The sequence below is a fragment of the Nelumbo nucifera genome, chromosome 3, assembly GCF_055504915.1.
Source record: "Nelumbo nucifera cultivar China Antique chromosome 3, China Antique-T2T, whole genome shotgun sequence".
Classification (NCBI taxonomy): domain Eukaryota; kingdom Viridiplantae; phylum Streptophyta; class Magnoliopsida; order Proteales; family Nelumbonaceae; genus Nelumbo; species Nelumbo nucifera.
Genome location: NC_142651.1, coordinates 21,734,606 through 21,804,335, shown reverse-complemented (window position 1 = coordinate 21,804,335; position 69,730 = coordinate 21,734,606). Strand labels below are relative to the sequence as shown.

Genomic DNA, 69,730 nt, shown 5'->3' with positions numbered 1-69,730 from the left:
CTCTAACTAAAAGGCACCAAAACCGAATCAGGGTGCATAATAACACTGATCCGACATTTATATCGCTACCAAATGCAGCCTAATGAATTTTGAAGAATTTTCTTTCCAAGAAAATAACTTGGATCACCTACAGACCTCCACTTACTTTCTAAGCTTCTCTCTAAAGGTCGAAGTGAAATTTTTAGAAACTAGTAGAATGGCCTGTGCGATGCACATGGTATTTGAACCAATGGTTGATTAACCACACAATAAGCATTGGGGTCTATGTGGGTATCTTTTCCAGTTTTCTTAGCAAAAACCTATACAAGGAAGATTGGGACTGAAAATGAAGTGCAAATATTCAACCATACAGTGTTGGGCTAAATAATCTACTTCCATTTAAAATTATAACCTATCTATATTCCATTTTAAAATAATAAAAAATAATTAACCATAATAAAAATAATTTAGTAAGTTACTTAAATAAAATAAAAAATTAATTATTGTTATTGACAAAAATATATTTTTGTTAATAATAAAAGAACTTAACTAATAAAAGCAATAATATAAATTAAAAACGAATATCATTTTAAAATTAATATAAAACTAATAAAAAATTATCTAGCAATTATTAGTTTTATAATTAAATTTTATTAATTTAAAACCAACTTAAGTTCCACTAAAAAATAAAATATATATATATAGTTAATTAAATTTCATAAGGAAATTAAATTTAATAAAAAACTTAATATACTTAAATAAATTCAATTTTTACTAATTAAAAAATAACAATAATAAACATTAGTTTTAAGCATAGTTTAATTATTTTAAAATCAATTTAAATTTCATTTAAAAATAAGGAAAATTGTAAAAACCTCTTTGGATTTTCTTGCATCCTATGAAACTCCCCAATGTTTTGACCTTAACAAAAATCACCCCTATTGTCTTTAAAAAAAGGTGCAAATACCTTCCTTTAGTGGACATTCCAAATAAAAAATGTTAATATAATGCATTGATTTTACTTCACTTCAACCTTTTTAAATTTGTCCAAGAAGAGTAAGGAGAATTATTCTTTAGAAGTTGTCTAACAAAATAGATTAGTGGAGTGTAAAGTTGAAACTTTAAATTATGTATGATAATGCATTAACAATGATAAGGGTATTTTGGTAACTTTAATGTCTTTGTTACGGATGAGCCAAGGGAAAGGACATAGTTGCACTTTTTTTTTCTCAAAACTATAGGGGAGGCCTTTGTTAGGGCCAAAAAACAAAAGTGGTTTATAGAATTGTTATAAGAGAAATTTTTTTTTTTGTAATTTTACCTAAAAATAATAATAAACCAATACAAATTAATAAAAAAAATTCCAAAAAATTAATAAACATTAACATTAAGATACAAAAAAAAATACAAATTTATCTAGAGAATAGGAAATTGGTCACTCTCACTAAAGCACAACTTAGATTGTGATCGGATAAACTAGACATAACCCCAAAAAATATTACTCGAATTGAACTTAGGTGGATGCCATTTAATTGGAAATGTCATAGAGTTCCATCTTCAATTTTGCTGATAAATAAAGCCCGTGTGTCGCACGGGTCTTGACTAGTACAACACTTAAATGGATTTAGGAAATAAGCTTGAATAAATGCTTTTTCAAGAAATAAGTCCGTTTTACTTTTTGAAAATTCTCTTGTTGCATTTTTGACCCGCCATGTAATTTTCAAAATACCTATACTACCCGTTTGCAAAAAATGCTTTTTCACCAAAAACTCATAAACGCTTATTAGGATAAGCAATTATTTATCCAATAAGCGCTCCCAAACAACTAATTGTGGGCCATAAGGCCATAATTACATCTCCCCCCTTTTATATTATGAATTTATACCATTCATATAAATATAATGGTGTTGTTCCTAGGAGGAAGGTTATTTGTTTATTTTTTTATTATTTTCTAGATGAATATTTACTTATAAGTTATAATACTTACACTGTTTAGTTTTTCAGAATTGGGATCAATTGATTGATTCTCCGAAAACAAAACTCTATTTACAAATTGAAGGTTATTTGTTTAGGAGCAATGTTTAAAAACTTGACCCGGAGGCCGAACAGTTTTTGCCTTTGGGTCGCAGCTCATTGGTTCAACTGTCCATGTCAAATGGGTCAGATCATGCTACATCAACAATATGTAAATTCATACATATATGCATATATATATATATATATGTGTGTGTGTGTGTGTACGAATGTATAAACATGTATTTTATTAACAAATAATGTATAATCGTATTTTATATGTAATATATGTATTATTTTATATTTAATTTATGTTTTATAATTTTGTTTTAATTTTTTATTTATAAAAATATTAAAAATTGTGAATTGAGGCAAAAAAGGGGTTTGGGCAAAAATAGCATGTGGGACGCATGGATCTCGAAAAGTTACCAAAATCCAGGTTGGATGGTTTTTGACTAATTCAATGAATTTTTTACTATATATTCTCCAGGTTTTATTAAAATCAAGTTCAAATAGTTTAAACGAAGAAGTATGGACAGGCCCAATGCAGATTTTTGATTTCCATTGCAAAGCTATAAACATTCAAAATGTCAAAAAACCCCACTCTAAACATCAATGCTTGCCCGTGGATTGGCATCAATTCCGAGCTGGCACCCACCCCAACTGTACTTTGGGCCTAAACCTATTCATGGGTCGGGTAGCCCGATGGGCTGGCCTGGCCCGTTATTAAGTCGATTTTGGTCATAATTTTAGGCCCGTGGGCTCGGGCCTAAAGCACCATGCCCGACTTTTTTCAGGCTAGGCTCGGGCTTTCTAAAAAAAGCCTGGCCCGAGCCCGAAACCGACTTGATACTATATATTAAATAATAAAAATATATTTATTTAATAAAAAATATATATACAACATATTTTCTTGGTTCTTCTTCTCTTTTTTCCGAGTAATAGTGAGATGTTTATTATTTTTGAGTTTTGAAGGTTTTTAATATAAATAAAACACTTTTTATTGGATAAAAAAAAAGAAAAAATTCTGTTTCAAATTTGTGGCCGGGCTCGAGCTCAGGCCCGGGCTTTAAGCTTTATATGAGGGTCGGGCCTAAATGTATTCTATTGATACATATACAAAACCCGGCCTAAACTTGGCCCGGCCTGGCCCATGAACAGGTCTATTTGGGCCTAGAAATTCTACCCTTGGGTTGAACCGTCATTCTCCCTAATTTAAATGGTCGGGTCAACAGCCAATTGAAAACTCTGCTTAGGAGTGAGGTAGAAAGTTGAATGATGTGGCCCAACTTTATATAAGAGGGAATTGACCAAAAACATGAAATTTATATATTAGTGCATGTAAAATCTTATATATATATATATATATATATATATATATATATATATATCTATATATATCTATATATATTGGGGTGCTCTCTCCGTACAAGAATCTACTCGTGCGAGTAGATTCTCATGTGAGATCAACTCATTTTCAATTAATTATATATAATTATAAATATTGTTATTATAATTATTTAATTATATAAATATATAATAGTTATTATAAATATTGTTAATAATTAGATATCAAATCGTTCGAACGGTTTTGACTGTTGTTTATTTTTTTTTTTATTTTTTTTGTCAAAACGGGCCGACCGTTCGACCCGGTAACTGGACTCCTGACCGATTCGGTTTTAAAAACCATGATGTTATGTCATTCGAGCGTGTAACTCATATGACCTAAAAATAGAACCGTTTTGGCCACCGGTTTTCGGGTCAACGGTTCAGTCGTCCAGTTCAAACGAATGGCTCGTTTTGACAACAAAAATAAAAAAAAATACAAAAAAAGACCAAAAACCATTGAATGGGTCAACAGGTTGACGATTTGACCACTTGGGTCAATGGGTTGTTGACCGATTCAACGATTTTTTGCCAGGGACCGAGATTGGGATAAAACTGAACTGGTTGCCTAGACGGTTCCAAATTAAAAAAAATAAAAAAACGGATGACCCGTTCTGACAACAAAAATTACAGGCAAAAAATTGAGTGTGTAAGCTTTATTAAGCAATACCATACGTGTTATGTCATTCGAGCGTGTGACTCGTACTACCTAAAAACGGAATCGTTATGGCCATTGGTTTTTGGGTCGACGGTTCGACTATTAGGTTCGAACGGATGGCCCGTTCTGACAACAAAAATTAAAAAAATAAAAAAAAATGACCAAAAACCATTGAATGGGTCAATGGTTCAACCGCCTAGGTCAATGGGTTGTTGACCGATTCAACGATTTTTGGCTAGGGACCGAGATTATGATAAAATGGTATTGGTTGCCTAGATGGTTCCGAATTAAAAATAAATAAAAAACAACCAAAAACCATTTTATGTGTCAATGGATCGATGGTTCGACCGCTTAAGTCAATGAATCGTTGACTGATTTAACGATTTTTAGCTAAAGACCGGATCAATGGATCAATAGGTTCACGATTCCATTCCAGCCCATGCAAAGCAGGGCCCCTCCGCTAGTTTATATGTAACTTAGGTTTGCATTGCAAATAAATAGAACCTTGGTGTTTGTTTTGAGAATTTTACGCCTACTTTCATTCATTCATAAATATTTTTTTATCACTTAAAAATACATGTAATTTATCGTTATCTCCATTTCTCTCTCTCTCCTCTCTTATGTTTGTGGCTCGAGGAACATGGCCACAACAGCCCTCGTGTATTGAGTGGAAATGTGTAGGCCTGACACATCTGCTGCCACCAAAGCGAGTGGCCCTGAATATGTGTAGGTGTCAACTGGACTGGATTTGGTCCAATCCGATCCAGTCCAATGTGAGTCCATTATAAATGGACTAGGTCCAATTCAATCTGATAAATGTTTTGGACTAATTTGGATCAATCTACTTCAATGTTTGGACTGTCCAATTTGTTTAAATTTATTTTGATTTAGATTGGTTTCAACCCAAACCGGGTCCATTGACACATATATTTTTATCTTATATCAATGGATCAGATATTGGTTTAATTCAACCCAATCCAATATAAATTTGTTATGGATGGATTAGGTCTAATGAGGGGTGATTTGGCCCAACCTAGTAAGCAGTTGGCATGTGGACACAACTTGGTGATTGGACGTATGACTTGGCATCTTTGGCCACCTCGGTAGGTCAGGCCACCTCGGGTATCCCGATCACCTCGAATAGCATTGAAGTCCGGGTATTTCGGATGACCAAGCCTGTCGGAGCGACACATAGCAAGTATCTAGAAGCTTCCCAACTACCTCCGAACCTTTCGGGATCACATCGGGAGTGTTTTATGAGACACACGACAACCCAGTTATATAAGGGCATTAACACCTGAAGACCCAAGTACACACGATACACTGCATTATAGCTCTCAAGTTCACTTACTTTTAGCTCGCTACTTACATCCAGTACTGACTTAGGCATTAAAGCGATCTCACCGGGTTAGCCACCCCGGGTTCTCTAATCCATCTGTCTTGTAGTTCAACAGGTCTACTTCATAACCAATATCCAAGCTGCCTTCCAGCTAGGAACATCTAAATCATGCATCATCAAGGTCCATTCCAATCTAATATATATTTTAACCAGATTGATCCATGTTTTATTGGTCTATCCAATCCGTCCAAATTGGTTTTCCATTGACACCGTTAGATATGTGGGCACGTTAGCAGCCCAACTAACAAGCCCAAAGTGTATTATATTGTTTTCAATTTGAAAGCGGGCCGAGATTGGAATCATTGGATCACTTACTGGTTACTTCACTTAACATGTCGCAAGCATCTCCTGGGGCCGTGGTCGCAGCATATTCAAGTTCGTCCGCGCTGGCTCGAAGCAGCAAGTTAATAAGATAAAGTCATGAAATGTAAGGTGAGTAAGCCAATATAATTAATTAATTATACAAAATTTGACCAAAAAAATAATTATACGAAAATGGAGATTTTTTTTTTCACAAATGTCCGTGAAAGTGATGGATTCGACAATGATGCAAGAAAGACATAATAGAAGAAAAAAATTTATAACCAATCAATTGGGTTTTATCAAAAATTAAACTGTGGGAGGGGAGGGGAGGGGAGGTCAAATCCTTTCCGGTAAGCATATCTTTCCATCATCATAAATTTTTTTTCTTTTTGATGCATAAATCTCCTTGTCAACAAGGATTTGGAGAAATCTCATTGATTCCCAAATCCCTCAGAATCAATTCCTCCAACCGAATACTCACTATATATATTTTATCAACTACTTGGTGGAAATTATTTGTTGTAATCAACTGCAACGACAAAATATTAATTAAGAAATTAATGGAAAAGAAATAGAAAACATGGTCCCTATATTCATGAAAAAATTGGCACCTCCCGAAATTGTATTCCATTTGCGCCCTAAATTAAAAGCTTAGGATGTTATATAATATATGGATTTTAGGTTGACAATTGACAATTGTCCATATTTGCCTACCAACAGGAACACCTCAATTCACAAAAAGCTGTACATGTGAAAGTTACATATACAATAAAGTATCAAAGCCTTATTTGGGAAATGTTTTCCAAGTGTTGTTAGCAACAAAGCTGATGAAGATCCAAACGTTTTGGGAAATATCCAATGAATCATTTCTTATTTTCATGAAAATGATTGTATTTATTTAGATAACACATAACTAAATTAAAATGATGAAAGGTACAAATATCCATAAAATAGAAGTTTATAAACAATAAATTTCAATGGCTAAACATTAGAAAAAGAAATGAGAAAAGCAACAATCTTGGGATGTTAGATTTATAATAATAATAATAATTGACTTATCTGAAAGAAATTAAGAACTCGATTGGCCCTATTGATTTTTTATTTTTATTCTTTTTATTTGGCCCATAATTATTGAGGCTTAAGCCTCGAGCCAAAATATGTACATGTTGTCTCAATCTCATATTTTGTTTCAAAAACCATCATTTTGATGGTATCGAAAACACGATTTATTTTTTTTTTATAAAAACAAAAGCATTCAACTTATAGAAAACCTCCTTTCACAACCAAACACCATGTTTTTTGCTTGAAAGCATTCCCCACCCCCAAGTAGTGGCCGGGATCTAAGCAAAAAAGTGTGTGATCACATTAAAAAGCACCATATCCAGTCATACGTTGGGAACATCTCCCAACAAGGGGATGCAATGCTCTTGGCATGTCCACATGTTTTTGCTTTCAATCTCTTGCCAAATTAAAATTGTTCAAAAATGTTTTTAAAGTAGGCATATGTTAGTTGAACCCATGGCCACATCATCAAGTCTTGAATAGAGGTGTAATTTGGGTCGTGTCGGGCCCGACCCGAATTTGGGCCGGCCCAACACGACGGCATGCAGGCTGTGCTAGGTCCAACATGACAGTTCGGGCCGTATTAGGCCTCGGATTCCAGGTCCACGGATCGTACCAAGCCTAGCACGATGGTCCGAGCCGTACTAGGCCTGGGATTCCAGGTCTATGGGTTGGCACAGCACAACACAACTGCATGTCGTACCGCCCACGGGCCACACTCGGCTCGTCCAATGCCCAATGGCTAGTTCTAGCTTTCTGGGTTTTTTTTTTTTTTTACAGAAATACCCAACAACTATAAACAACTAGGGGAGTATTTATGTATTTTGCTTTTTGGGGAGAAAGAATGACACAAAATGCCCCCAACAACTATATAACAACTAGTTTGGGGGGCATTTTGGGTAAAGTGATAAATAACTTTATAATGATCAAAATACCCCTCCAAACAACTAAAAATGACTACTTTTTAGTGTATTTTGGATAATTGATTTATTTTCAATTCCTATAAATAGCCCTATCCTCCACCATTCTTATCACACCAATTCAACAATTCTCTTAATCTCTTCTCTAGCTCTCATACTCTCTCAAGTCTAAATCTCTCAATCTCTCATACATTCTATGATTCCCCAATTCTTAACTTTATTGAAGTTTCAACAAGAAGAACGCTTGTTCAACAACTCAAGTATCTCAACTCTCAAATTTGGGAGGCTTAAACTCTTGGAGTTGAAAGGCTTCAACCGTTGAAATCAAGTTGGAATTCCAAAACGACAATCTAGGCAAGTGCAATTAAATTATTTTTATTTTTTTAGAATTTAAAAAATGGTAGGCTCCTCCCAAAACCAATTCCCTAACATGTTCAATGTCAACGATATTCAGTTGCATCATGGTAGTATTAGCACCGATATGGATGCTATTGATATTGATGGAACTTCCACCCTTAGTATTGATACTAGGGGAAAGAAAAAAAATGCTACTAAGTTGATTAGCCCGGTTTGAAAAATATTTAAAATAAAGGAGGTTCAGGGGAAGAGAAAAAGAGTTGTTTGCCAAAAATGTAGAAAAAACTTTAGCTATTGTAGTAAGGGTGATACTAGCCATTTGGGCAGACATTTGTTCACCCATGAGAAAGAAGAAGAAGAAGAAGGGTGAGAAACAACACAAACACAAATTGGGTGGGGGGTTTGGTACTTTTAAATATTCTCAAGAAAAAATGAGCTAAAAATTAGCAAAATACATTCTACATGCTAAACAACCATTTTTGTTAGCTGAAGATACTAAACTTGAAAAATGGTTATGTAATTCTGTAAATCCACAATTTAAAAAATTTTTTAGGAATACTATTAGATTAGATGCTTTAAAAAATTTTTATTCATATAAACAAAATTTAATTTATATGTTATCAAATCTTAATTCTAAAGTTGTACTTACTTATGATATTTGAACTTCTAAATTTAACATAAGTTATATTTGTGTTATTGGTCATTTTATTGATGAAAATTGATTTTTAAATAAAAGAATTTTAAGTTTTACTAAGCTTGAATGGCCACAGGCCTAACTATTGCTACAAGTATTTTAAATACTTTACATGCTTATGGAATTGACAATAAATTATTTTCTATTAGTTTTGATAATGTTAGTAATAATGATTCAGCAATAAATATTTTAAAATCTCAATTAAAATTATGTTTAAATGATAAATTATTTCATATCAGATGTGTATGTCACATCTTAAATTTATATATTCAGGATACTTTAAATATTATTTCTACTCATATTTCTAAAACTAGAAATTGTATTATATATATTAAAAGTTATAGAGCAAGAAAACAAGAATTTAAATATTTATGTCAAAATTATGGTTTAAAATATAAACATTTTATATTAAATGTTAAACATAGATGGAATTCTACCTATGCTATATTAGAAAGTTGTATTTCTCACAAACAAATTCTTAGTGATTTTTATAATGCGAAAATGCCTATTAATATTATAATTGAGGAAGAACGGGAAATGACAATTTGTATATGAGATTTTTTAAAATATTTTTATGTTGCAACTAATGAATTATTGAGTATTTATTATCCAACTAGTTTTAATTTAACTTATAAATTAATGATGATTAGTGATTGTTTTACAAAATATAGAAATAATCCACAATTTAGAAGTATTGTTGAAAAAATGGAAAATAAATTTTAAAAATATTGGGAGAAGATTTCTCATCTTTATTACTTAGATACAATATTAGATCCTAGAATTAGGAAAGATGGTTTAGATATTTTACTTGAAACATATTGTGAAAATATGAATATTGAAATTGAAAATAAAAATAAAAAAAAGAAGAAATTAATAGTTTATTATTTGAAGTGTATAGTTTATATGAATCTTAAGTAACAGGGAATGATAAAAATTCTACAACTTGTACATTTGCATATTCCATTTCTGAACTTGAGTCTAGTAGTGGAAGAGAAAAACATTTTTATTTAATAAGTAAGAAGCAGAAATCCACTACCTCGACAACAAGTTAATTTATTGAACTTAATTTTTATTTACAAGCAAATTTTTCTAGTTTAGGTGATTCTTCCTTCACCTCGAAGAAAATAAATAATTTTGATATTTTAGCTTGGTGGAGTGAACTTGCAAAAAATTATCTAGTTCTCGCCGCCATGGCACATGATCTACTAATGCCTCTAGTGTCTAAGTTCCATCAAAGTCTTGTTTTAGTGTAGGTACTAGGGTGTTGGACGACAAGAGAAACTTTATGAATGATGAAATTCTAGAGATGTGCATCTACTTTAAAGATGATTGGATGCTGAAAATAGATTACAAGATAAATGAGGGCATGACACTACACTTGATGTTTCACCTGAAGCAAATGATCAAAGTCAAGAACAATAGGAGAAAATGACGAAGTCAATATTTTTTGTATACTCAATAGTTGTATAGCATTTTTTTTTCAAATTATTGTAAATTTTGTTTTAGTTTTATTTAATTTATTTGATATTTTTTAATAACATTGTTTTTATTTTCAATTTGTAATTATATTGTATTTTTATATTTTATTAATTTATTCCATTTTTCAATTTTCATATTTCATTCATCCAACCATTGTATGCTTTGTATTATTCAAAATTAAATGAAGTAAAATTCCTATTTTTCTTTCAATTTGTTATTCACTTTTAGTCTTTGGCTTTGGCTTTTTATTTAGTTAAGTATTTTTTTTATTTCTTTGATAGATTTCTTATTTTTCAAATAGTTCCCAAAGAAAAGTTAAATATTTTAATTTTACTTAATAAAAAAATAAAAAATAGTTGACCCAATCGACCCACATCCAAGACCTGGCCTGGCACAGCCCAGGCCCGCTTGCAGCCTATCCGGTCCAAACCTGCAGCATGACATGGGCCCTCATAAACTTGGGCCGTGAGTGGTGCCAGGCCAACCCCAAATTATCCCGGGAGGGAGCGGCACGGCCAAGGACGGCACACCTCTGGTCTAAGCCTATTATCAAAGCCTTCCAATTTTACCATCTAATAAAAGTAAAAAGTACATAATTAATAATTGTAGCTGCAAGTTGTTTTCTAAATTGCAAAAGAGAAAATGGCTACCCATCACCCACCACCTGATAAGTGAAGCACGTGTTTCTCCTGGTCTAGTTAACTACCAGAATGGGGATGGAATCATGTGATGACTAATTTAAACAAATATCACATCTGCAAATTAAGCAGCAGCTTCAAATATTGAGCATGAAAATTAAGGATGGATTAGAATTAAATCTAAATGGGTTTAAATTAATTAGTTGGTCAGTGGAAAGCAATTAAAACTGTACTGAATTGCTTGTCGGTATTAAAAAAGTGTCCAGGGTACAAGGGCTATCACATCACAGTATAATATATAGTACTAAGGGACACAGAAGGTTCATCCCCCCTTGCATATAGGTTATATGTCGTTTTAAGTCTACTTTGCTGGATGGTCCAAAGATGATAGAGAAACTCATACCAGGCTAGTTTCAAAGGCCAACAACTGAGGGCCTACTTCTCTGGCCATCACCAAACAAAAACGTTTCCCATTTGAGAGAGAGAGAGAGAGAGAGAGAGAGAGAGGACCATGACAATTAACCTATCTTCAACAACTTCTGTGCTGATCATTTGCTATAGAGAGTACTATTCCTTTTTGGAAAGCATATGTTATGAAGTTAATTCGTACGAATGAGTGCAATTTGATCAAAATACATACAATATCATGATCATATTGCAACCTTTTTCTTTCTTGTGGGTAGGGAAGCGCACAGGTCTATGACCAGTCATTGCAGGTTGAAGACAGGATTTCATCACAAGTAAGTTATATAGGATAAGAAACCCCCCATGATTTTCCAACTTGCAAGCCAGCATTGTCCTATTGCATGCATTAACCGTATTTATATGGCATTCACAGGATAAAGACTAATTCAAATTTTCACGAGTGGGCTCAGCCCATTAAAGGGACTATATATATATATATATATATATATTTCAAAGGTCACTGATTTTCTTAGCATTCAACCAATATAATTAATTAGTATAAGTATTATTAAATATGGGTATTCCTATTAAGGTAAATATCTTGATTTTTCTTTATTTTAGTTTGATCAAATAGATAAAAGAAATCAAGGAATCAATTGAATTATTGTTTCTATTATTCATTTGTGCAATGGAAAAGAAAATAGTGTGATTAGGTCAAAGAAATGATCTTACATATGTGCTTATCAATTATCATATGGCTAATTAAATATCACAACCAATACTCTTTCACAACTTGATGTTTGGTAATGGATGAAAAAAGGATTCAAAACATTATGATGGATATGCAGGTTTCTTTCATATACAATTTTAGAGAAGGCAATCAAGCTATATTAACAACCTTATGATCAAAATGGAGGGACTAAGACACCCTTTCTTCATAGTAGATTATTTTTCTTCCTCATTGAGAATCTTCAGATGTATTAATCTTTTTTTTTTTGCGTATATTTATTATGAACTATTGGTCCCTATGTATAGCTTTTTGAGAGGGGTAAGGTGGTGTGTTTATATGCCCCTCCATAGGTTATTTTCTAATTATTAACAAAATAGTGGTGGCTGCCCCTCCATTGGGAGTAAAGTTTGGGGGTTAAAAAAATGTTCTTTCACAAGTAACTTGTTAAGACAGGACCATCTAGTGGCAGGTCTTGATTTTATGGTCCCAAATCAATTTGCAGCTCTAGTATATGATTGCACTTGATGAATTACTAACACTATGATAATCTAATTACTTGAGTCGTTCTAATTAAAATCCATGAGAAAAGGGAATACATACAGAAATGAACATGAAAACAATGATATTATTTTTTTTTGTTAAAAATTATGGAAATGGGTAAATGAAGAATAGCTATGATGGTGATAGTGATAAGGAAATTTGAAAGGTAGGACTCATATTTAATGCATTATCCTTCATGATCATGAATTTCTCCACAAGAAGAACATATTCAAATTTTGCAAGTGGTTCTCCAAAGTATATCATTAGAATACATGGCCCATATGTTCTCTTTATATGGAAGTATGGCCACAAATATCAAGAATAATGGTGACTTTAGAAATATATATATATATATATATATATATATATATATATATATATAAATATCAAGAATAATGGCGACTTTAGAAATATATATATATATATATATATATATATATATAATAAGGAAGCAAGTTGCAAGAGAGAGAAAGAGAAAGTGAATGCTCAATGGAAAAATAGATGTGATTATTTATAGGTATAGGGAATTTCATTCTCCCTAATTGTATTATATTTCATTAATTCTGTAACCTTTCAAAATATATTACTAATGATAGTAATTAGAGTGATGATTTGGTAGATTTTTGTAGGTGTTAACAAATAAATTTAATAGATAAAGAAATAGAAAATCAACTAGGATAAATAAACAAGATTCTCTCTAAAGTTGATATTAATTGAGATTCCTTGATAAAACCTTTGAAAAAATGCATGCTTCAAAATTTTACCTCTCTAAATATAAAATATATATTATATTAAATATTATATAAAATATAATATATTTATATTCATCACCATTATCATCCAAGCCTTATCCTAACTATATGGGGTCAGCTACATGAATTCTGTTTTGCCATTCCTTTCTGTATTGTTAAATTATTATGAGCACATAACATATTTATATTATGTCATTATATTATAATGTAAATATGATTAAATATTTTTTTTACCGTATATATGATATGGGGATACTATGTGGACCTGTATGGTTGAGGACAAAATTGTCAAAGCGTAAGGTTGTTCAAATGACCTCTTTAACTTAAATTTAAATGACTATAGACGGTAGATTACCAATGAAAAATAAGATGTTTTTCTTTCAAAATTTATAAGTGCTTTCGGATGTTTTATCGAAGGATTAATTACTTAAATATACCATATGGTTTGACCAAAATACATAAGTATACCTTGTGGTTTGCAAAACTACTTGGATAAACTTTGTAAAATGGCCCCACATAACACAATCTGCATACTTCTAAGTTTTCATTTGAAGGTCTAGTTCATGATCTATGTTACTGGATCTTAGGACGACAAGTGGTAGAAGTCGTGATTAAACTAACCCCATTTAGATCATATAAATGTATACATGTGTTTGAAAATTTAATGAACTGTGAAAGGCATTTGTTAATAATTTTAAACTTTCCTTTATATGCCAAGTTTATAGACGTTGTGAGTATCGTATGCTTAGTTATTTGTTAATAATTTCTCTGTGTTATTTATTCAAATTTGATAAAGGACATTGTATTTACTTCTATGACTCGTTTGTCTACTTTTGCAATATTAAAGGTGTTGCTTGAAAAACATATAAAAAGAAAACATGCACAAACTATCTTTTGACAAATTTTAACAGTGTAAATCTAATATAGTTAGGAATAGAAGCATTTCTTATTTGTTTTAGATTCAACTCTATTAAATATTAATATATCTCTAATATAAAAAGGAAAATATATAATAAAGAATATAGTGTCTAAGATATTGTTATGAGTGAATTGAATCTAATAGTTAGTTTATGAGTATTAATGAAAATAGAATATTTTTATGACTATTTAATGAAATTATATTAATTTTAGTAATCACATATTGTATGAAAAAAAAATCATGTAGCTAGGCATAGTTATGATGCATAAATAACCATCATTTCTTCTATAGATCACTAACAAGGTAGCCTATAGTTTTTATCACAAGATCCTCTTAGTAAAAGGTATTTAAAATTTACTACAATTTTTGGAAAGGAATATTCATTATAAAATAACTACATTTTTTATGCTAAGAGAAATAAGTAAGCATTACGATATATAGTTGCAACTGATATGTTGGCCTAAGATGCAACTACATTAGAGTACAACTAAATGAATTACAATATATAGTTGCAATTATTTTCTTAAGCTTAAAATAATTCCCAGATATAATGAAATCTCAAGTAAATATTTATGGAAAAAGACAAAAGTACTAAAGGTATATTGTGATTAGAAAAAATAAAAAATAAATTTATGATAAAATACTTTAACTTTAAAAAGACATTGCATAAATATTAGTGATGAACATGTTCCAAATGTCTTACAATGATTCCTTTTTGCTAGAAAGTGATTGGACTAGAACAATTACTTGATATGACGAAGATACAATGAACCTAAAGTTCTTAATGGGACTATGACAAATAAATTGTCTTAATATAGTACCTATTACATCATCTACATCAATATAACAATTCTGACCCTTTCTTTTAAGGTTATAGATTTTTTTTTTTTTTGTTACTCATAAAGTCAAAATATACACGCAAATCTACAAAAGTATCAATAAGGATCTTTCTCAAAAATAAAACCTAATGGTTCGATAAGTTTGATTAAATAATATATAATTTCATAAGCAATGTTCAATCTACATTACATATTTACTTAACATAATTATTTGATTTTTTTTTTTTTTTACATCGATTTGTTTGTTTAAGAATCATTCTCGATTTAGTCCAATAGTTTTTTTTTGTAGAAGAAATAATTCCAATGGTTGACACTTGGTATTTGAATTATTGCTTGTGAGATTAATTGAAGTTTTACTATATTATTTAATAGGTTTTACATAGACTGAGCTTTGTCAATACTTGTTTATACTTTTGTGTGACATATATATACCCCAATAACATACATATTAAAATTAAAACCAAAGAAAATAGATAATTAAATTAAAGCATCTCTAAGGCAAATGTTTATAACCCTAAAAACACATTGAGGAGAGAAGATTTGAAGATGGTAAATTTGTCAATAATATTGCTTTCATGTTTCGCCACGAAATTAAAAGGGTTCGAGCACCATTCCTCAGGATCCACCAAGAAAATGTGTCCTGGGTTAAAAACTCGCCCTAATTTATCCATCTCAACCTAGAAAACCTAATTAATTGCATTTTTCTTTAGTGTCAGCTTCTCTCTCTAAGCGGGCCTTACTATCTTTTATTAGAGATATATCTTACATTGAGATAATCAACACTGAGGATGACCAAGACAGGCAGAGGTACATGGTACTCATATATAAATACTGAATACTGGTTCCAAAACCCAATGTTGTTGTATAAAGCTCCCTTTCTCTTCACCTTTCCGTATCCAAGTTGAAGCTATTTAATTTATACACATGCCTCTCTCTATCTCTCTTTTTCTCTCTCAGTAGCTAGGGCTATATTTGAAGATGACATTTAATTAATTAATTTCCTGGAGCAACAGAAAGAAAAAATGAAATTAATTAAATCTTCATTTAATTATTAGAAGGAACCCAGATGGCCATATATTCAGGGGATGGAAATAGCTTAAAGCTGTCGTGCCATTTCTGCTGGGTGGAAGAACATACAGCTGGTTACATATAAATTTCTTCATAACAACTGTAGAAACTAAACAAGATTAATTAATTAACAAAGAACAAATTAATTAATGAACAACTGTAAAAAAAAAGATCCTAAATGAGAATTTGATTATTTTTCGTCCCACCTGGTTTCAACATCTTCTGCTTTTGTCTTGTAATAATGTACACATCAGACCACCTTTGCAAGTTGGCACACCCACCTCCCCTCAACTTTCCTTTCTTTCCCTTTCAGCATTTACAGGGAAAAAAAAAAAGAAAAACAAAAAAGGAAAAACAAAATCAGGGAATGAAAACTGCTACAAAGCTCCTAATACGCGCTGTTTCTTGCTGCAGGGCTCTAATGAAGAAAACTCATCAACATCTCTCAATCTTTTTCCATTCCAACTGTTAACCACGCTGCTTACTGGTATTTTGAAAATATTGACGCCAAATAATCTAACCACCTCGACCGGTTGAGCTGCTGGGTTTAGCGGGTGAACCAGCTGTGGCAACGCCATGTAAGTCGACGCTGCTCTGGGCTTCCAGTCGATGAAAAGCTGCTTGTCCGGCCCCGTCGATCGCTGAAAACTGACTACATCGCCGGCCTTCAAGTTCTTCTCCTTCACGAATCGGCTCCACCCTTTTGTGAGCACGTAGCTCTGACTGCTATTCCAATACGAGTATCTGAATCGCCACACCTTCCCTCCATTATCCTCGAAATTCAATAACACACCCTTGGAAGTGCTTCCAATCTGGAGCGGGAAGTGCTTCTCTGCGTGTTGCTTTGGTATAACCAACCGGTTTAGCTTGCCGACATCGCTGGGCGTGACGGCCTTATCGAAGAGCAGCTCACGAGCCTTGGCCGCTCGGTCTGAGCCACCAGAATCACCGAAGCACCCACCACCTCTATTTCTTTTACTCACATCGCCATTGCGCCCATAATTACGCTTACTTTGCTCGAGCTCGTCATTGTATGTGTGTTTTCGGAGCATGTCGACAATCTCAGCCTTGGAATGCGAATTCAAGAAGATTGTCTCGATGTCATCCTCGTCCGTCTCCGATAATGGCTTGAAGTTGGTGACGGCGTCCCGGCCGCGGAACCTCTGCGCTGCGATGTCGTAGGCCCTGGCTGCCTCCTCCTCTTCATTGAACGTGCCCAGCCACACACGTTGGTGCTTCTCATATATCTGAGCCCCCCAACGTCCGTTTGGCTGGGGGACGACTCCCTTGTACTGGGACGATGGGAGCTTACGAGATTCGGCTTCGACCCCGCTGTCTGAGTCTATGACTACACTAGCGCCACTCCCCATCCGGCATAGCCTCTCGGTTTCTTTTTTCTCCGGTAAAGAAGACACCGGCGCCGGCGAGACTGATATGGAATTGCTGCTGCTTTCATCGATGCAACTTCCGTCCATTTCTTTTTCCTTTTTTTTCTTTTCTTTCTGTTGCTTCAATTTCTTTCTTTTTTCTTTTGCACTAAGCAAAGCAAAAGGAAGGAGATTACACGAGTGGTGTTCTGTGACTGTGATACACAAAGAGATGTTGAGGATATGCACATATATAGGAGAGACTGAGAGAGATGGGTAGGGTTGTCTTTGAGAGATAGAGAGAGAGAGAGAGAGATAAAGACGACTCAAGAGCTAGCTAAATATGAGTTGGGTTGATTGAATGATGGATGAATATATAAGACTGGGCAAGGTGAAAATTTTTTTTGGAATATTTTAAGTTTTGATATAAGAGTGTTGGGTGTGGGTCAACTCATGAAATGGTGGGAAGATGGTTAGAGAGGAGGGGGAGGTGGGGTTGAGGAAGGAGGAGAAGGGAAGGGGAAGATGAAAGCTTATAAGTATGTATGTGTTTATGGGTTGTATATGAGAGGTGTGGGACCCATTCATGCAAGTTGATGGGATTCACATGACTGTGGACCTTGTTTTTGTAAGTTCATCCCCCCTGAGCTTTGCTGCCAGTGCTGACCATGAGGATAACCTCCTCTCTCCTCTCTCCTCTCTCTCCTGTTTTTATCTCTAATTAGGCCTTTAAAATTCATTTAATATATATTTTATTTTCTTTTATTATGCATCAAAAAGATCTTCTCTCTTATATTTTTTAACGTTTTTAATGCACCAATTATCATTTAGTTTTTTTTTGATAGGTAAACTTCAGTTGGTGGGTGAGAGAGAGAAGTGAGAAGCTTACTTAGCTTAATTCTTCTCAGCTAAGGAATAAGGAAGGATATATGATGGGATTTTTGGGCCTGTTGATTTACAAAGAAAGATGGATAGGCATAGGCTTGAAGACAAAGCTCATCCGGCAATAAATTCCCTCCAGACTACGTGTCAAGCCATGATTGGCTGAAATACACTAAGGGCTTGTCTTATTGGCCATGTTCACCTTTTATATCCCTTCATCAGGTCACAATTCCAGTATCTCCAACCAACATTGACAGATGACAAGTTTCTTCCTCTGCTGGGTTTCTTGTTTGGCATGCGGCTACTTTTGCTTGTCCATGCTCCAAAAGGGATGTATTATGTATACAAATACAACTAATGGAAGGTTCCAATTTTTCTTTTTCTTTATATTCCACATATAAATGAAGCTTCTAATATTGCTGATTGCTGTTCATCGCTTTTGAGCTAATCTCTTTCCACCTAATCCATCCACATAATAATCACTGTGCTTACGGTCTCATCGGACGGTGCCGATTCTCAGCTGCCAAGTTGATAATGGGAAGTGATGGGTGGGGCCCATTAAACAGTCTAGATGCATGCATCATGTTGCTATAGTCATCCGTTAGAAAAGAGAGAAAAGAAACAAAGAAAAGGATGAGAACAGAACACCAACAACAGTTGATTCATTGGTCACTGGGGTTTTACATTTTTTTTTAATGTATTGTGATTCCGTACGGACGAGCCTATGGTCCATCTAAAGGGTCCCACAACCACAAGCTACTTGTTAGAAGCAGACTGAGATGGAATCGTGGTGCTCAAGACGGTGGGTTTATGGGCTTCATGGGAGCTGCTGCTGGTTTGGTATTTCCTGCGTTTCGTGGGACCCACCTCCAGATTCCATTCCATCAGTCTTATCTATTTTCCGGTTTCCTCCCCCCTCACCGGGCCTCACTTGGCTTATGCCCAATTATTAATTAGTGCTTAATTAATTAACTTGCTTATTCAAACCAAACGCAACCCCATTTCATTTTATCATTTATGTGAGTAGACGTATTGAGACTTTGAGAGGGTTGCTTGTTGTATGGGCCGAGCTATCTTGCGGAAACGCTGTCCTTCCGTTATTGGCACTCCACAAACGTGGGAAAGGAGATGAATACGATGCCCACCATCCTTAATGGACCCTACCCAATATAAAGCCCATAATTCTTTGATCTGGGGTGGGCTACAGCCCGTAAACCCAACGACCCAGATGATCATAACCTCTCTTTCTTGATCTTAATTAAACAGAGAAAGTGATAGAATTTGCTTAATATATACATTATAATCTCTCTCATTCCCCCCCCCCCCCCTCTTTCTATTCGGATCCGGGTAGATCCGAATAGGTAAATACTTGTTGTTAGCTACCCTTGCTTATTTATATATTGTAATGTTGGATAAACCAAATTACAAGGAGAGAGCATATCTGCCTCGTGATGCTGTGGATTTTGTTTTATTTTTTACAAGTAGTCTATGTGGTAAGAGTAGTACTACCAATCAAAAGCTTTTCTAGTTCTTGATAGAATAAGAAATTGATCCCATTTCCTCTTTTATTAAGCTTTATTGAGCTGTTGTTTTCTTGACACTGTTCTAGCACTAGTGACCTAGTACAATTACAGTCATTAAGTTGATTAATTATATTCAAAAGTAAATATTCTAAGAATATTAGAGCAAATTAGTACCTCTTATTGGCTCCTTCATTTCAACCCTAGTACATGGTTTAGGGAGGTTCTTGTCATCTTCAAGCTTTGTCGTTTTAATGGAAAACAAAACCCCGGGTGGTACTCTGGTAAGAATCGACCCAACCGGATGACTACGGTGATCGTTATTTTTTGATGGTTGGAAAAAATTAATAAAAACATCAAGGAAGGAAGAGAAGTCAAGTGGGAGAAGAGAGATAGTATTCTTCTAACCATTAGGTCAGACTTTAACATGTGAATTCTTTCCACTTGAGTCAAATTTGATGGGGTCCTAACGCGGCAACCCATTATAATACAAGTACTAATGAAGTGTTTTTAGTAAATTGCCCCCCTCTTCAGCAACTCATCAGTATCAAATCCTATCAAGCATCATGAGCATTGTTACATTTTGTTTTTTTTTTTTTAATTATAAATATCTGTAATTTTTAGCCAGTTCATCGCTTTCGTCAGAAGCGAAAATCAACTCGTATTATTATTTATTGTTGTTATTATATAAAATATTCTTAATCCTCTCCTCACATTATTTTTTTAATTTACTTTATTACAATATTCAGTTAACATATCTTAAACTTATCTTCCTATTTCTTGTTTAATCCCACTAACACATGTGTTAATTGGTCCAAAACTCTCTCAAAACCAGTTGAAGACTGAAACAAAAGTATCCTACCATAAGTGATAACTATTACTTGCTTTTGGTGCTTCTCCACTGTGCAACTCCTAATCTTGTGCCTCAATTTCATCTATCATCTATGAATAAAAAAATTAAAAAAAACCCAAAAGTTGTTTAATTAATTGATTGATAATTGGTTAATTAATTATATTTTCAGTTCCCACTCTCAAGGGTTCTTCTGTTGGGGATGAACCAGTCAGGGTCAGGGTTGAAAGCACCACAAGTCCACAACATAAGCAACTGTCCCCATGTCATGTTGCTTCTGGGGAGGATATTATTGAGGGTTAGAAGTTGTGGGCATCAAATTTGATGATTTACCAAAAACAGAAACCCAAGAGATCTGAGTTGTTGAGTTTCAGATACTGTCCAGATGTGAAATGACATCAATGGTCAATAACCACGAGGTTCTCTTGCCCACAAGTTCAATATTTGGGGGACCCATATGAGACCTTGACATGGGACACACAGCCATCACTGTCTGATCATGATAGAACTGCAGAATTTTAATTAATGAAATTGACGGATTTACCCTTAAATCATAGCCGTTCAATTTGTAGACTAATGACCTAATCCCACCCTTGCTTGTGATTAAACCAGGTCCTTTTGGTTTTGGGTAGCTGGGAAGTCACTTCTGATTCTGAATCGACTCTGAACTTTCTGCTTTGGGATCTCCCCACACCAGAATTTTACTTTTAAGTCCAAGGAATTATCTCGATAATACAAGGAAATGTTTCAATGTAGGGTGGTATTTTAGTAATTAAGGGGGCCGAAAAAATGGGCCAGAGAAAAGGGGGCGGCCCAAAAAGGTCATTTTCCTTGGATAATCGAAAACATCGAACATGCCCACTTGGGCTGGGGGATTCGGCACTTTTCTTTCAGGCTTTTACTTTTTACCTTTCCTATTTTACCCTTGCTTTGAACCTTCCGTCACGCAAGCGACACGCTTTATGAGTTTATTCTGTTGCCGTCGACGTCGACATCGCTTTTCCTTTCCAGTGGTTGGGCTTGAATATTTGAACCCTTGGAATTGGATCGAATCGCTGCGATAAAGCCCGTGGGCCCCCACAGCCAGATAATGTTCTCGCTCCTTTTGTTTCTTCCTTCCAGCTTCCTATCTCCAAAACAAAAATAAATAAATATAATAAAATAAATAAATCAGAAAAGTTTAGACGGCTCGATCGAGATCTTTGACCGTTGCTCGATCTTCAACCGACGCAAACAAAGACCCGCCTTTTCGGGTCAACCCACGTGATGGTATCCAACGAGCTGAGGGTGCTCCACTTAACGGAGTCTTTACTCTTTGATTAACTTCGATCAATTAAACTAATTAATATTTTTTCTTGATGTGGAGACTTTTTAGCTCTAGACTTAGATTAGGGTTTGAATAGCAATAAGATTTTCAAGCAAAAAAAAAAAAACCCTAATTTGCAGCAAAGAAAGCTGGCTGAGTCAAAGAAATAATTTGGGATTAAATCATGATTAACTATAGATTTTATGTATTTCCCTATTATTATTATTATTATTATTATTATTTAAGTTGATTAATTTAGAATAATCTAATTAGTGCAAACAGTGGGAGGTTGGAAAGGAACCCATGTATGAATAGTTGGTTTTGTTGACCCAAGTAAGCTCAATTTACACCCTGACCTACAACTGGTCAGAAAATGGGGGCCCACCTACTCCTATTTGCAACATAATTCACCGTTTGGTGGCAGAAACTTTGTCAGAGGACCACACAGCTTTTGCAGTTGGTTGAGTGTATTAGAGGGCATAGCAACAGTTGCATGTCTATAATGGGTCGGGTCGGGTTGGAATCACTATGACCCGGCTATTGTGGACCAACCGGTGGTGGTGGATGGATTAACCGTACCCGTTCCTCTTTTCCGGAGAAACAAAGCCAATTAACGATTAGATTTGTTCATGGCCCAGGTTGGGCTTGGATCAGGCTTTTACTCTTCATTAATAGTTTTTTTTAGGCTTGAATTCGATCCCGGCCCAGGTTGGGCTTGGATCAGGCTGTTGCTAGGTTGAGCTCTAACCTCTGAAAGATGAATTTCTCAAGAAAATGAACATAATGAGAGAGGAAAGGGGAACATCGGGCTCGTGTAGGGTTTTGGGACTTGGGAGTTTAGAAATTAGAAAAAAAATAAAAACATGTGTATATATATATATATATATATATATATATATTATAATAAACATTATATATTTTATATTATATAAATTAATCTGGCTGGGCTAGGCTTTTTTGACAAATCCTGAGCCCGGCCCAAAACACAATCGGACTTAGTGTTTTGAGCTCGAGGTCAGGCCCGCAGGCTTAATCACATGTCCAAGCCCGATTGAGAAAGGAACCAGGTTGGGCCATCGGACTACCCGACCCATGAGCAGGTCTATTGACGAATGACAACAAGTTCGAAGGAATTTAAACGGGTCGGGCTCTTATTGGAGACATCGGATCTAAGGAAGTAAAGCAGGTGGCAAATTTCATGCCAATGGTGATCATCATTGCGAGTTAGAATTGGGCTTTTAGCGAGCACCGCTTCATTATTGTTGATAATTGGTGGGGTTTGTATATTTTGGTGCCAACAAAAAGGGGCGGGCCCAGGCCCGGGAAATTTTGGGCCGGTTGACGAATTGGGTCAAGCTTTGCAGCCCCTGATTGCATATAGACATACAAGTTGACATAGAAACAAGTTGAGAACAATTCAATGGGTCTCAATGAAATTGACCTAATCAAATAGAACGCAACCCTCTTCGATCCATAGACCCATCTTTTGCCCCATCTCCCAAGGCACAAGTTTCCTAGGGTGGGCCCAATGGCCAATCAAGATAGGCCCATTTGACCCCATGCCTTTCCTCCTCAATTAGTGAGGGAACCTTAGCTTGGGCCTTGAAGCATATTAATTTTTAGGGAAATTGTTTAAAATTTACCATGAGTTTTTAACATTTCTCTTAAACTTATCACAATTTTTTAAAATGTCTAAAACTCATCATGTCAGTAAGTTTTTATTTTCCAAAACTCACATTCCGTTAGTGCACCGTTAGTGCTTCTTAACAGAGGTGTCCATGTCATCATAAATAACAATTTTCATGACCAAATTACCTTTGAATGGTGAGTTAGAGGAAAAATGGTCTTTTTTAGTTTTCAATTTTTTTTTTTTTGCATTTTTAGTGTTTTGTTATAATTTCCAATGTTTTTTTTATAATTTATGTTTTTTTTTATATTTTTCTATTTTCTACAATCTATAAATTTTCTTATACTTTTGTTATTTATTTACAATTTTTGTGTTTTTCTATAATTTTTGGTGTTTTCTACAATTTTTATTTTCTGAAATTGTTTTTTAATTTCTATAGTTTCTATAATTTGAAAATAATTTTTTATTTTGTTTGCAATTTCTATAATTTTTTATATTTTTTGTGATCTCTATGTTTTTATCTATTTTATATTTGAAAATACTTTTTTGAACATTTCCTTTTTCATGTCTAAATATTAAAATGGTAATATATTAGCACCCGCTAATTTATTTTGTATATATTTTATATTTTTTTTATAAAGGTTAAAACGGTAATATATTAACACCCGTTAGTCTGTTTAACATCAAGTTAGTGACATGATGAGTTTTAGATATTTTGAAAAGTTGTAGTGAGTTTAAGAGAAATGCTGAAAATTCATGGTGAATTTTAGACAATTTCTCTAATTTTTATAATCCACGTGGTTAATACGCTGGCTAATTAATCTTTCTTTATTGGTTTCTCCACCCAAATGATGAATGATGGATGATAGATGATGCAAAGCCCCATTGCCAAGATGGCACGCATAAACGTTACAACTTACAACTTATTACAAGTCATTACTCGTCCACTTGGTTTGTATTGTGGTGGACAACTTCCTCCGTGACATCACTTTATTTTCTTTTGTTGCAGATAAGCACTTACCTTTCTAACTTAACTTTTTTTTTTTTTCCTTTCTTTCTTTCTGTAATTTGTCTTCTTGCTATTGTTTTCTTTCTTTCTTGATCGGTTGCTACTACTTGGGAGAAGAAATTTTCTTTTGGTTTGAGCAGATTTCGAGGTCAATCAACAAGGCCCAAAAATTCCTACAAATTGATTCATCCAACGCGTTTACATAGTGTGGTCTGGTCGTACTGGTTTTTGAATGGTGACTCTCATGGACAATAGATACAGTCTGCAAGCCAAAGGCCAGGTGGGTTTGATTCTTTTTGGAGCCTTGTTGGTCCTACTCAAAGAGGAATCCACCAAAAGCCAGCATGATTTCAACATGCAGCAGCAAGAGGGAAAAGAACAAACCGTTTTGGGAGGGGGCGGATTTGGAGGTACAAATGGGGCTTTGTTTTTTAAATTATTTCATGGTTCCCCATCTGGACCAAACGATATATAGAATAAGAAATCATGTCATTTGGGGGATTTAATATTTAAATTTGTTTCTGTAGCTTTGTTGTGTGGTTCTGTTGTTGACACCCTTCCAAATGATGCACTTGTGCATTATAAAATTCAAATTCTTTGCAATTTGGTGAAGTCATTTGTCATCTACAAGTCCCATAATTTAAATGGTCTGAATATATACGTTTCGATTTTACACCAATTTGTCAAGTGGGTTTTCGGCTACCGTGTCGATAGATGGATCGGGTTGGGTTGGTTTGAATTAGATGCAACCAAACCTATGCTCCAGTTTTAAATACATATAATAATGGGTAATTTTATATGGGAAGAGACATGACGCAGATTAAAGGCTTGCTAAATATCAAAGCATAGATTTTAGTATGGTTTAAAGTATGAAACTTTATTTTTTATGTCACATCACCTCACCTGTTAATATTTAAAATAGATAAAATCAATTAACAATTAATATTTAGACTCTGTTCGTTTTTGGTTAAGTTACTTATTTCGGTAGGTGTATTTATCTATATATATATATATATATTTTTTTTTTTTTGAGTAAATAAATTAATGATCATTTTAGTCATAAAAATCTATTATTAAAAAGAGCATTTTTATCATATCAAATATTGACAACTTTCCCCCCATATCAAAAAATTATTTATTTATTTGAAAAATAGAATAATAAATCTTAAAAAAGAATATGAATTTTTTGATCAATCAAATTTATTTTTACTTTTAGTAACTTTCCCCCTTTTCAAAATCCAAACAACTAACGCCCCTCCACCCCATAGAGTATCTTTAATTCTAAAAACTGTTATATGTACCGCTACTTGCAATACTGTACTAATTAAAATCCAAGTGAGGCAAAAGGACAAGCAGGTGGTAGGAGGTAGGCCAGTTGGCTTTTAATGGCAAGACAAATAGCTGAAACTGGCCAATCAGATAATTGCCAACTTAATGGAGTGTGAATCTGAAGTGGGTCAAATTGACTAATTCACCTGGATAATCTCATCATCCATATAGCTAAAATAGTAACAAAATAAAGCTCTTTTTCCTATTTCTTTTAGAGTGAATCTATAGCCACTCCAGTTTTTTACTATTTCCACTTCCTTCTTACTTCTTATGTTTTCTTATTGCCTAATATGACATTTCAATCGTACCTAACTTTTGTCAACATGCAATGGGAATTGGGAGAGGGTCTGAGTGTAGTGGAAATAGCCAATAGCAATACCCTTTACATCAATGACCTGCATTACTTTATCTTCTTTGAAAATTCAATCAAATAAAAAAAAAAAAGAAAGTCTAGCAATAAGAGAGACTTGGACCAGTGGAGGCAAGACAAGGTCTTATTAGAAATAAGCAGTAGTGGAATTAGTGGCTTGTGCAAAAGACATAGCGTGTTAATGCAGTCAGCAAGTTGCAATTGAAAAGATTATTTCAACAGAAAAGAACCCCAAAACCTGAATTTTACTCAGACAATTAACTACTCAGCTAACAAAGAGATAATGGACTCAAAAAGAAATATCCAGGTGGTAGTTCAGTTGGCAGCTTAAAAGGTCATAACTTGTTGTTCAACTTGGCAACATGTGGCAAGAAAATTAGCTGATCAAGGAAAATTGATTTTATGGCTTCCATTCAAGGTTTAAAATATCAATATATACATACATATGCAGCATGGACAGAATGGCCCAAGTTTCATGCCATAATTCAGCCGTATCAATCTATACGGATGCTTTGAACTTTGCCTCCATTAATCAGGGAATCATCTTTAATGGAGTCCAGAGTCTGAAGTGGTTGAGATTGACTTAAACCACCCTAGCACCCCCCCCCCCTCCCCCTAGCTAGCTAAATAAAGTTTTTTTTTTCTAATTTATTTTAATCTATTGGGGCTCCACTTTTTGCTATTACTACTCCCTTCTTAACATTTGAAGTTAAAATATTTGAATCAGGCTTTTAATTTTGGTCAATGTGCAATGAATAAGCAATGAATAAGCAATGAGAGAAGTGGTAGCAGTATTTTTTTATTTCTTTAATGAAAATTTTGAAATGTGTTAATGTCCAACAATATTTTCTTATGTTCAAAAAGTTGATAAAAAAGAGAAGAAAAAGAAGAAGGAGAAATAGAGCTGAAAAACTTTACAGTTAAAGCACTCAGCATGATGCAGATGAAAAACTTTACAGCAAAAATACTAAAAGCTTGAAGTTTACAAGGACAATTTAGTTACTCAGCTAACAAAGAGATAATGACTCCCCAAAGGGATACCTAGGTGATAGCTGAAAAGGACCTTACTTGCTGGTCAAGTCACCCTCTACTTGTAAAGTAATTCCCACTGGAGTAGTCCCACCAAATAGCAAAGTACTTGTGGAAAAGGTCGAACACATGGCAGACATAACTAAACAAGTAAATTGAGTCTGTATCCATCAGAAAATCCCCTATTTGATGGACTGTTTGAATTGGTCCAAATTTACTGAAGGAGGTTGGTTGATTTTCATAATTGCAAATTTGGCTAACTGAATTACTTGTCGTTGGCTTGTCTCTTAGTGAATGAATAATAAAATAGAAACCAAGGTCCTTAATTGTTGAATGACATGTTGACATGTTGTGGTACCTCATTTCATTATTGTATCCACTAAAAGACAAACCAATAAGATTCAGTTTAGCCAATTCAGCAGTACCCAAACGGCCCCCAAGTCTACATGCGATGAATGCACTAAAATATATATTAATCACAATTAATTTTGGTCTATGTGCAATGAATGTGCAAGGAGGAATGGCAATGGCATTGTTCTGCAATGAAAACTCGAAACATCATCAGTGGCTGACATTGAGGGGGGGGAAATCCAACAGATGCTGAGTCATATAGCTTACTGACTACCTGACAATACATTGGAATTAAATCCGTGGCCAATGAGGAGTCTCTCCTGTTCCATGGAAGGGACTGAACTGACTGAGTCATGTCTACATGGTGCTGCCACTAAATGGGTCATTCAGCAAAGAAATTTAGGTAGCCACCTGGGAAAATTTTCCCATTTATTAGTAAAAAAATGGCAGAAATTATAAAAAAAAAATGGGAAATTAAACAAAAGGTTAATGAATGTAATTATTTGATGTTGGGTTTGTCAGGTTATGAGGTACCCATTTGCAAATTTGTGGGACCTAAAAAATCAATTGCTCCAGTTGTGGATACATGTGGGTCGGGTCAGACTGAGGGAAGGCAAGAAAATTGCTTACTGAGCCTGACCCAACTGTCAACTAAGCGAGAAGGAGCCAGGTCACCAACATAGATAGAAAAATCCATTTAGATCAAACAGAATTAATGATGAGAACCCTAGCCTGAAAACCCAACTACTGTTTGGGATAACTTATGATAATTTAAGTGCTGATCAGAAAACATCATTTAGGCCAGAATTATCTCTCTACTTTATTGTCCTTGGGGCGGTGCAACAGCACAGCCACTGCTTATGGGATGGCTTATCCCTGAGCAGACTATCCAATGGATAGAAGGTTTGGTGGGTTAATCTTGAGAAAATATTAATTATACAAATCTTGTAACCCAGGATGTTATTTTGATTGTTTTAATTAATCTGGATAGTTAGGAAGTAGTACTACTACACTTTGGAGAGTTGGGAGACGTGTACTACATCAAAGCAAAAATAACTTGCAAAGGTCAGGTTTATTGAAATAATTACCTAGACAAATCTCTCTCTTTCTCTCTCTAAATGCAAAGTGAGGTTCATATGTCCTATGGACGTTTCAACCAATTGGGTTGTAAATATGTGAGGGTACCATCATCTGGTCTGGAATGGAGGCAAGACTTTCATAATTCATTGTGAAATCCGCCTTTTCTAAAAGTGCAAATGTGGGATTATTATGCTAAAAATAGTAAGAAAGAATAGAATTTGAAATATTTTAATCACAACTACAAAATATTCTCTATTGCCTTAATTGGGCACTATATAATCAGAAAGGAATTTTAAAATTATAAAGCTGGGTTAACTTGAGTCAAAAGGAAAGCCAGTGAAGCAGACTTGGTTTTTGAGAAGATTCACACAAAACAGATGCATGGACTACTACTCAAAGTCACAATCCCCATTAAAGAAATACTCAACTTGGAATAAATTGGTTTTGAGTACACCTTCCACCCTTTCTGGGTTTTTTTACTCAAGCCCTTTGTGGTCAATACTTGAGCACGTTATTGCAGCTTCTCCTTCACATGTTAATGGCTATAGAGCTGTACGTTTTATTGGGGTTAAGTCTTCATTCAATTTTCTATAGTAGAGAGCAGTACCCCTCTCTTGTCCAAGTTGACTTCTCTCTCTCTCTCCCCGTCCCTCTCTGACACACGCATAGACATTAAGTAAGAGACCAATAGCCTGATGGGAAGCCAGGAGATCCCTTTCAAACATTCAATGTAATCAGATGATCTTAAAATGTGGAATTCATGGCAATCAGCTGGTTGCTTTGATTGGACCATTCAGCAGACAAAAATGACCAATGAGCGGAGGGAAATGTCAACCCACGTAGGCCATGAAATGGTTATTTGGGTTCTTCTGTCTTGCTAGGCTAAGCGCCCACAGTAATAACCATTGACATTTCATTCTAATGGATTCAATTTCAGCTGGTAACCCAGCTGAGCTAAGTCAACCTCTGCTAAGTTCTTCATGGTTCCGTGTCACTGTTGCAGTAGCTGGGTTGTTTGCCTGTTTGCCACACCATTCTATCCATTTGGTGGTGTTGTTGAGTATCTTTCACTAATATGAACTCAACTTCGCTGTCTGTAAAACTCATTCCTTGTCTAGCTCTTTCTTTCAGTTCACATTAACTCAATAAATTGGTTCACAATAACTATATATCTGATCCTTTTCCCCTTAAAGCTTCTTTTGTTTCAAACCTTCAATCAGAAATGGATAAAAAACTTTTTTTTATTGAATTATTGGAGTTACATTTTTTGTCTCTTTTACAGTGAATACGTTGGTTTCCAAGTCATTTACTTGAAAACAAATCAGCTGAAAATTTTGACTTCCAATTTAAGGATAAACAAACACAATCTATGGGTTGATGCATTTTGCTAGATTTTTAGCTATCCTGCTAAGAATGGGATCCCTAAGCTAACCAAGGTCTTAAATTTTGGTCGTCCCAGACTGTTGGTCCATGATAAAACTTTTTGAAATTTTGGAATTTGAGGTAACTTCTGTTCTAAAATTCTAGCACCAAAGTATTTTCACCCAACATATTTTATTTTTCGTGTCGGTGGGTGTTTTTGAAGCCAAATTTTGTTGACATTTTAAAACCATTGAGATAACCACTTGACCAGAACCTAGATTTAACACGGGATCTGCAGCTGGATTGCCTGGTCCAAGGGTTTGGTTTAACCCGTTCAAATTCGGGTTTCAGCTTGATCAAATGATCAGTAAGAGAGTTGAGTACTGATTGTGGAAGCAGCCCATACGGCCCATACCCACTTTTCACCAAGACATGAATGACCTTATGATCAGATGAATGGCAATAGAAATGGCAAACAGTCTGAAATTTGTTTGTGATGTCCAGAATTTGCTGCAATGAGCCGTACTTGTATGGCAACTCTTGCTGGGCGTTCCTACATTATTTCCTGCTGCTCAAACAATAGAGTGTGGAAGCATGTGGAGTGTCAATAGGTACTCAATTACCTGGATACCTTACAAAACCAGCCCGTTTAATAGAGCCTGGTTCCAAAAATATCGGACTTGATCATTATCGGATCCATGGGATAAAATTCTGTAAGCAGATCTTTGTTTTTTTTCTTTTGGTGAAGTAAGCAGATATAATTGGGAGCCCTAATTAATGAACTTACAAGCCTATAATTTTCAAATTTATAGAAGGGTTAAAAGTTCAGGTAATTCTACTTTTCCTCAATCTTAGGCTCAGTTTGGGAAGAATACAGATACAAATATGTACAACGCAAATACAGGTTTAGAAATACAAAATATAAGACTGCACTCTACATATTTGTATTTATACTCCTTCCAAACTGAGCTTTAATGATTTATACATAATCAATGCAAGTTATTTGATGGGTGGGAGGTGGAATCTGCTGTCATACCCGGCCAGACAAACCCCAGAACTGATGCATATATTTGATGGGCCGACACCCCTGCATAACGACCAGCATTGTGATTACTAATCAATACCTGGAGTTTCAGTTCACCCACGGGAGCAACTCATTAGGAAGGAAGCTATTTAAAGCATGGAAGATGGAACTACAAGACTAGCCACTTGGCAGAGGCATTTGGGACAGTAGATTTTGGAAATGGGTGGTCCGCGTTGATGATCTAACCACAGTATTTGCAGAGGTTGGAAAATGGATAGTTACAAGACAAGCGAATACCATTCAGTGTTTTTGTATTTCTTGAGATTCAAATCAACACAATATGTTTATGGATTGCCAAAATTTGGGTATGATATATGGGAGCATCCAATGCACAGCTTGGGAATTTCCCCAATAACCTGAGATGCATTGATTTACAACTTCGCTTTCTAGTCCCCTGCTGTGGAGGTGCAGAAATTTTGAAGAGAAGCATGACTCCTGTGAAAGCATATAAAATCTCGCCTTTCAGCAACCAAACTTCCTCAGTAATGGGAACTATGTGATGCCTGACCTTAGCATGCATATCATGGCACTCAAGGTGTCCTTAGGAACTCGTGGTGGGCAGGTGACTATGTGCTTCAATTTCAATATCCTCTCCTATCAGGAAGTCTGTTAACGGGAATTCACGGTAGATGGAAATCCATTGGCACTATGCGCCCCCATTTCCACAAGCATCAAAGACTTCTGCCTTTGGTATCTATTTCTCTTTGCTGCAAGTGCTGTAGAAAGAACCAAATAAAGCTCAGCTGATAACCACACCAGACATAAGTTTCCCAATGAACAAGATTGGCAAAGCTATATCACTATGGTATCCACAGATGAATTATACAAAACAATCCATGCAAAGTTAAGCATGCTATAAAGCCTTATAACTTTTTGCACGATGAAAATGGACAGGAAAGCATTGCAAGTTGTCATTTCAAGCTTAATGTTACACTAACATTTATACCTAGAAATCAAAAGGTAAAGAAGATATGTCACAAATGACAGAGAATAACAACTATTCAACTTCCTTTTTTCTTTATTGGGAAAACATTAATTAAAAACAACCAAATTTAGGCGGCAAAGGTTCCAAACATGCAGTGTTTGTCCACTAACAACTTGTTTGGCCAATGAGTCTGTACCTTTCAGTTATATTCTGTACTTTTCAAAAGACCAGTGGACTGGATATCCTACTAGAAGCCTCTTTTTACATAAAAAGGCTCCAAAAATACATCACTGGCATAGCCAAGCCTCTTTGAGGACAAGGACTTTGTGTTGTTGGGTTCTATATTTCTTATAGGTCCTAAATGACATTCAAATTGTTCATATCAATATTTTATTAGTTCTATGACCATCTCAGCGATGAATAATTTTTAAATAATTTATTTATTCCCATTGGGGATATAATAAAGAGTTAATATATGGAAACATAATGGCCTCTACTAAATCTATAAATTGCAGATAATCACCACCAAAACCCAATAAAAGGAGTTCCGTAACCTACCTGCATTACTCTTTCAGATCACTTTGTCATTTTCAACTTTTTTTGGTAGGTAAATTTCAAACTTGAATCCATAGTTAACTTAATTTTCCCGTTTGCTCCATATCCATAGGATCTTAACCAACCCTTCTAATTTGCCAAATCCCACTCTAACCCCTAAACAACATGTCTCCACACAGAGTTAAATGGAAAAAAATTCCATTCCTAGACCTATTTCTTGATTTTCACAAATTCTATTAATCCATGGTGAAACCAACAGATTTCTGGATCTGGCTTAGAAACCTTATAGGTCAAGTTACACAGCTTAGAGATCTTCAAAACTCTCCTAAAGCAGCAACTCATCCCTTTGTGTCATTACTCTGAGACCTGAGACCACTGAATCCATTAGGACCTACCCATCTTACATCATTAATATATTATAAAATTCTACTTTCATATCAAATATGTGAAAAAAAAAGCTTCCAGTACATAGAAGACATGTGAAAACAAAGTAGTTTAGTGCTCCAAACAAACAAAATAAATAAACAATATCACACGAAAAACAAAGGCAAAGCTGACAGACTTATATTATTTTAAGCAACACTTACAAATAAGATCTTGAGGAAGAGAGAAGTCGTAATCATTTCTCCCCCTCCTGATGCAGAATATATATATCACCAGGAATAATATGACAATAACCAAACATGATAGACCTATTGCAATTTTACCACCAGTTGATAAACCTCCCTTTCCCCAAAATAGAGGACATGGTGGTAGAGAAGGTACGCCACACAAGCCTTTGTTACGGGAGAGACTGAAAGGGAACACAAAAATTCACCAGATAAGAGATGTAGCAATGGAAAGAAGACATTTCTGAACATCAATACAATAAATAATCTAGTTTCATGATTATATGGTGCAGATAAAAATATTGCAAGGTATAACCCAGTCTAACCACGTGTTAATACATGCATGCATGCATACAGATCATTTCTAATTCATTCCTGGACCTAACCTCTACTTGATTGCAGAAGATAAAGAGGCAAAAAGTTGCTCAGCATTTGAAATCAGGAGAGCCACTGTTATTTGGACACCACATTTCTGCAGGAATTTTCAGGATTGGGAGGTAGAGAATGCTACCAGCTTCTTATGCTTGCTCCAAGATACTCAGCTAAACATAGAAAGGGAAGATGGTAGGGTGTGGAAGTGGGAGTCTGGCGGCTGTTTTTTCTGATAGATCCTTTGCAAGCACCTCATGGAGAAAATCAGTATCACATTCCCGTCCAAAATTGTGTGGAGACCCTAGCTCCATCAAAAGTTTGCTTTCTGGTAGACAGAAGCTTTAGGTAACTGTTAAACCAAGGGCAGTCTAATTAGGAGGAGAATAAATATTTAGGATTTGTCCTGTGTCTTGCACAATCAGGAAGAACACATGATCGACCACTCCTTCATACACTGCCAGGTTGCATAGAAAATATGACCTCATTCCTACAAGGCTTTGAACCTGAGACGGGCTGCAACCAAATCAATCAATGAGTTCCTGGAAGCCTGGTGGGGGAAAGGACTAAACAGAAGGAATTTTTGCATGGACAATTGTACCGGCTGCAATAATGTGGTCTGTATGGACTGAAAGAAACAAGAATATTTTTGAAAATAAGAGTTCACAAGAGGATAAAAGATATTAAAATGTATGGCAGGCAGATTTGGGTCATGGTTGTCAGTTGAGGATTTTAGGCAGATCTCAGAATATACATTCTTGGGTAGTCATATCTGGTCCTCATTTTGTATCAGTTTTTATAATTTTATTGGGTGTTCTGTATATAGATCTTACTGTGCCTCAATGTATTGTGTTGAGTGTTTGAAGCTAAGTATATCAAGATTCAAATACAGCTTAGTCTCACAATCTTTTAGAATAGCTAGTTCAGCATGGATATAGACCACCAGGTCCAGAAACAAAGTGAATCACTATAATCTTATGTTGACATTGAGGGAGAACAGTTTATGCATTTATTGGCTTCTATCATATAAAAAAACTTGGTAAAGAAAAGTAAACAATAATTGTACAAAATAACATATAAAACAGCGTTATCATGGAAACCAAATAAATAAAAAGTTCAGAAAATGGATAATAGAGTATAACATTACATACTCGATGGCTCCACCATGTACACCAATTGAGTAAAGTTCATATGGTACTTGTCCTTCAAATTCATTATCATTTAATAACCTGAAACACAAATTACAATGTAATGTACAAGCTCAAATGATTAAATAATGTATTTGAGAAAATAAGGTATATTTTATTGGGATAAGTAACAAAATTTTTATTGATTATAAGAAAGAATAAAGAATTGCTTAATCACGGAGATAGTTAACAACCCCAAAGACAGTAGACCCTTAAAGTCCCATTCCCTCCCTTTTTTTAGTTCAACAGTAGTTAGCTTACATTTGGGTCCCCAACCATCCCCCAATATAATTGCTGTCTATTGACCCCTTGTTTGGCAAGGCCATCTACCATAGCATTTGCAGGTCCTGGTACCCAACTATAAGATATGGTGCAAATAAAGTAGCATACATCCATGCAAACTTACATAATATGCAAATTTGTAAACAACACTGTTGAATTTCATCTAAGTGTAACAATTAAAACACTATGCAACTTTCAAAAAGGAAAAACCACTAGAGAATGTAAAACCACGAGCAAGTAATATCAATTGAATACGAGTACCATTTCCTTCTGTTCAATACCATATCCATTGTTAAATCACGGGCCCTTAAATCATCTCACTATTTCAGCTCATATCTTTTTGGTCTGCCCCTAGTTCTTCTAACCCCCCTTCAATTTGTAACAGATCCTCTCTTCTCACTATTAATATATATATCTTCTCTGCACATGCCCAAACCATCTTAGTCTACTTTCCTTCATTTTATCCCCTATTGGAGCTACTTCTAGATTTCTTAAAATAAATACGTTTCTGATCCCATCCCTTCTAGTTTTTCTACACATCCATATCAACATTTGCATTTCTGCCACACTCATTTTATGGACATCATGTTTCCTGACTGCCCAACAGGCCAACACTCTGCTTCCATAGTCCATACAATATTGCTGGCTTTATAACCGTTTTATAAAATTTTCCTTTTAGCCTAAACGGTATTCTCCTATCACATAATATAAGATTATAGATGCACTCCTCCATTTTGCCCATCATGCTCTAATTCTATGAGCAACATCCTCAATTTCTCCCTTTTTATCAATGACTGCAGGATTTATATTAAATTTAAAAGAAGAAAAGATACAAAAGGTATAAAATACACACAAAGTTATTCATCAAAAAAATACACACAAAGTCATTGAGAGACAAAAACTCTTGTCTCTCCCCAACGAACTTCTTGTTTTGCAACTGTGCCCATAGAGTTAGCATAACACTTTACCCATTGAATCTTCACTTCCATGTCTTTTGTTATCCATTTAAATTTCTCTTTTAGACTGCTAAAGACCCACATCCTCAGATCCATCACATTGCAACCAACTCACCACCAGTTTTGGATCTCCTTCAACAACTAATTTTCTGATGTTTAACCGTCTTGCTCTTTGTATTCCTTCCATCACAGCCAGCACCTCTGCTCTAAGAGAGTCTTCTTCACCAACTGGTCCTAAGTAAGGAGAAATTACATTACCTCTCTCATCTCTGAACACACCTTCTACGCCTGAAAGTCCTAGATTGCCCATACTACTTCCATCAAAATTGAGTTTCATGAAGCATATATCCAGTGGACACCAGGTTGGTTTAGTTATTAACCTACTAGAAGACGATTCAGCCACTACCTTCCACTTCCCAAGCAAATCATCCATTGAGACATGAAAGAAGGTGTCCATGGATTTTAACCAATGTGCCACTCTGAAGTCTGATCAAAACAGTTTCAATAATAACCTTTTTTTTATCAGAAATGGTAACTTTCATTAGACATTTAAAGAGAATACATTGTCACCACCCAGTCAAGGGTGTTTACCCCAAGAAAAGTATTTTCTGATTACAGAACATCCCAAAACAAGTTTTCCCTGAAAGTTCCTTGCTTTGCAAGGGTGTCGGCTAGTCCATTCGCTGACCTCCTTGTCCACTTGAACAGTGCCCCAACCTCCCTTGCTAAGCAATTTATTTCCCTCATGAATTGTCGATGTACCCAGGCCCCCAAGTTATGTGACTGCAACCACCCAATTAATAGTTTAGAGTCCCCTTCTACCTCAATCTGGTGTAAGCCCCATTGTTTAGCCAGTCTTAGACCTTGTAGCAAGGCCAAAATCTCTGCTCTCAAAGAGTCTCCATCACCTATCAGACCTGAATACAGTGCAACCAGTCTGCCCTCCCTGTCTCTGAAAGCTCCTCCCACCCCAGAGGGACCCGGGTTTCCTAAGGAACTCCCATCGAAGTTCAGCTTCACCCATTGATGTGCAGGAGGGATCCATTGCTCCTTTAACACAGACCTCAATGAGGAAGGGTTTGCCACAGTGTACCATCCTCTAAACAAATCATCAGCTGAATAATCTTTAAATAAAGGGGATGCTTTAAGCCAATGAATGACCTTGGTAGATATGCAGTCAATGATTTGCTCCTTAGATCTTTCAGAACCCTGGAAAATCCTATTGTTTCTTTCTTCCCAGATTCGCCACAAAACAGCTGCTCTTGTTGCTCTCCACAATGCTCTCCCCTTCTTCTTTGGAGGTCTAAAGAAGTTCGGATCAAAGAGTCTTACTACATCCAAAGGAGGGGTCCACCTGCATCCAAAGAGAGGAAAACCAATTCCAAACAAAGGCTACAAAAGGATAGGATATAAATAAGTGTGTAATGGTCTCGCCACAGGCCAAGCAGAGGCTACACCCGTGGGGTGAAAGGCAATAGTTTGGCCTTCTTTTTTGCAGCATATCTAAGGTGCTGATTTTCTGGAGTACTACCTCCCAGCAAAAGGCCCTTATTTTTGGGGGTACAAAGTTACATCAAACCTCCTTTGTTGGGAAGGTTCCTGTCAAGTTAGATGAATGGAGAAGAACATTGTAAAAAGAGGCACTAGTGAAAAACCCAGAAGGAGAGGCTGACCAAATTCTACTATCCAAGCAAGACTGATCAAGGAACAGAGTATTAAGAAGGGCAATCAGATCATCAACCATACCCATTTCGGACTCCCTCAACCCCCTCCTCAGACCCAAATCCCAAGAGTTACCATTCAGATAGACAGAGGAAATGGTTTTTTCTTTATTCAACAAAAGAGAGTAGATGGATGGGAATCTATCTTTGAGGGAGACATCCCCAAACCAGACATCTTCCCAGAATCGAACTTTATTCCCTGCACAAGCATCAAGTCTGATAAACGGAAGAAATGAGGGTAAAACACCATGGATAGCTTTCCAAGGAGATGACTGGGATGCCCTAGGGTCAAGACCAGTTTCAATAATAACCTCCTTAAATCTTTCCTAGTACTGGAATAACCTTAAATTCCTTTCTTCCCGTATTGTCCATAGACTCCATACAATCACTGCCCTTGTGCATTTTTACATAATCCTACCCCTTTTATTTGGCCATGCAAAGAATGTTGAGGCAAATAGGCTCTGAACATTATCAGGAGAAGTCTACCTGCACCCAAATAAAGAGAGAAACCATTCCCAAATACAAGCAATAAAAGAAAAGGAAATTAGCAAGTGATAGTAGTTCTAACTGTTGGCCTTGCACAAATCTATGAGGGGATAAAGACCACTGTGGTCTCTTCTTTTGAAGTAAATCACAGGTATTAATCTTTTCATGTACAACTTCCCAACAAAAAGCACTAATCTTGGGTGGAATAAGCTTACACCAAACCCCCTTCACTGGGAAAAGTTATGAAGAGTTATTATCAGTTTCAGACAAAGCCTTGAAAAGGGAGGCACAAGTAAAGGAACCGGATGGGGAACATGTCCAAATTTGGCCATAAGGTTTGGAAGGATTAAGGAAGACCTCTTCTAATAGTTGCAACAGGTTAAAGATGTGAAGAGTTTTTGAATCCCTTAAACCCCTTCAGAAACCCAAGTCCCAATAGATGCCATTAGCAGAACTAGAAGGAACAAGGAATTAGGAAACATGCTGATTTTTGAAATGGCTCAAGGCAAAAAGAGACAGAAATTGATCTTTTTAAAGGGGAAGGACCCAACCACGCATGTTCCCAGAATTTAATCCAGTCCCCACTGCAAAGATCATACTTGACCAAAGGAAGGAAAAAAAAAGGTAATATACCACTAATGGCCTTCTAAGGAGAAGCTTGAGTTGCCCGATTCAGTGCTCCAACATCCCATCCATTGGTCGAGAGCCCATGTATACTCAAAACCACCCTTGTCCATAACTCATCTCTTTCTTGAGGCAATCTCCAAAGCCACTTCTCTAACAAAGCTAGGTTTCTTCTTTGTAAACAACCTAAACCTAAACCACCTATCACCTTGCTCCTACTAACCACTTCCCAACTAACTCTATGATCCTTTTTTCTCTTCCCCTGGCTCCCACAAAAAATCCCTCATCAGCTTCTCAATCTTTCTGCACATTCTCACTGGGACCTTAAAAACTAAAAGGTAATAATACATTGGCAGATAGGGGTGTATAATCAGTCAGTTCGGTTCAAACCAAGGACCTAACTGACTATTCAGTTTTACCATTTCCTCTAACTGAATTATATTTTCGAACCGAACTGGCCCTACCGAATTTGGTTCAGTTTGGTTCGGTTGGACCTTGGTTCCACATAAATGACAAGCATTTAATAGGTATTATTAATGAAAAGTTAAATTGGCCCCAAAACCCAATGGTTTTAATTAATTAACTATTAACTATTATTAATTAAAAGTTAAAATGACCCCAAAGCCCAATGGTTTTAATTAATTAGCTACTATTAATTAAAAGCTAAAATAGGCCCAAAGCCCTATGCCAATGGAGAATTGGCAAATTGGCCATTTTCAAAAATAATTAATGATTAATGACTAACAAACAATTAATAATGAGTCTAGGTTTTAATTAACTATTATTAATTGTTCATTAGGAAATATAATAATTAATTAGCATAAAGTATTAAATAAAACATTAATGTTTAATATACTTAACTAAATAACAGCATTAATTCAGTTTTCAATTCGGTTTGGTTGAAAATTTCAGTCAAACCGAACCGAAACCAAAAACCGATTTTTTTTAGAAAATAAAAACCAAACCAAACCGATAGTCGAATTAACCGAACCGAATTAGCTTATTCGGTTTGAACACCCCTACTGGCAGATTAGCTAAGGTTGACTGGATTATAGTGATTCTACCTCCTAACAATAGGTACTCTTTTTTCCAACAATCAAGCTTCTTCAAAATTCTTTCTATTACCAGACTCCAAAAACTAGCTTCTTTTGGGTTAGCAGCCTCAAGTTCCCTATCATCCAAATTAATCCTTGCCCCACAACTCTTATCAAAATTAATCTTCAAGCTTGGCATTATCTCAAAGAGCTGCGCCGTTAAATGAGTTAGTAGCACCTTGTCTTTCCCAATTCTCCAGCCTTTCACCAATTGTCTCAAGCCAGCCCTTAAGATAAGTCTACTAAGAGCATCCACTACAAGTGTAAACAAGAAAGGTGAGAGAGGGTCCCATGCCTAGCAAGAAAAAAGTCCACCAATGTACCATTCACTAAAAGCAAGTACCCGCAAGCATTCAAACAATCCTAGATCCATTTATACCATCTCTCTCCAAAACCACAATAAGATAAGACTTCTATCAAAAAAGTCCAATCCACTAAATCATAGGATTTATCTAGGTCCAACTTGCATAGCACCTTTTTTTCTTGACCTTTCTTCAACACATTCATTTGCAATCATAATTTGATCAGAAATTTGTTTATTTGCACAAAAGCCCCTAAATTTCTCCCTTGATATTGATCATTGAACCAAGGTAATGAAAGAGGTCACATCGCAGATATTGCCTATTTGTGTCCTAACTTTCACTCCTATTATTATTAAATTTACATCGCAGATATTTTGTTTTAGCCATACTTATTTTGAAACCTCTAATTTTTTATGAGTATTAAAAAAACTCATCTTAACTCTATAGGAGTTGGTTGTGCGAAGATAAGAAGTTTGTGGATAGCTTTGTAGCATCATGTATTGCCTGGAGATGATGCTTGCTGCAAAATTTTCATTTGACTTTGATGGTAACTAGGAGTCAAGGATGAATACAAGGGCAGGTTCTTTTTTAGGGGGGCTACGGAGACAGCCTAAACACTAAGACTGCTACTATCAAACTAAATGGAACAAAATTATTGGATTGGTCTCAATTAACCAAACCATACATTGGAGGTGCAAGAAAGTTAAGCTACCTTACAAGGAAGGAGAAAGAAGCAGCAAGAATCAGACAATCCTGAATACTCCACGTGGGGTTAAAAAATCTGGTAGCCATGTCATGATTAGTGAGTTGTATGGAAACATCAAGAAGAGTTATACGCTCTTGGCAACAGTTAAAAAAAAGGGGGGGATAGGGTGTTTGAGACCCACTCCCAGGTCCAAGATACAGACAAGCAGTTGCAAAGGGAGGTAAACAGTCTCTTTTAGGGGGGAGAGATCTATTTCCATGTACTTCTATTCCTCACATGCTCTATACTTAGAGATAGAGCAATATGAATGTTTAGAGTCGAAGCATACCTAATGATTGTGAGATATAGAGGACTATAGTTGAAATTTACCACATTAGTATTTAATAAATATCAAAGAAAAATTGCTGTATAGAAATATAATGAAGTCAAATGTGGAAATTACTAGTATCCAATTTGCAAGTCAGCAAAAGATGGCATTATCTAAAACTGACAAGCTAGCATACATCCACTTCGCTCAAGTTTATCAAGGATTTTTAATTACTATACAGAAAGTATGATCATTAAAGCTGTTAAAGTTGCTGCTAATATTAAAGAACCACAAGAAATATAAAACTAAAATAGAATTGGATAAAACCAAAATTATGCAGTATCACCTAACCCTATCAATTGAAATAAGATGTCATATGTAAAAATAATAAAGGTAAATATAAGACAAAACATCTATCATTATCAATCTTACTTGGAAACTGAATGACAGTAGATGCAGTTGGATATAAAATAAATTAACCATTTGTTTAAATCTACTATTAGATAATAGAATTTAAGTATTAAACTAAGGATTTATAAATAAGTAATCCACTTACACGAGTTGCAGACTTGAAGATATAAGACTATCTGGTATTGATCCAGATAAAAAATTGTTCGACAAATCCCTACAGATACCATATAAGACATTAATAGTCAATAATGAAGGATCAAGAACCAAGATCAGGGTCACTTTGTACTTTGTGGAACCACTAAGAGAACGCCTGGAATGCCAGGTGAACAAAAAGAACCATGTTCCCAATATGCCCAATTGAGTAACCTTTTCATATAGGTAAACTAGAGGAAGTAATAGAATTCTTTCAAACAAATAGGAAAAATGTCAGAGCAAGATAGAGATCAAATTCTAGAGGTAACTTATAAAGTCCAATTCAAAGAAAAAGAATTTGTCTTAGTTATATGATAATATGAAAGATCATTTTGCACTACAAAATAATTTCATTAGCTACAACAAAGCTCCAGATCCCAAATGAAAATTCTATACCTGGAAGGGAATAACTAGATGAGGAATGGAATCATAGAGATAATGGTGGAATTTCTGAATCTAGTAAAAGAATATTGTAAAAAAATGCTTTGGGTTCTCAAAAGAGTGAAAGAAACGAAAAAGGAAGTCCAAAAGCAGCAGGCAGGGCAGATGGGCTTCCAGATGTTTGATCACTTGAGATGAGTTTTGTCCATGTGATAAAGATCAATTTTATCAGTTAAAGGCCAAGTTACCCACTTCTAGATCATAAAAGTTCAGGTTGGTAAGAAGCAAAAATAGAAGCATTGGTCCAGAGACCAAATTGGTAAAACCAAAGATTTCCCAAGAAAGATGTATCTTCATATTCGTCCACCCATCAACCCATGATCAGATGGGCTCAGTATACCCTAACCAGGTTAGGACCAGGCTTTGGTTGTGAAATATCAATTCATGATGGGTTCAGGCTATGCCACACCTCATGCCATGTCATAGATTTTAAGCACTTTATGTCATTTCCTATTGCTTTTTAACTTGTTATTTTATTTCTTAACGTTTTCCAATCTCTAGTCTTGACCCTCCTTGCCATGCTTAATGCCCTTGCCTGCTCTGTTCATGGAGTGGGTGAGGTTCCAGTTGGGATATAGTTAGGTTCGTTAAGGTTCTTGTAAGCCCAACCTCTACTGAACCCTATGACACCCCTACAAGATGTGGTTCTATTTCAACCAGGTCTCACAGTTCAAATTGCAGTACATATATTGAAATTGACAAGGGGGAATCGCTTGATGTAATGCTAAAATCTCAAGGTGTCAAGCATGAGCATGTTGGTCGAATCTAGATCGGTCACTGCATAAAAGGAAAATGGCAAAGGTTAGGTCTATATTTGGTCTACCACTCCCAAGACCCCAGATAGTTGGGACCAACATTGAGTAATGATCTATGTTGAAGTTGGGCAAAATGGATAATATGAAGCTCATAGGAGAAATGAAAGTATTAAGCTAAACAAGCACAAACATCCTTCTTTTCTATGGTTGCAGGACAAAAGGAGGAAAAGCATATAGTTCTGTTAATGTCACTTCACCCATTACCAAACATAATTGAAGGCCATGAATATTATCGTAGTCATTTAACTCCTAAAAACACAGAAACCTAAATGAAAATCAGGTATTTTGCATCATGTTGCTCAGGTTAATTTCAAATCTACAAGCCCAATTTAAAGATATTATAGTACTAGAAGCATGTTATACTTACAGACGTGTAAGATATTTTTGACCAAGTCCTGAGGGTATGGTACCATGCAAAGAATTATAACTTAAGTTCCTGTGGAGAAACAATGCAAATAAAATCAACTGGAAAACTCCATGATATGAGAACAAAAATCAAAACTAGAGCATGAAGAAGTAGCAGAGTATCTTAACAAACAGTTAATGTGTAACAATTCTTTAATATCAATTACCAAGAAAAACACAAAGAGATGTTAATTTTAAACTGAAAAATCAAAGCTACAAAAATCACAAAATAAAAAACAAAGTGAAGTGACAATGAGATTAGTGGCTGTGGGGAATTCAACAAGTCAAATGGACTTATGAGGCACTATTCTATAGAAAAGGGAATAATGTACTGTTTTCCAGGTGAAGGAGAAACAAGGTTGGGGAAAGTCCTTTGTTTGATACCAGGAAGATAGAAGGGTTTGGTGTGGGTAGCAATGCAGTGTCCTCTAAGATTTCCTTTTTGATGTAGGTAGCAATGCAGAATAAATGCCTTACTTCTGACACCTGCTAAGGAGAGGGATGGCTGTGGACAACCCCAACTGCACTTTTTGTGATAGCTTTTCTTTATTCACTGTAAATTTGCAGTCTAGATTTGAGAAGTGCTGAATAAATGCTTTACTTCTCACAACCTGCTAAGGAGAAGGATGGGATGGTTATAGATAACTGACAACCCCAATTGCACTTTTTGTGATAGCTGATCTTTATGCATTGTAAATTTGCATCCCAGATTTGGACAACCCGAACTACACATGTGGTTGCTGTTTTCATTGAGTTCATGCACTCATTCATGATCTACTCATCTTATATTGTAAATTGAATTTTGAGTTATTTGAACAGTTCACCATGAAAAAGGCCACTGGTTCTGAAGTACTGTTACATTTTTTTCTTTTTGATTAGTAACAACCTTTATTAATTGATAAAAGAATGAAATATGTACAAGCATCAAGACATCCTAAGCCCTGGATGGGTGAAGAATGGATACACAAAGGTTAAAACCTATATAGATGCCAATTGGATTAGTTCAATGACTTAAGAGGTTGATTTCAAAGTATTGCACTTATGTTAGTTGCAATCTTGTTACATGGAAGAGTAAGAAACAGACTTTGGTGACAAGATCTAGCGCAGAAATAAAATATTCAGACATGGCACACAGTCTGTGTGGACTCTCCTAAATGGATGACTTGTCCATGCAGTCATGTTTAAAAATAAAATAAAATATGAAACAATTATTTACAACAATACAGTCTATAATATCAAACACTTAACCTAAACCAATGGCAACATGACAAAAATTTCAGAAATTAGAAGTAAATGATGCCCTCTCCACATCTTCAAACTCGGGATGCACCACCAAAACCGACCATGCAATTCTCGATAAAGAATTAGAATGATAGATGTCAACATTTGTAGATTCTAATAGGAACTCTAAAGGGGAAAATCTGAAGAAAGCAAGTGCATGAAGGTATCATTTTTTTTTCCATTGTTGAAAAATAATCTGAGAGTTCCAAGGTCAAGAGTGTCATAGCTAAAAATGAGAATTTGATGATCTTAAAAATGATTAATTCCCAAATGACAATGTAAAAAAGCCTTCACCACAGCAAATTCCTATTGGTGCAATAAAGGAATGTATCAGTATTAGATAAACAGGTTTTCTCATATATTTTCCATTCAAACAACCAAAAGCCCATTCTTCCTACCTAAACAAACTTCAGACCATTTTCCTAACCCATAACTACATCCAAATTGGCTGTTTCTCTAGAGATAAATTTTGAAGACCTCAGGTTTCTATAAACCTATAGAAATGTCTCTAGATGAGGGATGATGCGGCGGAGCTTGGGGGGGAGGGGGCACAAAAGCTAGTAAACAAGGATTCGAGGGAGGGGAAAAACCTTATAAACATGGATAGGAGGTTAAAACATAAGTAGGATTTACATGGGGATAGTGGGAATTTTTAAGGCATTGGGAGGGGGGCATGGCTCCCCTCTGCCACCCCCTAGCTCCACCCCTGATTGTGGAACCCTAGGGGATCAGGAATTAAGAATGAAGGTAGAAATTTCTCTATGCTAGTAAATGAAAGCTTTTAGCAATGAATCCATCCAAATGGGATTTTGCTTTAGAGAAACATAGATATGATGTTTTCATCATTATATGAACTTTGATTTGCAATATATCAAGTACATTGATATTGTCGATGTATCTTACCAAATTTAAAATTCATTGATACTTTCTATAGAACATAAGGGATGATAAGATATCAAATACATAGATACTTACAGGCTTACCAAGTTTGACAAAAGGCCAATCTGCTCACTTATGTATCCTTTCAGGCCTTGACTCCCAAGATCTCTGTTGAGGTTGGTTCATAAAAGAAAGAAAAAAAAAAAAGAAAGAAAGAAAGAAAGAAAAGAAAAGAAAAAAGAACTATTATAAGGAGCATAAGTGTAAAAAGCTGCCTAACAAGCTTAACCAATGAGTACTTGTGTACTTAAATAATGATTAAGGCATATAGTTTAAGCTAAAAATACATGAGGAACCTAATTACTTACAATTTAAGAAAGTTCTCCATTAATAAAATCTTTTAATCAATTGGTGACCATTCTATAGGTGTATACAGGATTTTCCCCAGTTCCAATTGATAATGGTAGCACAATCATGCTTATCAAAGAAATAAAATAATAGCATTATATTAGTAGAATGTGAAACTGTTACAGTTTAGGGCATGTTATTCAAACTAATACAGGTCTTATTTTCCTAGTCACACCACGCATTGGATATTGCAGTTTAGTTTACAAAAATACTCTTCTCCAAGACACAGGTTGAAGTGCCTTTCCTAGTTATCTTCCTGTATTAAAATAAGTTCCTGCAACTGCAATTCTAAAATTTTTACAACGTTCATGTTACCTTACATTTAAAGTGACTTACTAACAGGATGTACTTGCTAAATTAAGATGCCACCTGGGAGGCAGATTCTGTGAGGGAAAAATAAACAAGGGGAAGTTCTTACATTTGAGATACCACCAGGGCAGACTTATCCTTGTTTGGGTGGCAAGTAACACCTTCCCAAGCATCCCAAGTAGGAGGAGCACATGGATCCCCATTCCAACCCATTCTATCAGGAACTCTTAGCGATTCTTTCAATGCCCGCATAGCAGTCACTATACAGACAAATCCATTAATCAAAACCAAGTACAGCGACCATGCTAATAATTCTGACTTTTCCCAAGTTCTAAACAAAAAATAGCATATGATCAGATTGAATGAACTTTCAAGATTCACAGAGATTATGCTCATACCTTGCTCAGTAACAGTAGCCAGATCCCTTGGAACCAGGGCATAATTCTCAAGACCACTAATCAACGGACTACCAGCTACCGGAACAAGCTTCACACTCAAAGTTGTGCTGTTCAAGTTCTTCACAACATAATGCCAATTGAAAGCCGTGAAACTACCAACCTGCTTAAAGATATCAATCCTACTCACATTCCTTCCATTGATATGCACATCAATCACACGCTGCCCAGCCGCAGTGATACTCGAATCAATTTCTGCAAAATGGAACCAAACCAAGTAATCCATTTTCGCGTCCACCGGTAACTCGTACTCCAATGCTCCATCACCCACAACCGTAACCGCCGTCTGATACAAATGCATTGGAAAGTAATTATGTTCCTGGTTCGTCGCACGTATATTGTTCCTGGTCGCAATAGCCTTAATTGAAACCCCATTCCCCTTGAGGAAATCCACATCGGTTTGCCAACCACGCCCGAACAAATCCGTGTCATTGGTTAGCCCCGAACCCAGCGAACCAGAACCACAAGTCAACCGCCCGTAATTGATCAGTATAAGATGATCGCCGGTGGTGGAAGAATCGTAGGACAACGGATCGACCTGAATAATCTCAAGCGATCCGATGACGGGAGGATCAGTGGCAATGCTGTAAAAGCAGATATCGGCCTCTCCGTCCTTAACGAAGGCAAATAGATCAGAATAAGCTCCGGTGCGGCTAAAATCCTCTTTCCATGGAGAGCGCCAGCTGAACACGAGGGTGCCTTCGACGGAGACGTCGAAGCTGGGGGAATGCAGCTTGCCGTCGTAATTATCGTAGACGAAGAACATGCGGAAGTGGTAGCGGCCGTTGGGGACGTTGAGGATGTAACAGTTCTTCTTGCCGAAGGAGATGGGGAAGAAACGAATGGTCTTCTCTTGCTGCTGGAGGAAGAGGTGAGGTTCGGCGACGAGGGAGGGAGAGCCGCCGGTGAAGAAGCGGTCGGAGAGCCATGAGTCGTTGAAGTTGTTGGTGAAGTTGGTCTGGCCACCGCAATCTATTCGATACGAGGTGTCTGCGAGACAGAGGAAGAGGAGAGTTGGGGTTAGAGAGACAGTTAAGACAGTTAAAGAGTTAGTTGGTTAGTGAGGGGGAGCTTACCGTAGGGGTAGGGGTTAAGAGGAGGAGGAGAGGAGAGGAGGAGAGGGAGAGAGAGTAAGAAGAAGAGGGACATGGCGCTTGTTAGCTTTGGAGTTTGGTGTTTGTTTGGACATGAATTGAGAGGGTGTCGTCTATTGTCTTCCTCTGGTGCTGGTGGTGGACTAAAAACAGAAAAAATTGGGAGAAAGGGAGGAAGTCAGTCAAGGGACTCAGGAGCATAGGAAGTGAGGCGAGATTTGCGGGAGAAGTTGTTGGATTCATGAGTCGGTGAGTTGGTATTGGTGGTACATGCCTGGGGGAGGACGGAAAGTGGGGCCGGATGGAGTGTGGGTCCCAACTACCAACTACTTTTCTCTGTAGACGGTGAGAGTAAAGAGATGAGATGATCAGATGAGCGAGATTGGGTGGGGGGTGTTTCAGTGCATTGTTACCCTTGGTCAAGTTTCCCGATTTTCGAATTTTGTCATTCTTTTTATATTTTTTAGATTATTTATTAATGTTTTAATATTTTATAATCATATTCATATTATTTATTATTTATTTTTTTGAAATTTTAAAACACAATCAAAAATAAAAATACAAAATTAAAACCAAATTTTTAACATATTACATATAGAACCCACTAATCGTTTAATTTAGAATCCGTTTGATTTACAATCGAAATCAAAATGGTCTATGGAATGGGAATGATAATTAGAATATGCAGAAATGTTCTAACACGACAAATCATCATAAAAATCAAAGACTCTGAAAATCAAACAACCGATGGATATTAATGTCATGGACCACACAAGGCCATCGAGCATAGAGCTAGACCATAACTGGAGATATTAAGGCTAACTGTCAAACAAGATCCTAATACAGTTATTGCCTTCATAAGAAAAATCTCACAACATAAAGCAAATATGAAATGTCTTTCCAATATGTGTATATGTATACTGTATAGGAAGATTTTATTGAAAAAAAAACAATTACAAAGAGCATGGAGGAATTATGTCCATTCAGATCAACACAAGCCTTGAAAAGGGGATTCTAAATTCTTTTTCTTATTTGGTGAAAAAGTTATTAGCGATTAAAAAGGGGGCCCACAACATATGGTCAATATGGGCCGAGAACCAAAGAACTAATGGAACAGCCCACAGTATTAATTAATAACCCAAGAACTAATACCCAGCTCATTGCTGTCTAACTTATCGGGATCCAAGAAGCAAACCACCATATGAAGCTAATTCTCAATAGCTGAAAGTTGAAGCTTAGCTGTAAATACCCTTTTCGTATACAATGTGATTGTGTTTTATGCAAGTTTTCAGTAATATATATATATAGAGAGAGAGAGAATTGCTTGCTTATAGCTAGTTAGTCGGTGGAGTATTAATAGGTAAGATAATTAAATCTGAAGGTTTGTATATTAATAGGCATTATGTTTGTAGAGTGTGGACTTGTAGCCACCTCCTTGACGGGCTTTACAAGTTCTTAATTCCAGCGAGTTTTGTGTTGAAGACTTTGCAGAAAGGGTGATTGTTGAATTTTCCTTCTTAGTCGATAAATAGACCGGGTTGGAGCGGTGTTTGGGGCATGAATCATTACGGTCCTCATCTAATCCTTTTCCCATCCCAATTAATTTTATTTTGTCATGTGGCTATGTGCTTTAATCATTTCTCACTACTTTTAAAGCAAAAATGAGATAAATTATGAAATATATCAAGAGAATAGTTTCCTTAAAACACACGGCTATGGGCTATACATACATGGCTAGTCTCCCTCTTAGAAAAGAAAGGAATAAATAAAATTCTGAGTCAATATAGATAGATAGATAGAGAGAGAAGAGAGATGGGCCTTATTCTGGCTCTCAAGTTTTTTTTTTATTTTCTGATTCATGTAAGAAAATTGGCACATGTGAGTTGTGACATGTCCTTCAATAAAAATAAAATCAATTCAAATTAAAAATCCAGCATAGGGCCCATGAATTGTACTTTGAAATAAGGAGGAATGCAAGAAAATAAGCTGAGAACAATGGATTGACTATTGAATTTCGCCACATGGTCCATGGAAGAACATGTGTCTTGCCGAAACATATGGACCCATTCTGGTCCATCACATTTACCTGCGTGCAACGTGCAAACCAAATTGTTACAAGTTGCCCAACAAAAGAGGGATCTCTTTTGTATTGACTGGAGTTGTGAGGCACTTTTACCCTACATCATTTGCACGAATTGCTCCTAATTCTTTTTTTTTTTTTTGTGTGTGTGTTTCCTTCTTTTGGCTGCATTTGTTTGTTATGCAAATCTTGATTGGGTGCAAATTTTGTACTCGGTTCAGTTTTATACTCACTAGCAGTGTAAATTTTGCATGCAAAAAAACTGATCAGCAAAGGCTACATCCATTTGCTCTTACATTAATTCTATAGATAACTCTCAAAGTTCCATTTTCTTTAATTTAAACAGTAGGTCTCTTCAGTTACTTCTCACAAATAAATCAGGCAAAGCCAAATTTATAACAAAAATAAACCAGAATCTACACTCGACCTCTTTCATACTCCCATGCATTTACACCAGTACAAATGAAATTTATGATGCACAAAAGAGCAGATTTCTGGATCAGGCCCAATATTTTTGACCCAACCCATAATGTACATACAAACATATATACACACACATATGTCTGAATTTGATCCATTTCTTGAGTTATTTCCCAACAATCTCTAATTATGTTAGCAGTCGTCCATAGAGGTGTGGTCCTCTGGGCTTTGATGCTTCTCCAACTTCCTAAAGGTGACCCTTCAACTGGGCTTCTCTCAATTAATGCGATGCGTAGTTGAAAATTTATTACTTGAAAGTGAAGAACATCTGAGGCTTTTAGTTGATATTATATATAGAGTTTTAAACACCTAGGTGCCTTAACGGATATCCTGCAAGCAAAATCTCTGTACACACACTTCGAAAGCAAAGGCATTCAGCCGCATATTGTTATGTGCCCTATATCTGGCTTTTTTTTTATGAAAGAATTTTCTTTTTCAAAAATTGGAAAAAATAGGGGTGCAATTTGGGCGGGTCCAACCCAAGCCCAAATCAATCCAGTCTAAAATTTTACATGGGCTTGGGCCTAACCCTTAGGTAGCCCAAACCTGGCCCAACTATACATACATATATATATATATATATGCATGTATATATTTTTGTATAAATATTTACATATATACATAGATATATTTACATATTTGCATAAATATATATGTACATATATCATTTTAGAGTAGATTTATTAACCAACCCGAGTGCATCAAATTAAAATGGGAGCTGGTTTCGGATAAGGAAAATCAGGCTTGACCTTGAACTTGGGCCTTAAGCCTAAATTTTAGGGTTGGGTTTGGGCTGACCATAAACCTGGCCCAACCCGCCCAACTTGCACCCCTAGAAAAAACTCTAATTCTCTCATGTTGAGATGATTTTGGACTATGTAAATTGGAGTTCCTAGGGAAATTCAAATGCATATCAATTGGCAAAATCTATGAATCAGAACCTTCTAAATGAACAATTGAGCTTCATATTTCAGTAAATATGTTTTTATAAAAAAAATTAATTTTAAGTTATACTACCACCAATAAAAATCAAATGGTAAAAACTGCTACATTCTTATTATATACTTTATATAGACATAGATACATTGTTTTTATTAATAATGATTTTCAATATATTATACAATCATCACTTATATTTTCTTATTAAAAAAGAAAGGTTACTCGTCTATTTTTTTCTTCATTATTATGTATTTTAAGCATTACAATACTGTAAATTAAACCATTATATAATTTAAAAATATTTTATTTAGTAGGTACGCTAAAATAATTGAGCTTTTTTATTTTTGAACGTAATCAAATTTCTTTATTTTGTTTTAATTATTATATTTCTATTTCATTGTATCGGTTATTCTTCTATTTATGACATTACATGATATAGCCAACCTACGGTCGTTGAGGAGTTGATTCATTACGCAATTCCTATCTATAGGAATTGCAAAAAGAAAAAGAAAAAGAAAAAGCACTTTTATGGATGGGGTTGGAATTCCTATAAAGAATGTAAATCGAAAACCCATGAATTTTCTAATCCATACGTCATGGAGACATGACACCTCTCATAATCATACAGCTGGTGGATTTTGACATCTTTGTCGGTTTTTCCAAACATTCTTATAGATTTTGGACGTGCTTGGATTGACAAAAGCAAAAACATCCTGAATATGGATGGGAATTTATTCTCCTTATCTCGACTTTTTCTCTATTTTTTTTTTGGGAACAATCCATATGTAGGAACATGCGTATGTAAGTGTTTTAATATCAAATAATCTTTTTTATTTTAGTTTTTTTGTTCAAAATTGCTTCAAAGGATCGGTTTTAGGCTTGCCTACCCGGCTACCCCTTGAAACAGATCAAAATCTGAAAACACCCATTATTTGATGTTTCAATGGCATGCCAATACAATATGATGCATCTTATATGAAATGTATCATGTCCAAAATTTGAGTCTTGGTACAATCTTCTTTATCTTTTATACTTAATTTAGTTGTTCTCTGGTTTATTTTAGGTTTTAAACTCCTCATCAGACCCCTCACAAATATTTGAAATCCATGTTGCATCAAAATTTAAAATTGCACCATGATATGTCTGATATGAGGCATATCATATCTTTAAAGGTTCGATACAAGATACGATGGGAAATAGGTGTTATTGTATTTCTTTTATCCATTGTATCATATTTGTATCCGCCCGTATCAGCCATGTGTCGAGTACCGAAAGCATACCGGTTGATACACTGAAAAAGATACAAACATAAAATGTAAAAATAATAAAGGGGAAAAAAGCATATTTTCCTCCAAAATAAGCCTTCTTTCACCCCCTACCCCCCACCCAAACAACTCGGAAGCTCCAAATTTCATTACTAAAATGCTAGATCTACAAACGCACACGCACACACACACACACACACACAGAATAAATAAGTGTAAATTATTAAGGACTTAAGGTTTTTGAAGAATTTTTGAGTTTTGGAAAATATTGTAAATCTAGTTAAGTTTTTTTTTCCCAAATTTTCTCACAATATATGGTAAATTCTTGTTTTTTGTTTTTACTTGAATGCTTGAAAATGTTTAAATCTATGTTGATCTACATTTCTTGTGTTGAAAATCATTGTGTGTGTGTGTTATGAGTAGATATATGAAAATTTTGTAAAAAAAATTAAGAAATATATAAAATAACAAAAATTTTAAAAATGCATTTTTATTTGCCTATAAAGACTTAATATGTTTTAGATCTATGAATAATATATCATATCCATAGAGCAATTGAAATTTATTTTTCAATAATTATTTTTTTGAATATATTGTATAATTTTTATTTATTTTTGACTTTTTTGTAATTTTTTGAATTAAAAATAATTAGTAATTATTTAAAAAATTAATTATTAATTATATTTCCACTTATAAGTTGTTCCAATGCATGTTTTATGGTTGATAGGATAGTTGGGCTTTTCCCATCCCATAAAACTTAAGAATTATAATTTATAAATTATAGTTAAACATATGATTTTTAATGAAAATTATAATTTATTACGATGTATTTCTTTATAAAATCTATTAAAAATATTTATTTAATGTATTTATACCTCGTTGGGGCATTATATTTAGTGTCGTTGATGTATTTTTATTGTTTATTAAAGTATTTATAGTATTTTCATGCATATTTTAATTTTTTCCTAATATACATACGTATCCAAGACATATATCTCAAAATTACATTTTTGATACACTTGATGTTTCCAATATTTTAAATCTTGAATAATACAACTCTTAAAATGTTTGGGCATTTTAGGTTTTGAATTCCTAACTCTTCGTATTTAGCATTTTGGTGACTCAGAAAATTGATGTATACATTAGACATTGATACATTACGACATTTTGAACCTTAATTGAAATACACAAATATTTATATTATATGCACACTTTTGTGTTACTAATTCATTGTTTAGTTCAGGATGAGTTAAGGTTTTTCAAATGGCTCTCGGAGCTGCAACAAAATGCTTCCATGCAAACAAATGAAGGGTCGACTTTAATTAAAAACTGTACAAATAGAGTAGTACAAATTAGGTTGCTTGATTGAATCGAATAGTTAACCACAATGGGCTTGGGCTTGGGCTTGGGCTTGGGCTTGGGCTTGGCTTCGAGCCCATTCAAAATCTAAAAAATTCTCAATCCAAGTTGCGTTCCTATACTTGACAAATGACAATACAACCAGGATGAATCAACAGAGGATAAATATATAGTGTTTGTAGAGGTAGAGGGAACTCATATTTGGTACTCCCAAATCCGGTAAGAGACACTATACTTAACACATAAACAGAGATACTAGGCCTAGAACTGCAAACTAGCTCGAGTGGAGTAGTGGTCTGGTGAGCAGCTGTGAACCTGCCACCTCTCTTTAGGTTAGAAAAATTGAATAACTTTTTTATTATTTATTTCCCAATTGAATAAGTAACTTATTCATCTCCCAATTAAGTAAGTAACTTATTCACCTTTCTTTAGGTGAACAGCTGGGTAAAACTTACTCATATCCCAATTGAGTAAGTAACTTTTCCGATTAGAAAAAATTTTTACAAATTTGATGGACTATTTCACCCATTTTAATAATTACTTTTATTATTTATTTATTTATTTATTTTAATAATTACTTTTTTATGGATAGAAATCTTATTTTATTATTTATCTATGAATCCTAAAAATCAAAAGACTCTGGTTTAAGACTAAAAATCCATAAAACAGCTGGTTACTGGGTCGGGTCTATCAAGCATCTTCCCAGTTCCCACCCCTGTCGGCAAGAGAGTGCAACTTTTGGAAATGTGATCCGTGACATAGCAGTCAGCAGTGGATTCAAAGAATCAAAATGACAGCAACAGTGACTAGGATTACCATCCAATAACCATTAAAAATGGGTGTGGGTGTGGGTGTGTGGGTCCCCATAGTCCATGAAAAGGTGTCACATGACACAAAAGCCAAAAGCCAAAAGCCAAAGCAAACTATCTATGAGTAGACCTGTTCATGGGTCGGGTTCAGGCCGATCTTTCACTCTGTATTAATAGATTTTTCTAAGGCTCGAGCCCGAGTCCGGTCTGACCATCGGACCTATAACTTGGGCCCGAATCTGGCCCTCGTAAAAAGTCTGAAGTCCAAGTTTAGGCCCGAATCCAAAATTTAGCCTATGCTATTACTACTACTGAAGCGGCCGAATAGAGAGAGATAAATTATAAAGAAAAAAATAAAAATACATATATATTTCAATAAATATTATGTTATTTATATATTTTATATAAATATATAAAATATACATTATGTATTTTATAAAATATATAATGCTGAATCAAACCGAACCGAATTCGGGCCGGACTTTTTTAACAAATCACGAGTCCAATCCAAAACACAATCGGACTTACTATTAGGCCCGAGATCAGACCCGCGGGTCTAATTACATGACCAAACCTAACCGGGGTGCGGGTCGGTAGACGCTACATCTAGATCCTTGATTGTTTATCCATACGAATGCTGAAATGCAAGTATTGAGAAAGCTCCGTACATGAGCTCTCCAGCTAAGCAACCGCAGTGAAAACATCAAATCCGTCTCTTCCACATAACAACTCTTCCGTTGTCTCACATTGCGCCCCACAAACGCCTTACAGTATATTCAACCGTGTATTAGGAACATCTCCCACTGAGAATTTCGGTAGATACTCTCAATGCACGCTGAGATGTGCATGTGGAGCCTATACGCTACCGCTCTGACACTGTCAAACAGGAGGCCCACGATACTCTGCCACTCGATCACCATTCGACACGTTTCAAAAACAATCATAACCATCAATCTCAACCGTCTATTCTTGAATCGTAAAAATCGGTATTATGTACGGCAGGAGGTGGGGTGTTCGGTACCATAAAACTCCTCTTTCGCAGACAGAAGACTCGTGTTTCCAGCCTGGCTTGTCACAATTTTTTTCCTTCTCTCTCTTGCTGGATTACACCACCGCACCACCACCCACGATGTCGCCGAAACTTCGGTTTTTTCTCGTTGTCCTGCCTTTCCTTCTAGTATCCGCCACCGCCGCCACCAAGCCCCTGCCGTTGACCACCACCGGAGGCCTCCCCAAGTTCAGAGAAGCTCCAGCCTTTAGAAACGGCATCGAGTGTCCCAAAGCAAACCCATCATCCATTATCCACATAGCCATGACTCTCGACACCACCTACCTCCGTGGATCTGTTGCCGGCGTCCTTTCCGTCCTCAAGCACGCCTCCTGTCCTGAAAACATAGTCTTCCACTTCCTTGCCTCTCACCGCCGAGCAGAGCTGCGACGTACCATTCTTACCACCTTCCCGTACCTCAACTTCCAGGTCTACCACTTCGACACCAATCTCGTCAAAGGCAAGATTTCATCCTCCATCCGTCGAGCACTGGATCAACCCCTCAACTACGCGAGAATCTACTTGGCTGATCTCCTCCCCTCCGGCATCCGTCGGATTATCTACTTCGATTCTGATCTCATTGTGGTCGACGACGTGGCTAAGCTCTGGGCAATCGAACTGGGCACCCACGTTCTGGGCGCACCCGAGTACTGCCACGCCAACTTCACCAGTTACTTCAACGATAAGTTCTGGTTCGACCCATTTTTCTCCCAAACGTTTCGTGGCCGAGAGCCGTGTTATTTCAATACTGGCGTGATGATCATCAATATCCGCAGATGGAGGGAAGGGAAATACACAGAGAAGCTAGAATCATGGATGAGGATTCAGAAGCGGCAGCGAATATACGAGTTGGGCTCCTTGCCTCCATTTTTGCTGGTCTTTGCCGGAGATGTGAGAGGGGTGGAGCACAGGTGGAACCAGCATGGTCTTGGTGGGGATAATCTGGAAGGTTTGTGCAGGGATCTGCACCCCGGACCGGTGAGTCTACTACACTGGAGTGGGAAGGGGAAGCCATGGCTGAGACTGGACTCAAGACGGCCGTGCCCGTTGGATAGCTTGTGGGTGCCCTACGATTTGTTCCGCCATGAGCCATTATTTCCGGACAGCTAATTAATCAGTCGGCATTGTAAAGATTGATGCATGATCGTTCATGGCGGAAGCTTCTTGTATATAAGTGGGATGACGGATGCATGGAATGGGAGGGATCAGAAAAAAGGAGAGACCAAAAGAGTGAGAAGCAACGGAGACAAGAAGATAAAAGGAGAACAGTGATGCAAGTGAAGGAGCTTCTTGGATTGAGTTCTGACTGGTGTGCTGTACAGCGTAAAAGATTGAACAGATGATTTAGGATCATTAAGGGTCCTGATTAACGGAAGATAAGGATGAGTGATGATGATCTATATATATATATATATATATATATATATATGTAGAGCAATGGCTAGAGATTAAGAAATATTCTTCATTGGAGTGGGCCCAGAAGATTTTTGAAATTTGAGTGATGTGAAGCTAATTTTCCATTTTGGATGATTTTGTTTCCAAATTCCAAAGTGTGCATATTGTGATTACTATTATTATTAAAGATTCTTAATTATTGGAGATTTTATTTTGAGTTCACATCCGCGGCCCACATGCAATGGAATGGCTAAGGAATGCGATTGTTGTGGCTGTGCATTTGTTTACAAGTTTAAACAGCTAGAGTAAATATGTTATATGGAAAACTGGAAAAGAATAGTTTTTTACTTAACCATTGTCCATATATTGATACTTAGCAAAGCATTCTTCAGTCATTTGACTCATTTTAACTATTGTCGCCGGCTGATTTTAAAATTTATAACAAATCATGGATGGGGAGGAACAAAAAAGAAAGGGCAGAACGCAGAACGTCTGGTCAGATTAGAGACAAATTTTTTAAATTATCTCTACTGTTTAACTAATTAACAAACTTTACTCTTAATATTTAACTATTATTTTAAACCACTTTTTTCCATGATTTGTTATAAATTTTAAAATCCAATACTCATCCCTTCCGGCGCCATGTAACCTCTCGTCTCTTCAATTTTCATGATCCGCTTGTTTGATATTTTATATTTTAACGATGGTTTCGATTCTGGCGTGATGACCACACCCCAAATTCTACCATGAAGAGCTAAGAGAAGACCAAACTAACTCTCTATAAATGCCTGAAGATTTCAAAGTCTGCACAAGGCGGAGGAGAACAAAGAAGTGAAGCTAATAATACAAAGCAAACTACCACCCGGAGATGGAGATTCCTGGAAGCTTGATGATTGTGGCATGATGGCCTCCGCATATGGAGGCAAGCCCTTCACGGAGCTGAAGTGGTTCGATTGGGCGACGTGACTTGTATTGGAAGATGAAAGCCACAGGAGGTGGTTTTACTGTTCACATCCCCTGTTTCAATCTGAAACGCAGGTGCGGCGTAAGAAGATTCAGGTTAAAGGCAAGTCCACCGATAATAGGACCACGGTTCGAGTAGACAGGCGCATCGTTAGAACTGAGAAGGATAGCTCAAACCGCGCGACCACCATCTCCACCAACAGTATGATCGCTCACTTGAGTCGATCATACACCTGAGTCTCGTACCCGGACTCCACACACCTGCAACCTCAGGCAATGGATTCGTCGCCATCCGAAGTGACACCTCCATCATGGTGTATGCCTCCAACACCGGAGTGTTGAATGCTTCCTCCAGCCGAGTCAATATAGATGGCATCAGTGAGGCACATTGCGGAAAAGAGAGAGAAGAAGATGAAGTTTAACGTTTCAGGTTGCAGAAACCTTCATAAACAACAAATATATAATCAAAATCTTTAACAAGCGAGAGATGAGATGATTTGCCCTCTCGATCAAGAACTTCTACCAAAAATTTGAAAACCCACAAATTAAAATCAACAAATATTAAAAACTCGATAATTTGTTGGTTATTTAACCATACCTGAATCGCCAGGATGTGGGCGACGAGGGAAACAAAAAACAGGGGTGACGGAAGAAATAGAGAGAGATCGAATGAGAGATAAAGGTAGAAAAATGAGAGAAAATGAAGATTGAAAAACAACTAGGGCACTATCCATTTACAGAGGGAAAATTTGTTCCAGATAACTATTTTCATCACCGCTCTCATCGCCCTAGTGTTCTCATCGTAGCCGCTGCTGCAGATTTGATCTGGTAGACCCAAAATCTCTTCTCGGACTGTCATCGCCACTCCTTCCACCTCTCGGACCCAATACATGAAAGGTTCTTTCTAACCGTCGGCGAGACGTTGCAGCGGTGACCGTTAGATGATGGGTTCTCTTTCTTCACACGAACGGATGCTGACAATACTAAACGGAAGGGCAAAAAGAATGTTTTAACATAACTATTATAATTTAAGGTAAAATCTCTTAAACTATCCTTAACGTAATGACACGCGGTATCCTATTATTTAGCTATTGTCTTTCGGTACTTTCAGTTTTCTTGCAATTGTCGCCAACGAAGGAAATAAAATGTTAAATTTGCCCTTTTTTTCCTTTTCAACGGAGCAAGGTCGGAACTATTGCCAACGACAACGGCAACAGCAATGTGGCTGTGGCGACACTTACGGGACGCAATACCGTATTCATTAGATTTGAATAACTCTGAAGAAATGGAACTTTAACAAAGGAAAAGGTAGAGGAACGGAGAAAATTTATGATCAGATCTCGCTACCCAGATAGCCCCTCCTTGTTTCCTCCCTTTCAAAAAACAACCAGCAAGAGTAGCTTTCGGAAAGTCAGCATGAAACGTTACAGTTCGATGGAGACGAAGGGCTTGTTGCCGCTCGATGGAGACGATGGAGCAAAAAGCAACGTTGCAGGGAACAAGCAGCAAGAGTAGCTTTCGGAACAAGCAGCAAGTAGCATCCAGAAAGTCAACAGCAACGTCAGGGAACGTTACAGCTCGATGGAGACGAAGGGCTCATTGCAGTTCGATAGCCCCTCCTTTACCACTGCTGAAACGACAACGAAGGGGAGGAAGAGAGAAAGAGAGGAGGGAGCCTTTCGCCGTTGCTGCAATGGCAACGAAGGACTCGTCGCCGCTACCTCTCGGCATAGCCGTCACACTCAGAGCTCGTTGCAGCATCGGCGAAGGGCTCCCTCCTCGCACTCGGAGCTCGTCGCCTCTCTCCGTTGATGAAACAGGGGCGAGAGAGAACGGGGGAGAGAGAGGCAACGAAGGGCTCGTCGCCGCTCCCTCTCGGCACAGCCGTCGCACTCAGAGCTCGTTGCAGCACCGGCGAAGGGACCCCTCCATGCACTCGGAGCTCATCGCCGCTCCCTCTCTCCCCTTCGTTCTCTCGCCGGCATCAGCCCAGTCACCGAGATCAGCCTCGACTAAGTTGGGTACACTGTTCCTTCTCTTCCTCCGCCTGGAACCTTCCTTACTAGAAATCCCCGTTGGTTTCGTTGTTCCATATCATTGTTCTCCCCTGCATCTAAAACGGCGGATGAAGGTGAACAGTGAAGTTTTCGGTGATTGTTTCAGTTCGATGGGGAGAGAGGGAAAGGAAGAGGGTGAAGAAGAAGTCACCGGCGAAAGTGGTCGGAAAGAGACGACGACAGTGGTGACAATGGCGGCAAAGAAACAGAAACACTGTGTCGGGGAGAGGGATGGTGAAGAAGAAGGAGAGGGACAAAGTGTAAAATTGGATTTTGAAAAAAATTTATAAATTACGTGGTGTCACGGGTGTATGAATTTAAATTTTGACGGAACATTAACGGGATAATAACGTAGTTGACGTAGAGCTAGTCAATTGTCAAAAACTTTAAAATTTAAGGATAACGCAAGACAATAGCTAATTATTACACTAAACAGTAGGTATAGTTTAAAAGATTTATCCTATAATTTAATAATTATCAAGATACAAACAGTGAGACGGGATTTCTCCTCACACCCAGTGCCTCATACGCACATCTATCATGCATTGGGAATATCTCTCGTACTTATTAGTTATTATTGAGATATTGCCAATGCACGTGGATGTGCCTGTAAGGCGCCCATTTGTGAGGAGCATATCCCGTCACACTATGAGTAGTGATAGTTTAAGAAATCTATCCTAACAATGATTATAATATTCAATTTTTTACGAAACTAGGCTCACATGGTGAACTGTTATTGGTGGATGCAAAAGGTTTTCTGCATCTTAGATACAAATCATGTGAACACAACTCCTAAGTCTCTCTCTGAAGGTATATTTAAGTTTTTTGCCCTTTTCTCAATTTTGGTCTTCTTGAAGATTCATGGTAGAAATCATAGAGATGCAACCTTTTTTTCCTTCTTGCTTTTTTTTTTAACAAGGTATAATTAATTATAAATTTATAATTGTATCTATTTATTATCTAGCAAACCCCATGTGATGCACCGATTTTGTTAAATAAACATGATTTTTAAATTAAATGAATTAAATATTCCTATTTGTTTCAAAATTTTAATTTTAATTTATTATAATTTAATTTAAGCTATTTAAAATTTTATTAAAAAAATTGTATTAACATTAAAATTTTATCAAAGTTTATTTTTAAATATAGAATTTAAAGAAAACGTGTGTAAGGGTACCCTTTCCTTTTATATTCCTCACCCAATTAAAAAGCTAGGAACATAGCAGTCATATGGTAATCTATTACTAACTTCTCACATTTCTTGCTTCTTATTGTTTTCTCCCATTCCTTCCCTCATCTTGTGGACATTGGGGGTGAATGAGCTTTTGGCCAATTTTTCCATCCCGTCAATCATTTAAACCATCACCAGGCCTTAATTCTGGATCCGATTTTGCTGAAACCCATGTTTTGGTAAAAAAATGATGGTTTCGTCAAAAAGGGTCCAACCTAGGTGGTTCAACCATTGACCAGGTCAATCTAATCATCAGGTCATGGATTGCACGGTCAATATATATGTAAATTTTTAGAAGTCATAACTTTGCAATCTTATGTTTAATTGGGGTGATCTTTTTTGGGTAACGTTTTGAGATCTATGCATCCAAAGGTGTCAAAAGGCGCCTTGTACTGCTGTTTTTTGCAAAAATAATTTGGTTCTCAAATTGCAAATTTTAACATTTTTACAAATAAAAAATTAAACTAAATTAAAAAATATAAAATAAATATAGTATAATCTTTATATATACATATATTACATCTAAAAAGTAATTATACATTTTTAAAGATAAAATGCATGTTTATACATACCTATATATATACATACACACTAGATAGGGATAGAAATTGCCATCCCTACTCATTTGGGAGAGCTTTTATTTTTACTTTTTTTCTGCTTGAAAAAAGGATTTTGTGATGGGGATTTGTTTTGCGATTTTACAATTTGTATGCATATGGGTAGGGCATAGTGTTAGGATAAAACCAATCCTCCCCAACCCACATATTATTGGTAGGCAAACGAACTTTATGTGTCAAGTGTTGAATTTAATAATATTTTGAATTTTATGTGAATAAAGATTGGTAGTTTATGTGTTTTTCATATGTTTTGATCAAATAATTGACAACTTTAATATCATGTTGTTTTACTTATTTATATAATAAGAAACTAGATGCGGATTCTAGACCAAACCTGCCCAACCCTCAAAGGTAGGGAGGGTAACATCTGGTTGGTTTTTGCATTTTCAAGTGCAAGGAGGGTTTGGATTCTGAAGATCAACTTGTTATGGGTTTTGGAGATGATGCAGGTTAGGGGTAAGTATTATTTGGTTAAAACTGAAAAACTGAACTAAAAATTTCGGTTTCAGTTTTCACAATTAAAGTTTTGGTTAATCAAAAAAATCGAATTAACCAAAATTCACTATATAATATAATATATAATATATAACATATAATATATAATATGCTAGATATTTACATATTAATATAGTATATATAGTGATGAAGGAAGATTTGGCCCGACCTCGTAACCACTCAACACGTGGCAAAGGCAACAGCTCGGCACAACAGCTCGCCAAGGTGCGAGCACCGAAAGGAGAAACCAGCGGTCCGAACTCCCTGTAAAGAGCCCGAACTCCCCGAAAGGAGCCCATGCTCTCCCTTAGGCCCCGAGCCTTGCGAACACAAAGGGCAACAACCCGAACTGGCCTGCCCCATGGCAGTTCGGGCCACACCTCTATCTGAACTCAAGACTTCACCTCGCACACCACTCTAGCACTTCGCCTCCAGGACGCCAAACTAGACAAACCACACCGTACCTAACACCAAAGGAGTCCGTATCCAGGAACAACGCACCTGACTGACTTGGGATCTGACGCTTGACAGCCGCACTTCAACGGCCACTGCCACTGCCACCAGCCACCGCCATCTCCAGTTACCGAGACAGCTCCAACAAAAGGAGTCGTGGCGGTTCTGCCCCAGTAGAGGTGATGACACCCGAACTGGAAGAAGCACGGAAGTAATCATACCCGACCTGACAGAAGCTTAGGAGTGAGTGCGCGAGGAGGTTATAAAAGGCTCTTTACCCCCCAAGAACAAGGTATGTGAACTTTGCGCCATCTGGTTTTATCTTGCCTTTGAGAGAATACTAACTTGAGCTTCGGAGCAATCTCATCGGGTTCCTCCTCGGAGACTCCCCACTTTCTTCTCCATTTCAGGCCCCCTGTTGCTCCAGTTAGAGGCAAGGTTGTTGACAGCTAGGACCGGCCAGATTGCGCACAATCAATTGGCGCAGTCTGTGGGAAACGCTTCTAAAAGTCTCCCTCTAAAACTCTCATAACCTCTTTTTTCCAAAAACCCCAGCACTCATGGCTTCTTCCAGCAATGTCGGACGTGGCACGGAGATGAACACCACCGGGGAACAACTTCAAGTCCTCGTGGTGTGCATCGGACAGTTCACCATCTCCCTTCTAGTGGATGGGATCCCCAACCTGAATGCACCACAAGCAGTGGCGCCCGTAAACCTTCCTGCCATGAACGTCCCCTTTCCTCTCCTTGTCGAAACAACATTTACTGAATCAACTGTTGTCCCCCTGGCGACCAGCCAGAACCAGTTGGACGACCTGATGCAATGCATGCGGGCAATGCAATCCCAAATGCAACAATTCCAGCAACATCAGCTCCAGCAGCACCAAGTACTGCACCACATCTCCCAGCATCACTATCAGCAGCAGTTCCCCCAACTGCCTCTGAACCAACCACTGCTTCCACCTCGACACCCTACTCCAAAGCCGGTTAAGCCCTCCCCTTAGGGTGGACGCTGTCACCGAGGAGAGGCCTCCCAACCTCGCCCGCCAAGTCAGTATCTCGACACTCCAAGTCTGAGCTCCCGCTGACAGATAATCGATTCAGCGTCCTGGCGGCAGACTACCAACAGCCCGGGCCCATCGAGCTCGGCAACACAGAGGCCAGCAGCGCCAGCACCAGGCCCACTCAGCAACGAAGGCGCCGGCAAAGTTGCCGAACTGCCACCCGTGTCCTGCCCGAGCTCAGAGGTAAAGAAGAGATGAGCTCGGACGAGGTAAAAGCTGCCCCAATTCTCTCAGTTCCTTCCCCCCTCGCATCAGAACTCCTCGCAGTCCCCATGCCCAGAGACTTCAAGCTCCCGCCTTTGGACAAGTATGACGGGTCCTTCGACCTCAACGACCACGTCGATGCTTTCCAGTCCCAAATGCACCTAGCTAGGGGCAGTGAATCGTGCATGTGCGTGGCCTTCACCACAACTTTCAGGGGGTGGCCCGCACTTGGTATAGGAACCTGGCCCCCAGGTCGATAAGAAGTTGGACCCAGTTCGTGCAGGTCTTCACCGCACACTTTGTCACCAGCAAATGATGCCCCTGAACCGAGGAAAGCATCTTTGGAGTAGTCCAGAGGGAAGGAGAGTCCATCCAGGGCTACATCAAGCGACTCAATGACGCGTGCTTGCAGATACCGCGATCGGACCCTGCGGTACAGCTCGCGACGGCCAAGAGAGGAGTAACCCACAAGGAGTTCAAATGGCACATGGTAGCTAACCAGCCCGCAACCGTGGCCGAATTCCTCAAGCTCGCGGATAAGTTCATGAGAACGGAGGAAGAGATCAACCAAAGGACCGAAAGCGGGATCGAGAAAAGAAAGAGGGAAGGTGAGCCCTCCAACCCAGTCGACAAAAGAAAAAACCTGGCCCGGGAGCCGAAGCCGAGCCAGCCGTTCCGAGCTCCCTTATCAGTTCGGACGGACTACACACCGTTAAACACGAGGCGGACCGAGATCTTGATGACGATTAAAGATGCCCCATACGTAAAATGACCACCTCGCCTAAAGGGGAACCCAAACGAGAGAAATAAAAACTTGTATTGTAGTTTCCATAGAGATCACGGTCATAGTACCGAACAGTGTAATAATTTCCGGGATGAGATAGAGGAACTCATCCGTCGCGGATACTTGAGAAGTTTTGTACTGCATAATAATAACAATAACATAAAGGCAGGTCGGCAAGGGGAGCACGGAAAGGATGCCCCCGAATCTAGCAGCAGGCCAGCCGAACCGTTGCAACGACAGCCTCCGAAAGAGAGGCCAGTTCGGGGAACCATCCATGTGATAGTGGGAGGTTCGGTGGTAGCAGGGTGTACTTCGGCAGCGGCCCGGACGTCAGTTCGCGAAGCAGCCCAAGAAGAACAGAACCCTCGAAAGAGGTCGAAGAGTGAAGAACCGATCTTCTTCACGGAAGACGATGCGTGAGGGGCCCACAACCCCCACGATGATGCACTTGTCATAAAACTAAGGATCTACGACTTCGAGGTCAGGCGTGTACTTGTGGATTTGGGCAGCTCGACAGACATCCTCTTCAAGTTAGCATTTGACCAGCTACAGTTGCAGAGAAGCGAGCTGAAGCCCGCGAACACTCCTCTGGTGGGCTTCAACGGAGAGGAAGTCAGGCTCCTCGGGAAAATAACAGTACTTGTGGAAGTCGGCACATGGCCTTGTGCGGTCAGACTCAACCACGATTTCCTGGTGGTCGCGACTCCCTCCCCATACAATGCTATAATAGGGCGGCCAATTACGCATATCCTACGGGCAGTGGTCTCCACCTACTATTTGGCAATGAAGTTTCGTACAAACTTCGGTGTGGGGGTAGCGCGGGGCGACCAGCTTGAGTCCCGCAAGTGTTATGTTGCCGCCCTGAAGGGAAAAACCAAGGCGGCCAATGACCTTAAACTGGAGCGGCCTACGGAGCAAGGCGAGGAATGAGCTTCGCCCACAGAGGAAACGGTCGCAATACCAACTTCGGCTACAAACCCATCTCGCACGCTACAGATCGGTGCTTCCGTCAAGGAACCTCTACGAACCGAACTGGTGAGTTTTTTACTTCAAAATTTAGATATTTTTGCTTGGTCCGCGGTCGATATGCCCGGTATTGACCCCAGCGTTATAACTCACAAACTTAATACTGACCCTGTAGTCAGACCCATTAGACAGAAGAAACGCAACTTAGCCCCAGAGCGCTGGAGGGCGGTCGACGAGGAGGTCGAAAAGCTCCTCGCAACAGACTTCATAAGGGAAGTTCATTACCCGAGCTGGGTAGCCAACCCAGTGCTGGTGAAAAAGGCAAACGACAAGTGGCGCATGTGCGTTGACTACACCGACCTGAACCGAGATTGCCCAAAAGATTGCTTCCCCCTCCCCAGGATTGACCGCCTAGTGGATGCGACCTCGGGACATGAGTTGCTAAGCTTCTTGGACGTCTACTCGGGCTACAAGCAAATCAGGATGGACCCGTCCGATGAGGAAAAAACCAGCTTCATAACCGAGTTCGGCCTGTACTGCTACAAGGTCATGCCCTTCGAATTGAAAAATGTTGGGGCGACCTTCCAAAGACTTGTAAATAAGCTGTTTCGGCCCTTAATTGACACGAAAATAGAATGTTATGTAGACGACATGGTCGTCAAGACGCAGTTTTCACAGGAGTTAATACAAGACTTAGATTCTGTCTTCCAAATTCTGCATCAATTTAGCATGAAACTGAACCCAAACAAGTGTGTCTTCGGTGTCACATCGGGAAAGTTCCTAGGGTTCATCGTAAACCGGTGCGGTATTAAGGCCAACCCGGACAAGATAAAGGCCATCCTAGATATGAGACCACCCAGAAAAGTAAAAGAGGTTCAGAGGCTAAATGACCGCATAGCCGCTTTGAGCCGCTTCATGTCCAAATCAGCAGACCGCTGCGTGCCTTTCTTCAAAGCAATCAAAGGCAAAGGGTTCGAATGGACCCGAGACTGCCAGCTCGCATTCGATGAGCTAAAAAACTACCTCGCTAGTGTGCCGATCTTAGCCCGGCCCGAGGAGGGCGAGGTCTTGGAACTGTACCTCTCGGCAAGTGACGAGGTGGTGACTTCGATACTAATAAAAGAAGTAGATCGGGTCCAACGACCCATCTATTATGTTTGTAAAATTTTGCAGGGAACAGAGAGAATGTACCCGCAGATAGAAAAACTAGCATACGCACTGGTAATAGCAGATCGAAAACTCCGCCCATATTTCCAAGCTCACACTGTCATCGTCTTGACTGACAAACCTCTGAGGCAAGTCTTACTCAAGCCCGAGGTTTCCGGTCGGCTGACGAAGTGGGCCATCGAACTCAGCGAGTACGACCTCTAGTATAAGCCACAAACTGCTATCATGGCCCAAGCCTTAGCAGATTTTATCGCCGAGTGCACGTTCAGCCTCGAAGTCCCCAGGCCGGTTGAGCCCGAGATCCCCAGTTCGGGTGAGCACGGAGCTCCCAAGCCAAGAGAATCTGAACCCCATGAAGTAGCAGACAGGGTGGCATCTCTCCTGGTTAGGACAAACGCGAACTGGGATGAGGAGCCCTGGATCCTTCACGTAGATGGCTCCTCGAACCAGCAGGGCAGCGGGGCTAGAATAGTACTACGCGGCCCAGGTGGCACGAAATTGGAATACGCACTACGCTTTGAGTTCACGGCATCCAACAACGAGGCGGAGTATGAGGCACTGATAGCCGGACTGAACCTAGCGCAAAAAGTAAGGGCAAAACACATAGTTATCTGTAGCGATTCCCAACTTGTAGTCAACCAGGTTACGGGCGAATACGAAGCACGCGAGCTGACTATGATCGTCTATTTGGGAAAAGTAAAGGAGACTCTGCTCAACTTCCAATCAAAATTCATTAGGCAAATACCCAAGTCAGAGAACAGTGAGGCCGACGCCCTGTCCCGGTTAGCCAACACGAGTCACAACACCATGAGAACCGTGTACATAGAGGAGTGAGGCCGACTCCCTTTCAAAATAAAGGAGTGCACATTTCAAAAAAAAAATACATATCGAGCTCACAGGCCCGGAGGTACTTATTCTTCATCAAAAGGCACTTTAACGACACCCGAAGTTCCTGCCTCGCCCTCAGAATCCAGTTCACCATCAGTGGCGTCGGCCATCTCCTGAGTAATGCGCGAAGTGGATATCGCACTAATATCAAGCTCGAGGTATGTATTCCGGATCATCCACCGACTTAGTTTAAAGCCCTTTCTATACGAGTCCACCATCAGGTCATCAAAGCGCGGTGAGGCGATGTATTCATCAACGACTTTCTTCTTGGTGTCCTCAATGCCTTGAGAAAAGATCTGTGTCCTCTCCCTGATATCCTCCTGAAGGTATTCAACCTGATGCTGCAAATCCAACCTCAGGTCTGCCATATACTTCACCACAACTCCCATGGCCTCGGCATCTCTCTGAGACCTCGTCTGCCTGGCCTGTGTAGCGCGAGCAGCCGCCTCAGCATCTCGGGAAGTCGCCTCGGCAACACGGAAAGCCTCTTCGGCAGCTCGCGCCTGCCTCAAGCTCCTTTCCACTTGGGCCGCCAAGGCGTGGATAGAAGAATTCACCTACCAAAAGGGAAGAGCAAAATGATCAAAAGAACGACAACAAGAAGGATAAAAGCAAAGAGCCCGACAAGAAATTTGACTTACCACCATGGCATGAGTGGCAGCACGACCAGCTACCTAGTTCAAAGGAAGCTCGGACCATGCCGCGACCTCCTCAGGATAGATGGCCTCCCTACTCTTCTGAAGAGCGTGGTTCGGCGACCACACGCTCCTATACTCACCTTGGGTTCCCGAGCCTGAGGGCCCAGCCCGCGTGTAAGCGGATTCGGAGTATGCGGGAACCCCCGTGTAAGTAGCCTCAACATAAGGGGCCCCTGCCGCTTCATGAACTGGAGGGGCCATCTCGAGCTCCCTGGGCGGATCCACAGACGGGTAGTCTGGTACCTCGGGCTCCGCGTCTCGGGGCAGCTCGACACGAGTTCGTTTGGCGACTCGCTTCCTCCTCTTCATGCCGTGAAACAGGTGCCCACCACGAGTCCTCTCTAGGTCCATCACACCTGCAAAATGAGCTCGGCATCAGAAAAAAAATGAAAGAACAGAGCAAAACAAAAGACAAACCTCTGAGTAAGGAACCTACCCGAACTCAGACCTACCTCAATAAGCTTGGCCTTCGATAGATAATGATGGCATTTCAGCCCAAGCCGTGCCCATTTCTGGAGGCCCTTCGCCGTCTCCTTATCAAGCGTAACACCGGCGTCAGGGGTGGCCATCCCCCACCCGGTTTGAAACGGCCACCCCAATACACTTCGCACCCCGAAGTAGTCCCGCTTCCACGCCGGGACCTTGTTGG

General features: G+C 37.6%; 2 protein-coding genes and 1 pseudogene across 4 annotated transcripts; 1 reads left to right on the top strand and 2 right to left on the bottom strand.

Annotated features, from left to right (window-relative positions):
- Positions 1 to 16,227: 16,227 nt before the first annotated feature.
- Positions 16,228 to 18,022, bottom strand: LOC104601351 (AP2/ERF and B3 domain-containing transcription factor RAV1-like). Its single transcript, XM_010264640.3, has one exon. It carries the CDS (start codon positions 17,614 to 17,616, stop codon positions 16,519 to 16,521), a length of 1,098 nt encoding a protein of 365 aa, XP_010262942.1. The 5' UTR covers positions 17,617 to 18,022; the 3' UTR covers positions 16,228 to 16,518.
- A 13,503-nt stretch (positions 18,023 to 31,525) lies between these two features.
- LOC104601340 (receptor-like protein 4) lies at positions 31,526 to 48,310 on the bottom strand. Of its 2 annotated transcripts, XM_010264623.2 has the most exons (9): positions 48,102 to 48,310; positions 46,969 to 48,015; positions 46,680 to 46,830; positions 45,950 to 46,021; positions 43,656 to 43,724; positions 41,986 to 42,054; positions 34,916 to 34,993; positions 33,375 to 33,580; positions 31,526 to 32,023 (listed from the first exon to the last, which is right to left on the bottom strand). In XM_010264623.2, exons 1-9 carry the CDS (start codon positions 48,172 to 48,174, stop codon positions 31,917 to 31,919), a joined length of 1,872 nt encoding a protein of 623 aa, XP_010262925.1. In that variant the 5' UTR covers positions 48,175 to 48,310; the 3' UTR covers positions 31,526 to 31,916. The 2 variants fall into 2 exon arrangements, with proteins under 2 accessions (XP_010262925.1, XP_010262930.1); XM_010264628.3 differs by lacking the exon at positions 33,375 to 33,580 and having other exon boundaries at positions 31,862 to 32,023.
- Positions 48,311 to 55,491: 7,181 nt separating this feature from the next.
- Positions 55,492 to 57,697, top strand: LOC104601333 (putative galacturonosyltransferase-like 3 pseudogene; annotated as a pseudogene). The gene has a single exon (XR_016084669.1). The product of XR_016084669.1 is annotated as a putative galacturonosyltransferase-like 3 pseudogene (transcript).
- Positions 57,698 to 69,730: the final 12,033 nt, after the last annotated feature.

Bases quoted from the DNA above. Each gene is read 5' to 3' on its own strand.
- LOC104601351 (XM_010264640.3), bottom strand. From the start codon at position 17,616: ATGGACGGAAGTTGCATCGATGAAAGCAGCAGCAATTCCATATCAGTC.
- LOC104601340 (XM_010264623.2), bottom strand. From the start codon at position 48,174: ATGTCCCTCTTCTTCTTACTCTCTCTCCCTCTCCTCCTCTCCTCTCCT. The intron at 43,725-45,949 runs GTAAGTATCTAT...GTTTCTCCACAG, and splicing joins TTGTCAAACTTGGTAAGCCT to GAACTTAAGTTATAATTCTT. The intron at 42,055-43,655 runs GTAAGTATAACA...TGGTATCTGTAG, and splicing joins CAAAAATATCTTACACGTCT to GGATTTGTCGAACAATTTTT.